This window comes from Jaculus jaculus, chromosome 2 (assembly GCF_020740685.1).
Source record: "Jaculus jaculus isolate mJacJac1 chromosome 2, mJacJac1.mat.Y.cur, whole genome shotgun sequence".
Classification (NCBI taxonomy): domain Eukaryota; kingdom Metazoa; phylum Chordata; class Mammalia; order Rodentia; family Dipodidae; genus Jaculus; species Jaculus jaculus.
In genome coordinates, this window is record NC_059103.1 from 73,165,743 (window position 1) to 73,237,831 (window position 72,089).

Here is a 72,089-nt window from a genome sequence, read left to right on the forward strand (position 1 = left end):
TGCTCTACTGACTGGCTTTTGCTGTGCTTTCCCTGACACGATGAAGCTTTCCCTTCCAACTCCAGATTAAGCTGAAACAAACCCTCTCCTCCCCTCTGCTGTTTCTAGTCAGGTACTTTTTGTTCCAATAACAAGAAGGTAACTGCAATAGCCACTTTATTCATTCAGACAATGAATCCGAATACATTTTGGAAGAGTCCCTAATGAGTTGAACATAGCCTGAGTACAGACTCAATAGAACTCACAAAACCCACAGGACCAGCCCTAGTTGTTTCTAAGCTGGTCTCCCTCAGCCAGTCTTGCAGTAGAAAGTCTACACGATAGTCTTTATGGTTACTCCAGCCCTGCCAATGTGGCCATTTTTCTCAACACAGAGTGTCACTTTCCCCACACACTGCATTTTTGTCAGCCTTAGAGAAGTGGAATATGGAGGTCTCCAGTGGCATGGCTTCAAGGAGCCATAGAGTCCACCTTGGCTCTTTCTGCTGGGAGACAGACTGAACTGGATTCCTTAAGATGAGGGATGATAGCCTGGAGAAAGAAAGCAACCGAGCCAGTGAAAACCCTTCACAGAGACACTGGAACCATCTCCCTCCTGATGAGCCTCTTATTTGCCAGGCACTGGCAGAACTGCACAGCTGTGAAAAGTCCAGGCCAGCAACTCATACAACAGACAGTGGTTTTGAGATATGCAGTTTCAGAGTGATGCATGTTATAGGACAGGCCACTGTTAAAACTGAGCTTTAGATATGGTGGCCTCATTGTGACTCCATAAGCATGTCATGACTGGTCCTGACTCAGGTCATGGCCCCAGCACCTCTGCTCCCTGCACTTCCTTGTGCTTACATGTCTTTGGTATGGCCATGTGCTTGAAGTTTATTCTGGAAGGCTCTTTTCCAGGGAGGCCTGCCCTACCCTATCCTTACCATCTTCTGCTTTCTAACACAGTACATATACTTACTTAGATTATTCTGTGTCTATCTCACACAGCAGAGCTTCATGGGTGTGGTTTTCATTGGTTTGATGTTAGCACTCCAACTCCCACAGTATACTATATTACCATAGGAAAGCACAACTACAATAACAAAGAGACCCAGGAACAATCTAGTGATCTCCCAGAGATTGGTTTTGGATACAAAGTGCATGTTCCAGGCTGCCATGTGGCTCTGCTCACAACAATGTAGAAAACTTAACTCCATGTGAGTGCTCCACCATCCCCTTCAAGGTGGAGTCAGGAGCCAGGGAATCCCGTGGTCTTGGCTCACAGGAAGGAGAAAGAGAACTGGCTTGGACAGCTTACACAACAGACAATGGAGTGGCACATATCCTTCCTGCTCCTGTGGCCATCCACACAGACCAAGCATGTTGAGACTGGGGTCTGGCTAGGCAGTCATTCCTGGTTCCAAGCCCATGAGCATGGGGAAATCGGTATGAGGAAAATGGCATTTTGAGTGCCAGCAAGAAATTAGGCCTTGACTCCTCAAAAACATAACTTTCTCAAAAAATGTTGTATTAGAATTGGTACCTTAATAACTAGCACTGGAAATCATGATTTTAAAAAGGAGAAATAAAGGATATTCACACAGTGCTTTTACATTGGACTTCACTGAGACACACAATCTGTCTCTGATGTGATTCATGGGCAGCAACAGCAAGAAAAGCATCCAGACTCAATACTGCATGGAAAAGAACAAACACATGCAGGGCAGGACATGTCAGGGAGGCTGCAAAGCCATAGAGTTGGAGCCGCCCGCCATGGAAACACAATCCTCCGGTTCAAGTCTAGCCCTGCCACCGGCTGGCTGTTTTCTGGCCAATTAGCTCTTCTGATAATCAACTTCTTTTTGTAAAAAATCGGAAGGCAGCTTCAGGAGGCATCATTGAGAATGGAGTTAAACCATAAGTGTGAAAGCAGATGAGTTCAGAAGGCAGTTTTTGGCTCTGCTCTAAACCAGAGTGGAAAGGAATCAAGTGAACAGTTAAGGGGTTGCTCAGCCTCTAGAAAACCACACATTTCCCTCAAACAGCAATGCCTTTTTGATATAGCAAGCACACCTATAACTAAATGGGATAAGAAGAAAGCTATATGCAGGGAATTTTATGACCAGTACAGAGGCAAGACTTGTATTACCAAACCACGTATTTTCTCTTCAGTATTGCAATGGCAGTAAATGTAGTCATATTCACACTGATTAGGCATGCCTAGAGATCTCTGAGCCAGAAGAAAAGAAGCAGGGCATGCATCTAAATAAGCCTGCCCTAAAGATGAGCCAATAAATCAGAGGTGGCAGAGGAAGGAGTACTGGCATGCTGCACACAGTCTACACTAAAGAAAACCTCAAGTCCTGTTTGAAAGGGGACTGCAACAGCCACCCCCAATGAACTAGAATAATCACACCAGAACTGCCATAACTTCCCATAAAGGTTCACAGTAAGTAATAAGTGCCTAGCATCTATGAAGACAAAAGCCCCCAAAGTGCTTCAAAATGAGTGTTTTTTTTGTTTTGTTTTGTTTTTTATGAAATGTGTAGTTCTGTCCCAAGGACATACATGCAAAGGAGAAGAAGAAAGATCCCATCTATCCACAGATGAATGGATAATAAAGTTGTGGTACATCTACATGATGGAGTTCTATTTAGCAGTAGAGGAAAATGAAATTATGAAATGTGCAGGGAAATGGATGGATCTGGAAAGGATTATACTAAGTGAGGTAACTCAGGCCCAGAAAGACAAGTCTCATTTTCTCTCTTATATGTGGATCCTAGCTAAAAATGTATAGACTTGTGTGTGATCTGGAAACAATAATCAGTAGCAGAGGCCCATAAACTAGAAAAAGGCTATAATGGAGAGAAGAGAGAGATGGTCTTAAGAGAATGGTATTGTATATATGTAAGTAGAACAGATTACAGGGAGGGGAAAGGCCTAAGTGAGGTCAGGGGAAGAGATTGTACAAAAGAAAGATGGGGGGAGGGTCAATCAAAATTTAAGGTATTCTGAATAAGACATATAAAAATCTACTTGTTTAAATAATGGCACATCCAGAAGCCATAGATTGCTACTAGAAAATTTTCAGTGCCTGTGATGGGATACATCTCAGTGAGTCATTGGCCAAGGAGGTCTATGTTGCCTCCAAAACATTATAGGCTATTGCCAAGGCCCTTGGTTCCCTGTGAGAAAGAGATGGTAAGACCCTATTGCTGAAGATGTCACATACCTGAGCAGCTAAGTCACTGAGAAATCAAGGTAGTGATGAGCAGACAGCCTTTTCCCTGTGGCCCAGTAAACTGAAAGCTGGAAAAAGTTGTACTGTATGCAGTCTTATGGGAGACAGAAGTCATCAGTGGTGAAAACAGTGGACAGTGGAAACCTCAAGTTTGGCCAGACAGGCCAGGATGTCTGAACGAGTGCAATAATGGCATGTCTGCTCTGGGGGAAGCCAACTGCTCTCTAATTGGACTGAAGGCCCACTCTATGGGAAGGAATACATGCCTGGTACTGAAAACCTAATCAAAAGCCTATAACAGGAGAGGTCATGAGCCTTAAAGGTATAAAGCCTGCACTTGTCTGGATAAATCCATATATTACTCTCACCAAATTTCCCTGAAATCTCTACACTTAATGTTTATACTTATATATTAATGTTACTCTCACTTCTGATTAGAGAAGCTTCTCTTTTCAGATGGCAATGACCACTGGGATGGCTGAAAAGGCAACATAGTGCTGAGAAGAAGGGATGGAGGAGTGTCCAGAACTGAAACATCTCACACCCTCCAAGGCTCAGGGTCCATTGCACAAGAGGTGGCAGAAAGAATGTAAGAGCCAAAGGAAGGGTACCACTCCCTACATACAACTGTCAAGAGAGAATTTGCCCTCAATATCCAAGACCTCATCATGCCTAGAAATACCCACACAAGACCCTCATAAGAGGAGAAAAATATGATGACATCAAATTAAAAGAGAAACTAATAGAGAGGGGGAGGGCATATGATGAAGAGCACAGCTATGAAGGAGAAAGTAGGGAAGGGGAAGGGAAGGGAGGGAGGGAGGGAAATACCATGGTTTGTTATCTGTAAGTACAGAAGTTGTCAACAAATATATATATATATATATATATATATATATATATATGTGTGTGTGTGTGTGTGTGTGTGTGTATGTATATATGTATATGTATATGTATATGATATATATTTATGATATATATTTATGATATATATATTTATGATATATATTTATGACATATATATATATATATATTTGTAAGGTCCCTCAGGTAGCTGGTTGTAGTGCAGTCCAATCTTATAGGCATTCACCAGTGAGCTCCCAGATATTAAGTTGAACCACTTCTTTAGAATGAGGTGTGGTATTCTGTTGTAACATCCTGGGTAACTATAGTCCCATCAAAATTCCTAGAGCTAGCAGCAAGCCACACCTGTATAGACAGCTTCTCCAGTGACTTCTCACCACCTACAGAAACCAATCAGGAATGACATAGTGAGCATCAAATAGAGCTGCTTAGTCAGGGAGTAGCTCCTCTCCCCAAGTCATCCCTAACCATCTCCTTGCTCTCTGTGTTCTCTGAAATCAATGTTAGCCACACTTCATTTCATAGAACCAAGTTTCCAGACTGAATGTACTGCTACATGGGAATCCAAACAGACACTCCAGTCTGAAGCTTTACTGGTACAAAGTCCATGGGTGCACATGCCCCACATGTTTTATGCTTTGTGGGAAATAAGTAGGAAAAATTGGCCAATGTACAATGATCCCTTTGCCTTGAACAGTCATATGCATGCAATGGAATTTTTAATGAGATGCTTATGTTTGCCCAACTAAAACCTTAACTTCGATCAAACTTTCATTTCAAGAGGGATTAGTGATGAACAAAAATGTTTTTGATTCATCCTAAACTCTCTAAAATAAACCTAGGTTATTGTGTGGTCCTGTAAAACCTTAATAGTTGGGGCTGGTGAAATGGCTCAGCATTTAAAGGCACTTGCTTGCAAAGTCTGCTGGCTCAGATTTGATTCCATAGTATCCACGCAAAAGCAGAAACACAAGCACATGCATCTGAGATTTTCTGTGGCAGAAAGAGGCCCTGGTGTGCCCATCATATCTGCCTGCTTGTCTGTCTGCCACTCTCGTTCACATATAAATAAATAAAATAGATGATTGATGCTCTTTATGTTCATGATAAATTTAGTGGGAATGTAAGAAAAAGTGAATGTCCAAGTGTCTTGAAGTTAATTTGCCACTGTGAGTTAAAGAGCCAGAAAATTACAGCAAGCTATCTCCATGCTCAAGCCTAATACTGACTATCACAAAACATCACTTTAACATAAGCCCTGGATAGGATGTTTTATTGTTTGACATGATATGTTAGTACAGAGCATGGTTTTACTCTACAGAATGCAATGCTCTCAGGGTGGGTACACATTTTGTAGAAATGGCAAAAATTAAAACTGTTCTAAAGTTCTAAGGATATCATTCAAAAGTACATGTGAAAATATAAAAACTTAAAAGAGATTTTATGTAGCTTTTGAAAATATTAAAATCATTGGTTTGTCAGTGTCTTCACTTTTTTATCACTATAACAAAGACCTGAGATAATTGATTTGTGAAAAGGAAAACCTTTATTTTTGCCCACAGATCCAGTGGTGTCAGTTTGTAATTTAGGCATCTGGTGGAGGAAGCATATCATGCCAGAGTTTATGGTGTAGCAAATCTGCTCACATCATGGCAGGAATCAATGGAGAGGAAGAGAAGTGACTGACATCATCCTAATTCCTTCATGAGTATGCTCCTTGCCACAATTTGAAGAATCCACCCACTGCCAGTTGCACCAGGCTATTGACTTAGCTTTTGATACATAAGACTTTGGGAAATACTCCAGACCTGACTATGGCAGAAAGGGAAAAAACACTTCTCACAGGGCAGGAAGGAAGAGTGGGAGTGGGTATGATCCCTCAAGGAATAAAACTAAGGACTTAGGGGTGCATATAGGATTAAGTCAATTCTGTGAAGTGAGAAACAGAGTAAGAAAAATATAGCAAGAATTTACAAATTCCTAATAGGAAGACTTCTCCCTTTAGTTATTGAATAAGAATAAACTGGGGATTGTTTTTTTACTTGTCCTTAATTATAGACTGTCTTCTAAGACACAGTCAGATTATTCTTAAGTATACAAAACAGTCTTTTTTTTAAAGTTTTTATTAGCATTTTCCATGATTATTAAAAAAATCCCATGGTGATTCCCTCCCTCCCCATCCCCCACACTTTCCCCTTTGAAATTCCATTCTCCATCATATTACCTCCCCATCACAATCATTGTACTTACATATATACAATATCAACCTATTAAGTACCCTCCTCCCTTCCTTTCTCTTCCCTTTATGTCTCCTTTTTAACTAACTGGCCTCTGCTACTAAGTATTTTCATTCTCACGCAGAAGCCCAGTCATCTGTAGCTAGTATCCACATATGAGAGAGAACATGTGGTGCTTGGCTTTCTGGGCCTGGGTTACCTCACTTAGTATAATACTTTCCAGGTCCATCTATTTTTCTGCAAATTTCATAACTTCATTTTTCTTTACCGCTGAGTAGAGCTCCATTGTATAAATGTGCCACATCTTCATTATCCACTCATCAGTTGAGGGACATTTAGGCTGGTTCCATTTCCCAGCTATTATAAATTGAGCAGCAATAAACATGGTTGAGCATGTATTTCTAAGGAGATGAGATGAGTCCTTTGGATATATGCCTAGGAGTGCTATAGCTGGGTCATATGGTAGATCAATCTTTAGCTGTTTTAGGAACATCCATGATTTCCACAATGGCTGGACCAGATTGCATTCCCACCAGCAGTGTAGAAGGGTTCCTGTTTTTCCACATCCCCGCCAACATTTATGATCATTCGTATTCCTGATGGTGGCCAGTCTGACAGGAGTGAGTTGGTATCTCAATGTAGTTTTAATCTGCATTTCCCTGATGGCTAGTGACGTGGAACTTTTTTTTAGATGCTTATATGACATTCATATTTCTTCCTTTGAGAACTCTCTGTTTAGCTCCATAGCCCATTTTTTGATTGGCTTGTTTGATTCCTTATTATTTAACTTTTTGAGTTCTTTGTATATCCTAGATATTAATCCTCTATCAGATATATAGCTGGCGAAAATTTTTTCCCATTCTGTAGGTTGCCTCTTTGCTTTTTTCACTGTGTCCTTTGCAGAGCAAAATCTTTGTAATTTCATGAGGTCCCAGTGATTACTCTGTGGTTTTATTGCCTGAGCAATTGGGGTTGTATTCAGAAAGTCTTTGCCAAGACCAACATGTTGAAGGGTTTCCCCTACTTTTTCCTCTAGCAGTTTCAGAGTTTCAGGTCTGATGTTAAGGTCTTTAATCCATTTGGACTTAATTCTTGTGCATGGCGAGAGAGAAGAATCTATTTTCATCCTTCTGCAGATATATATCCAGTTTTCCCAACACCATTTGCTGAAGAGGCTGTCTTTTCTCCAATGAGTATTTTTGGCATTTTTATTGAATATCAGGTGGCTATAGCTACTTGGGCTTACATCTGGGTCCTCTATTCTGTTCCACTGATCTACATGTCTCAAAACAGTCTTTTGTGCCTTAGTTCATTTAAGTTGCTATAACAAAATTTCACAAACTGGATGGTTCAAATAATATTATCAGCTGTTCTGGAGGCTGAGAAGCCCAAGATCAAGGCCACCGCAGATTCACTATAAGGTGAGGGGTCTTCCTGTTTTATCAGGACCATTTCTTTCCTATGTCCACAAGTGAAGGGAGAAATAAAGTGGCTCTCTGAATTCACTCATAGCAGTACTACTGTAGTTACCTTCTCATTGCTGGGACGAAGCACCTCACCAAAAGCAGCTTATCAGAGGAACGTTTTTATTTCGGCTGACAGTCTCAGGGGAAACCTTCAAGATGGCAGAGGACAGCACGGCATGAGCAGGGCTGGATATCACTTCCTTGTTACTGAAGCTGGAAAACAGCAGTCAGCGAGTGAGCCAAGCTCTGGCAAAGGGGAGCTGGCTATGACATCCCAGAGCCTGGCCCCAACAACAAACCTCCTCCAGCAAGACTCCCCCTCCCAAACTGCAACCAGCATCTGATTCAAACCAGAGCCCTTGTTACCAAAGTTCCTGCTTCTTTCTAACACCTCACACTGGGTATTATGATTTCAGTATATGAAATCTGAGAAACCCAAGTGCATTGGTTTGAAGGTGAATGTATGCCTCCCATTACTTGAGGTATTTTTGATTAAGCTTGCAACTTAAGTCTCCAAAAGCCTGCTAGAGGAGGTGTCACTGGGCGTGGTTCTTTAAGTTGACTCTAGAGTGTGTAAAAAGCCAGTTTGAGCTTTGGCTGTTCATGTTTGCTGGCTGTTGGTGGTGTCTCTCTGCAATGGATCTATGGAAGTAAGCCAGCTTTTTCCCACCATGGTAATATTTACCTGGATTCCATAAGCCTGAGAAAAACCCTTTCATCCCTAATTTGCTTCTGGTCAGGTGTTTACCCCAGTGATCACAAAGTAACTGCAACATCAGGCATTAGGTTTATGCACAAAAACAAGTCTTCTGAGAGGTGCCTCCATTTATGTGTTTTCTTTCAAAATATCATAGGGGCTTAATTAAGCATGTGAGTAATCAAATGGGTTTATGAATTACCTGGTTTTCATTAACCCAAACTGACAGAAAGTACATGCAGAAACTGTGAGTGGAGAGAGCCCTCAAAGCACAAGCAGGCACAGAGAAGATGGCAGCATTGGCTCTTCACGTCAGATGAACACTAACAGTAGCATGAAGTGAGATCCCAGACACGCAGCCAGGAGGCAGGACAAAGACCACAGAAACAGATCTACAAGAAGATGTTTCTAAACTAGAGGAGGTAGCTCATATCTGTCATCCCAGAAATCTGGAGGCTGAGAAAGGAGAATTACTGTGAGTTTGAGGCCACCTAGGTTAAGTACTGAGACCCTGTCTCACATAAAAATGAGAGGGCTGGAGAGACTGCTTAGTGGTTAAAACACTTACCTACAAAGCCAAAGGACCCAGGTTTGATTTCCCAGTACTCACATAAAACCAGATGTACAAGGTGGTACATGTGTCTGGACTTCATTTGCAGTGGCTGGAGGCCCTGGTGTGCCCATTCTCTCTTTCTCTTTCTCCCTGTCTCTATCTGCCTCTTTTTCTCTCTTTTCTCTCTACCTCTCTTTCAAATAATAAATAAATAAATTTTTGAAAAGAGATGTGGTAGAAGGCGCACACATCTGGAGTTTGTTTGCAGTGGCTGGAGGCCCTGGCGCGCCCATTCTCTCCCTCCCTCCCTCTCTCTCTCTCTCTCTCTCTATCTCTCTCTCTATCTGCCTCTTTCTCTCTCTGTCTGTTGCTCTCAAATAAATAAATAAAAATAAACAAAAAAAAATTAAAAGAGATGTGGAGTGAAGGAAGAAGGAAAAAGGAAAGAAAAGAAAGGGAAAGATGGAGGGAGGAAAGGAGAAACAAAGGGAGAAATTTTGATGTGTGGGATTACAAATGAAAAGAAGATATTCACCAAGTGTGCACAGTGATTTAAAAATATGAACGAAGTATAGAATAATGAGTATGTAAAGTAAGTACTTATATTATGGAAAACAATCTGTATTATTTTTTGAAAGATATTTAATGCTATGAATACATAACACTGTTTCTTATATTTTAATTAGCTTAATGAGAAATATTTTAAGTGTTGCTTGATATTTATTGTGTATTAAAAAAGGAGGGAGGGGTAGAAGCTGTAACATGCTTGTGATCGCAGCACTGAGAAGGCAGAGACAGGAAGATCCCAGAGGCTTGCCGGCCAGCCAGTCCAGCCTTATTAGCAAATTCCAGGTCAGTGGGCAATGTTCCTGAGGAAAGACAACCAAGGATGTCCCTGGCCTCCACATTCATGGGCACATACATGAATATGTTCACACATTTTTACACATTTTACACATTTGTGTGTATGTACCACATCTCCATTATCCATTCATCAGTTGATGGACATCTGGGCTGATTCTAATTCTTAGCTATTGTGAATAGAGCAGCACAAAACACAGCTGATCAAGGGTCCTTGTAGTCTATTTAGGGTATGTACCCAGGAGGGGGATAGCTGTATCAAAGGGTAGATATATTTTCATCCTTCAGGAGTCTCCATAATGAATTTCTTAGTGGTTGTACCAGTTTGCACTCTCACTAGCAGTGGGTAAGGATTTCTTTTTCCCCAAAGCCTCACCAGCATGTGTTGTCATTTGATTTTGTTGATGAATGCTATTCTGACTGGAATAATGAAATCTCAAAGTTGTTTTGATTTGCATTTCTCTAATGTATAAAGATGTTGAATATATCTTTAAGTGTTTAATGGTCATTTGTATTTCTTCCTTTGATAAATCTCTGTTCAAGTATCTACCCCATTGTTTGGGTTGTTTAATGTTTTTATTGTTTGAATTTTTGTATTCTTTGAGGATTCTAGATATGAGACCTTTGTCAAAGGTATAGCTGCTGAAGATTTTTTTCCCCATTATGTGGTATATCTATTGATTCTCTTGATGGTTTGCTTGTCTGTAGTAGCTTTATAGTTCATAGTGCTGGAAATCCCTATGGGAGCTGCAGGAAGACAACTGTTTCCAACATCATGAATCATCAAGGTTCCCTGCAGACTAAAAATCAATCAGCTGGACAAGAAGTACACACTTGTGCAATAATGGCACACAGCCTCTGTTAGCAACCAACTGTTTGATTAGACATGAGGCTGCTCAGTGAGAGAGAACTCACATCTGGTACTGGAAACCAAACCAGCATCCCCTGCTCGGGCAACAGAGGCTTCAGCGAGAAGGCCCTGCTTTTCTCTGGAGACTAGTTGGCTTACACAAAGTGGCACATGTATCTGGAGGTTGTTTGCAGTGACAAGAGGGATTGGTGTGCCTATTCTCGCTTTATGTCTCATAAATAAATACATAAATAAATAAATTTAAAAATAAAACGTAGGGCTAGATGTGATGGCACATTCTTTTAAATTCCAGCACTCAGAAGACAGAGGTAAAAGGATTGCTGTGAATTTGAGGCCAGCCTGAGACTATGTAGTAAATTCCAAGTCAGCAAGACCCTACCTCGAAAAACAAGAATAAGAAAAATTATATAAGGGAAGAACAAATATATCAAAGAAAGCACATGCTAAAGAGAAAATGGTAAATACATGAAGCATTTCATTGAAAAACTGTGAGACCTTAACCAGAATGAAAAGTACCCAAACAAAAGCCCCAGGGTTCACCTAAAGAGAGTAAAATACTCAAGGGTCTGAAATATGGCCTGGGGCTTCTTTTGAACAAGTCCAGGAAAAAGAAGAGGTCAATTCATTTCCAAGGGAGGTAATTTTGGAGGTACTCTTGTTTGATTGTCAGATTTGAGCTATATCACCTTTGCTGTACTGCTCAAGCTCCATGTCATGAAACATCTGATTTTAATTATATGTATGTCCAATTACACATAGGCGGATGATGGTAAATGGGTTTTTCCCTAAAGGTTCACTCACAGGACAAAATTTCCCTTACTAAGCATACACTCAGAACCATAGCAGGCTAGATGGTGCCTGATGATCTAGTCCCAGATAGATCCATGAACATATTTGAATAGAAAGTGGTCATAAATAATAGTCTCTAGGGGAGGAGGAGTCAATTTGAGTTTTGAAGCAGGATGTACATGCAGCTCAGTGCAGGTCGTGGTCCCAGGTTCTCAACAGGCTGGCAGGCATATTGTTTTGAAAAGGGGACTGTTATCATCCAAGTTAAGTGGTGTCCAAAAGGCTAAACAATTCCACATGTTTGCACATGTTTGATGTTTGTGGACAATCATCCACACTCCTGTAAGTAACCCTAGTAAACTCAATGGTTCACCAAGCTGGATTTGGATAGAAGTCAGTGCCACCTCACTATCTCTTTTGAATAGTTTGCAGATGTTTCTTTATATCTCCTGAGGGAAAGTGACACTCTTGGGGACCATAAATGCTACCCTCACAAATAGGAAAGCATAGAAAAAAGTAAACTCACCAACTTCCCTACTACCATTGATATTAACACTACCTACCCAGCAGACACTGCATCCAGCTTTCTCTGTATCAGATAATGTGCTTGACGCCATGGAATCTCCATGTGGATAAGCTCCCAGCTCCCTTGCGAATTAGGTGATTCTTTGGTCACTGCCAGATGTAGAACACGAGCACTGTGTAAGTTGTTAGAATCACTTGTCTAGTGAATGGCAGAGCAGACATTCAGATGCGCCTCCCCCTCTCCTGGGTTGCAGATCTCCAAACAGTGGTTGTTGTATTTTGGTCACTATGATATTACTTAGTAAAATCTTTTTGTAGACTCTGAATACTTAGTACAATTTGGAGCTATGTATGTTTCCAATTATCTAATTAGCATCTAACTTTTCCCTGAACAGTGACACCCTATGGGAAAATCCAGCCTTCTCAATATTGTATCTCTGTGTCTCAGTTAATGCTTGGTCCATGGTTAGGACCAGCATCACTAAATGAGTGAGCAAACACAGTGAATTACATAGCCTCTCTTGTGAACTTGTAATATAGACCACTACCCTTGCATTTAAGAGGCAGTGAAGGCTAAAGATATCCATGTCCCAGGCCTGCTCCTCATAAGATTAATTGTGACAGCCTACCAATGTACCTTCTGATAGGTGCTAGAATCTGATACCTCTTTGCTGGCCTTACTGTCCCAGAAGTGCCATTTGTTGATAGTATTACATCATATCCTAGCTCACCGCCACTTCTGAATGGTTTTCTGGAAGCACTACCCAAAGACTGAATTCCTTTATGGGACTTCACCATGTGGTATGATGTTCCCAGACATGTCAATGTACCACATTGCCACATTCCAACTCAGAAGGACAGTGTCCGGCAGTCAGGGGCCAGGACAAGTTTATTGGTACCTACCTAGAATGAGTGAACAAATGAAAATTCAATAAATAAAACATGGAAACTGATCCTGGGACTTGTAATGTTTCCTGAATCAGACAGAAAACCAATCCACAAATACAAGAAAAGATGTTTCCTATAGTTCTGAAAGTGAGATAGCCTTTCTTTTTTTAATTTTTTTTATTTTATTTTTTTTTTTATTTGAGAGCGACAGACACAGAGAGAAAGACAGATAGAGGGAGAGAGAGAGAATGGGCGCGCCAGGGCTTCCAGCCTCTGCAAACGAACTCCAGACGCGTGCGCCCCCTTGTGCATCTGGCTAACGTGGGACCTGGGGAACCGAGCCTCGAACCGGGGTCCTTAGGCTTCACAGGCAAGCGCTTAACTGCTAAGCCATCTCTCCAGCCCGAGATAGCCTTTCTTGATTTAGTGCTTTTAGTACTACAAAATGTGCCCTTGAATGCCTCTGAACATGACCTCTTGTTACAGATTACATAGAACAGGATGATAGCTTTCCTTAAACACCAGTGCATTTCTCTAGGGCTAGAAAAGATGTGTTCACAGTGGCTTGGTTGGTACTAACAATTTTAATGAAATATCAAAAACTATTTTACCAACATTTCTGTGTCCATTATTTTATAGGAATGGCCACCTCTGAGGCAGTAGGAACACAGCAACTCCTGCACCAGGTATAGCATTGTATTTTTCCCAACAATACACAGCAAACATTTTTTTTTTAAACACTCCAAATTCCTCCTATAGCACACCATAATCTAGAATGGACATCACAGAAATGCAACTGAATGAAAGATAATATATACACTTGAAATTTGCCAATGAACTTTTGACTTTGTTTAGAAAACTTTTAAAAATATTTTATTTTTATTTACTTATTTGAGAGAGAAAAAGAGGCAGGTAGAAAGAGAATGGGCATTCCAGGGCCTGTAGCCACTGCAAATGAAGTCCAGACACATGCTCTACCATGTGCATCTGGCTTATGTGGGTACTGGGGAATTGAACTCAGGTTCTTAGGCTTTGCAGGCAAGTGCCTTAACTGCTGAGCCATTTCTCTAGCCCTGTTTAGATAAGTTGAAGTATTAGGCAAATACTGAAAGATGCAGCATGCGTTAGGTTGATATTAAGTCGTGTATTTTTTCAGATCATGATAGTGAACTGTGGGTATTTTCATAAGATTTACCCAAGTAAAGGGACAGGGAGAATATGAGCTTTAGTTTTGTTCTTAAAAAAATTCAACAAGCAGGAAAGACCTTTCATGAAAGGAAGTCAGTGTTTGCCTAGCATGCACAAGGCCCTAGGTTCAATCGTGTGCACTGAAAATGGAGGGGGTGGGGGAAGGAAGTTCAATTTTCTCTCATTTTAAAGCTTGTGCTTGAGGAATTCGATATAAATAAAAGTATGTGAAAAACTCCAAATGTCAGTGGCACAGCTGCTAGTTTTACATTCCTGGCAAGTGTGTACCCAGGGTGAGTGGTTCCAGGTTCCCAGTGATCTTCACGGTCTAACAAAGCTATTGGAGTTGCAGTCTTTCAATACGCAGGGACTGGTTAGAGTGGAAACTCATGAGCCTGGTAGTGGTGTGACCCTGGACCTCCATGGAAACCCTAAGACAAGTCTTAGGGGACCACTTCCCTGTCAGAAGGTTTCCAGCAGCACTGGGCTCTGCTGTCCCCGAGGTAGCTGTGTGGATAGCATAGAGGGCATGAGCCTGGCTATGAGAGCTCATGCCCCAGCACGCTATAGACTCTATAGCCCAACAAATGCTGAAGCAGGCTGGCATTATCACCGTCACAACAATTACTTATCACAGGCCACATTTAAAGTTTTTAACTTACAAATTTGAGAGGTACATGTGAGCTATAAGAATCCTGTCTTGAGAAAGCCTTTTGGCACTAGCCTTACCCACTGGTCACTTAATGGGGAGGGGGTAGTCTAACAGTGTGTTAATACCAGTGAGTACACAGCAGGTATTTTGGGAAAGGTAAATTTGAAAGAAGGCTCCTGTTCAGCTTCCCACTCCCTTATGGGGTCCACTGTGGGCACTGACCACTCCCTCCAAGCCCCCACATTGTGTCCACAGCACTGTGGGGGGGAAAGGGAGTTGTCCCTACTCATATATTTCTCCAATTAATTTCTGTTAATACAGAAGCTACAACAGGGGCTCGTTGTCAAACTTCATAGGTGAGGCATAGGCAAAGAATAGATGTATAGAAAGAGACACAATGATTATAATCAACTTAAATATTAACATAGAGTACATAAACTATGTAATGAGTAGCCCAGTAAGAGGAAGACAGTTGGAACCTTAAGTAAGAATTGTTGCACATAGAGGCAAGTGCTAGAAAGTTAATACTCTCTGGAGGAAAAATGACCAGAAAAAAATCATTTTCCACAGGAACACTGAAGGAGCTTTCTGAAGGATTGCCATTGTTGGTGGGTAGCAGTGAAAAGCATACAGAAGCTCTGAGTACGACAGCATTCCATTGACTCGAAGCCCTGAAACCAGCTTGTCACTACAGCATAACAGCAAGGGAGAAACCAGCTAAAATTAGAAGTGGAGATTCCACTGTTCAAAGAGCTGGCTGGACTTGACTCCAAATTTTATTATTATGTCTACAAAATAAAATTAGTAAAATTAAATTTAAATGATGTAGATAACAAACCTATTTTTTTTTATTAAAGCAGTTTCATAATAGATTGGTAATACACAATACACCATAGTTGGAGGTCAATTCTATGATGTCATTTCCTAAACAGTTTCCAACTGCCTTCATCTTAAAAGCTCTGTGTTAAGGGAAACATTTGCACCAAGTCAAGGCCCAAGCTATTTAGTATGGCTACCTTCCAATGAATAGCAATGCAAGGGGAAGATGGTTTTGAACATAAAATTCAAGGAAACATTATGGCAGCAATAGTCACTTTAATGTGCTTTTGTATTTAGAAAAACATCCATCTCAAGATTGTTTGAATTTTGGAAAGTTCTATGTATGATAATTTCATATCCAGAAAACTTGTGTCCAATAAAAATGAAGTACAACATGTCATTATTGCATTATTGAATGATTTGATATGAGGTAACTTAATTGTCTTACTCTGAAAAAGACCTCGGAGAAAAGGTAGTCCTGAGATGATTCACCACAACTAAAAACTACAAACAACTAAAAACTACAAACAAAAAATTGCCTAAAATGTGATTAGTTGATGCAATCAGGCCTATAAATTATTTCTGAAGTCTAAAAATTAAAACTAAATTTCACAGCAATGTAATGAACTGTTTCAAATGTACCCATATTTTGATAACACATGCCTCAAAACATATTGCTCTTTCCCTGACAAAGATTTGTAAGATTTTATGGCACTATTAGCTCTTCAGCTAACTCTCAAAAATGTGAGTTTCATATAATTCTCTCGGATTCTTTCAACCAAAATAGGTTGTAAAAAAGAGTGGAGGTTTTGGGAGGGAGAGGAGAGAAATCTTTCAAATGCTGCTCAACAGGCTAAGAAGTTCTTGCTTGCTTTAACAAGGTGGCCTATTTTAATCTCAAATAATCTCTGTGCCTAAACACATTTTCCACTTTAAGTGAATGTGGCTGGGTCCTGGTGGAGTAATAAGTGGTTGTCTTACCAGAAGTGCTTCTAGAGCTATCCAGTGTGTGTTGTCTCCCAAGAAGCCTGGGCATGCTCATCACCAGTGGAGGCCTCTTCCCAAGTCCTGTGCAGGGAATCACACACAGCAGCACACCTCTCCTATCTGTGGATTCTCTTAGCCACTCCTGATGACCACACCAACTCCTGGCTTTTAAATGAGGACTGCAACAATGTCTACAGACTATTTCGGAAAACCCCACCCTGGTTTCACAGGAAGGTGCTATTTCATCTTCCTCTGAATATGTCCTGTCCTCCTCATTTGCCTCCTACCATCTCAGAAATCTGCCAGCCAAGCAAGACCATTTAGTTAGAGTCTTGTTATAAACTCACAGTGGCTATTATGTTACTGGTTCAGCAATCTTTAGGCAATTTGCTTAGTTCTGGTTCAGACAGCATCATAATCTTTCTACAAATAAATGAAAGCAAAAGAAAACTGTCACTTCAACATTGGAACCACTTGCGTTTGAGCTGTTATCCATGGTTGGCAGGTTGTTGTTTTTTTTCTTAACCTTCAGTCTAATAAACGACAGTATGTATACTCTAAAATACTATGAATTCCCAAGACATTCCTCCTTCTAAGATAAACAGGTGGGCACTGGAGAATATTGTAGGTCTTGTACTGAGCTAGCCTCTCTCATTGCTGTCTGAGTTAAAACAGTTATCTGCTGTTAAAATCAGAAAGTCCTCTCACACTACAGATATAAGAACTGTTATTTTATTTAAGACACAGAACCTATTTTTTAAGTGTGCACAAATCAATTTCAGTGGAATATTTTCCAGAAAAGCAAGCTTGGGCTATTCCCTGCACTTAAGTGGCAACCTATTTCCATACCAGAGGGTGGGGAGAAGAAAATAAAACAACTTTGCTCTTATTCTCAGCAACACCACCCAACACTAGGGCATTTAATGACAGACTCTCTGCAGTAAGCAAAGTCTAACAACCTGAGCAAGGAGCTCCGCCCACTCCAGCTCAAAGCCAACACAGCAAGGGGTCTGGAAAGTTCTCTTGTTACTCAGAAGCACCTGGGATTTCCTCAGATCTTCCTGAAGACGGCGGGCCCCCCGAAAGCATCATTTACACAACGTGCACTCCATACGTTTTGATTTTGATTATTTGTGTTGCAGTCAAAGGATTTGTGAACCCTAAAGACCGTGACAAGTGAAAATTAAACTCCAGCTAGGCGATCAGAACACAGTCTTTCAAGTGCCTGGATAGAGCTCTCCCATCAGGGACAGCGAGCTTAGGCCCGGGTTTCGGGGTGCTGGGCGGGGGTACAGCCGCACACCCTGACCGGGAGCATTCGCCGCCCCCCACCCCGCGTTGCCCGGCGGCTCTGTGTGTACCTGTCCGCCCCACCCCGAGCCAAAGCGTGGTCAGCTGAGCCGTTGCCATGGCCACGCTGTCTGTTAGGGCTGCTCTGTTACCAGGCAGCTGCAGCACCAGCAGGCTGCCCCATCCTGGGGCTCACGAGCGACCTGGCACAGCGCTCCCGGAGGAGGCACCCAGACTCCAGGGCCAGTCCTATGACCATCCAGCATGAACCGAAAGAGGCTGCAGAAGTTGACGGACACCTTAGCTAAAAACTGCAAGCATTGTAAGTAAACCGGAGATATATGGGGCAGGCCACTTTCCCATGTCCTGAGAGTGCCTGCCTCCAGTACAGGTGGGACCTGCATCTATCCACCCTTTCCCCAAACGAGAAGTCTTGTAGAAAATCCCGTCCGATCCGCCCTATCCAGGGATGCCAGCTCCTAGGGAGGCATTCCAAGCATCTACAAACACATCCTCGCATCTAGCGTTGCCTCCATTCCCTGCGCACAAAGCATGCGCTCCCTTGAGTCTTAGACACTTTTACATATTGAAGTGAGAGTTGCGGGCCTGGGATATTTATGGCTTTAGCTTCAGACAGGTTGAAAAGAAATGATTAAAAACCAGGTTCAAGAATGTCACAGAACCATGGTCTGGGGAGATGACCCAAAGTTAAAAGCACTTGCTTGCAAAGCCTATCTGCCTGAACAATTTCCAAGCCATCCACATAAACCAAGCGCACACACACACACACACACACACACACACACACACAGAAACACCCTGAAAAAGTGATTCAAGCAAATGGTGTTCTTTTGCAGCTGCAGGAGTTCCTTGTAGGCATACATGCAAATACATAAAATTTAAAATTAAGAATGTCCCAGAACCAATGTGCACCATGCACCTTATGCTGAAGTCCTAGTTCTGGAAACTTACCAAGAGAAAACTCCTGGTTATGTTTAGAAAAGTTGAAGTGGTAGAGAAACGTGGGTTTCAGAACAGAGATATTTGTTTGGAAGCCAAATTGCTCAGCAAATCCAAACACATGGTTAAGGAACCTTTATCCAACTTTAGCCATCCATTTTTCAGATGCTGGCTAGGTTGAAAGGTAAAGGTGATTGTGAGGTAACACAGGAGTGGTTATTAAAAAGACCCACTCTAGAGCTGGAGAGATGGCTTAGAGGTTAAGGCATTTGCCTGCAAAAGCCAAAGGACCCAGGTTTGATTCCCCAAGACCCATGTAACACAGATGTACAAGGTGGCACATGTGTCTGAAGTTTGCAGAGGCTGAACCCCCTACTGTGCCCATTCTCTCTCTCTCTCTCTCTTTCTCTTTCTCTCTCTCAAATAAATAAATAAAAATAAATTTAAAAAAATACCCACTCTAGGCTGGGTGTGGTGGCGCACACCTTTAATCCCTGCACTCGGGAGGCAGAGGTAGGAGGATCGCTGCGAATTCGAGACCAGCCTGAGACTACTTAGTGAATTAATTCCAGGTCAGCCTGGGCTAGAGTGAGACCCTACCTCGAAAAGCCAATAAATAAATAAATACTAAATTTAAAATAACAATAAATAAATAAAATAAAATAACGACCCTGGCTGGGTGTGGTGGTACATTCCTTTAATCCCAGCACTTGGGAGTCAGAGGTAAGAGGATCACTGTGAGATCAAGTCCAGCCTGAGACTACATAGTGAATTTCCAGGTCAGCCTGGGCTAGAGTGAGACCCTACCTTGAAAAACTAAAAACTATTTTAAAAAAAGTCCACTCTGGGGCTGGAGAGATGGCTTAGCGGTTAAGCGCTTGCCTGTGAAGCCTAAGGACCCCGGTTCGAGGCTCGGTTCCCCAGGTCCCACGTTAGCCAGATGCACAAGGGGGCCCACGTGTCTGGAGTTCGTTTGCAGAGGCTGGAAGCCCTGGCGCGCCCATTCTCTCTCTCTCCCTCTATCTGTCTTTCTCTCTGTGTCTGTCGCTCTCAAATAAATAAATAAATAAATAAAAATTATTAAAAAAAAAGTCCACTCTGGGTCTAGAGACATAGTTTAGCAGTTAAGGTACTTGCCTGCAAAGCCTAAGGACCCAGGTCCAATTCCTCAGGACTCATGTAAGCCAGATGCACAAGGTGGCTCATATGTGTGGAGTTCCTTTGCAGTGACTGGATGCCCTGTTGTGCCCACTCATTCTCATTTTCTATCTCTCTCTCCCTCTTTCTCTCTCAAATAAATAAAAATTTCAAAAATACCCACTCTGAAAAGACAGTTGCCCACCTCCACAGGTCACCTTTAGGACTGAAGAGCAAAACTGTCCTCCAGCTAGGAAGTAATGGATATGGTTCTTATGAGGAAGATATTATCCAGTGTGCATATTTAAAAGTTGTGTGGTGAATCAAAAGCTTCTGATCACTTGAGGAGACATCCTCAAACCATCTCCACTGTACCAGGGAGAAGGAGGACTCAAGCTTGAATGTAGGCCAAGTGCCTCCCCATCACCATGAGTATCTGAGGTAATGAGTAAAGTGAGGCTGTGCTAGAAATAGATAAACCTCTTAAAATTCTAAAAAAGGGTATTTTGTAATTTAAGGTGTCATGATGTCTATTATAATTTGATGGAGATTTTATTCATTTGTTTTTCTTAAAACATTTTAATTTCTAGGAAAAATCAGTTATTCCTAAAATATCTATAAGCATTTTGGCAAATATTTAAATAATGCAGTAACTGGTATATACAATACTGGTTTTGATTTAGTCTGTTCAGTAAGTTTGCAATGCATAGCAAACAAATATCTGGTGAACAATTGAAAGATAAGTGTTTTTTGGCGGGGAAGGGTCTTGTTTGTTTGCTTTTGGACCTGCAGAGGAAACTCAGGACCTTGTGAATGTTAGGCAAGCACTATATCACTGATGTACATCCCAGGCCTGACAAGTGTATATTTCAAATAAGTGAAAGATGTCTGGAAAAATATCAACTCTTTTAATTTTCATTCTTACACAAAAACTTTTAATGTGAATCCTAAAATATTTGACAATTACTAGTGAAAAGCAAATGGTACTACATTCCAAAGAAATAATTGTATGAACATTATGATAATTTTAAGTTTCCTTAAGCAAAGGACTTTGCCTAAAATCACTTCATTGCTAGACTATAATACAATGGATACATTTTGGCCAACCACAGAAGAAAGGTGTTAAGTGAGCACCTTGTTAATCCACCATCTACAGACATGACCTGAGGAAACATGTAGAGCATTCTATAAAGATGAAACACCATTCTTGGATTTCCCATGATTTCATGTAATATTGATCTCTCAACATTGAATATTTCAGGAAGAAAGGTTTAGCATAGATAACGTGTGATCTCTTGGGTCAAGAAGTAACCTTCTGTTTGATTTCTATTCCAGTTGAAATAGGAAATAGTTTATCAACATCCTTCAGCCACCATTTCATATTCATGAACAGTGTGTTCTTTTACATGTAGGTCCTTCATCCCCAACCACTAACAGTATCTTGTCTTTATATGTGTGTGTTATATGTATTATTAAATTTAACACTCTAACTGTTTTAAATGTATAATTCCATGGCATTAAACACAGAAATCATCACTCATCTGCAAGGAATCATTTCAAGACCTCCATCAGATGCCTGCCATTATAGATAGTACTGAGTCCTGTATATTCCTTGTTTTTTTCCTGTACAGATATACTTACCAGAAAGCTTAATTTATATGTTAGACAAAGTGAAAGATTAGAAGCAATGACAAACAGCATAACTATAACAATATGCTACCATAAAAGTTACATTAAACTTATGAATTGTGTTCTGGAATTTTGAATCCTTGGCAAGTAAAATTTCAGATGGGAGGGGACTCTATATTTACACTGTTGTGCAGCCATTACCATCTTCCATTTCCAGAATGGTTTCATCTTTCCCAAGCAAAACCCCATACCAGTTAAACATGAGTTTCCCTTTCTCCTTCCTGCATTCAATGGCAACCAGCATTTTTTTCCTGTCACTGTGAATTTAAGCAGAGTATACCATGTAAGAGGAATTATGTATTTGTCTTTTTGTTAACAGCCACTTAGGGCCTTAAACTTGCTGCTTCAATTTCCCTGTATATCAAAAGAAATTAGCAAGTAGAACTTGGTAAGTGAACTGGGAAGATTGCTCAGTGGTTATAGGTGTTTATTTGAAATTGGTAAGTGAAAAGGGATTTATTTACACTTTGGTCAAATAGTGGGGGGAGTGCAATTTCTCTTCTACCATGCCTGAATATCTTATGCTTTATACAAAGCTCTGAGACAAAGACTATAGCATTTGTATGTTTAGTTGTGAGACAGAGAAGAAGGGGCCCTAGGTTGCCTCCATTGTCTCTGTTCTCAGAGAGAGATTTTTATTCAATTCCAGGAGAGAGAAATATGGTGTCTTTTAAGAGCACCCACTTTTTTTTTTGTTTTTTCGAGGTAGGGTCTCACTCTGGTCCAGGCTGACCTGGAATTAACTCTGTAGTCTCAGGGTGGCCTTGAACTCTCGGCGATCCTCCTACCTCTGCCTCCCAAGTGCTGGGATTTTCAGCAAGAGCACCCTCTTTTGAAAGAGAAAAGAGTCTCAGGTTTTATAGGGTGCTGGATATCAGATTCCTGCCCATGCCAGGCCTGACAGTGTTTTTCCTCCCTGGGCCCAGTCCTTTGACAGTTGTACAGTGGGAGCCTGTTATATCTTTTCTTTGGAAAACAACTTTAAGCTCTGATTCCTAAAAAACCCATCAAAACCATGATTTTGCAGGTGAATGAAAGGTCTGATAGTGGAAGGGAAGGGGCTAGTGTCTCGCTTTAGCATGATGTGGTCACACTTTTCTTTCTAGATTTTTCAGGTACTTTTATGTCCACAAATGTTCAGGTGTCTTTTAGCAGTCTTTTCAAGGCTGATTACAATCATATTGTATCACATTTTGTTTGGCCAATTTGTCAACCACTGAACGCTTAGGTTGCCCCTACCTTTTAGCTCTTGTGAATAATGCCTCTATGAATATTGGCACACAATTATCTGACTGAGCTCTTGCCTTCGGTTCTCATGGGTATATTCAGAAGTAGAATTCCTAAATCACATGTTCTGTGTTTAATATGTTGAGCAAATGTTATATTATTTTCACAATAATTAACAGCTTATTTTAAAAACCTTAACTGTCGTGTTCTTTTCTCCTATTTATTTACTAAACTTTTATTTTTCTAAGATTTTTTAATGTTTTGTTTACAAAGTGGTTCTACAACCATAAATCACACCTGTCCTGACCTGTAGGTATGTCTTCTCACACATACACACACACACACACACACACACACACACACACACACACAAACATATGTCTTTTCATACACGTACATAGGATTTGCCCTGATTTTTTTTAAGTATTCAACTATAATTCTGTCTGGTTCTAAAATGTACCCATCTTCTACTCATATTTCACACCTAGATTCACTTGTGTTCTTAATGCCAGACAATAATAACCCTTCTACCTACATAACTCAAATGGCAGTTGTAACATAGATAATTAACTCAGGAGTTATAAACACCACCATTATGCAATTATGAATACTGGCAGATACATATATATACATACATTCATATATGTATATATGTTTTACATAAAAATTTCCTTCCTCCAACATATTACTGAATGGTTGCTTGTTAATTTACACATGTTTTAAGAGGACCTATGTTTAGTGCTAGAATACACTTAAAGCTTCTTTATTAGAAAAATGAGTGATTTTGATTTCAAAAACTGACTTATGAATTCACTAAGGCTAAATGAAATGGAAATTATTACATAGATTTTAGGAACCTGGTATCTATTTCCATGGAAGAATTGATTTTTAAATTTTATGAACACCTATAATCCAAATGTATATAGGAAATGTATATATAAAATGTAATATATAGGAAACATTGCTAGTATTAAACATTGCCATTCTCATTTTGCATCAACTCTCTGGCAGCCTTGTAAAGTTTAGAATCTGACACCACAGTCATCATTCAGGTCACCTCGCTAATCTCTTCTTCCTAAGTATGTTTGAGCTTACATCTATTTGACTGCAGGTTAGGAACAATGTACCTTTGTATAATCAGGTAAGGTAGCACTGGCACCATCTTCCATTAATTCAAGGGCTGTGAATCAAAATAGCAGAAAGTTGGAGGGACTATGTATATGATGTCCTTGATGTTGTATATGTAAACTCATTAATGCAAAATTTAAGTTAGAAAACTGAATGTCAGTTTTGTTCTTTTACAGTTAATAAGTTTGAAGTGAACTGTCTTATAAAGCTTTTCTATACCTTGGTGGGTAAGTCAGCAGAGCGTCCAGGGTCAGTCACTGGACTAGATCGTAATGCATTTCGGAACATCCTGCACATGACATTTGGGATGACAGATGACATGATTATGGACAGAGGTAAGAGATATACATGATTCAAACTGGCATAATCAAGACATAGTTGGAAAAAAACACTTTGGAATTTGGTCATACCCTTAGGAGAGAACATATTCTATACTCACAATTTTGCTTCAATGTAAAATTTAAATCTCCCAAAGATATTTTGTGCATCTAGAAAGGGAACAAAGTCACATTGAATAGCTAGGTTTCCCTTTATATGAAAAGCCCAATTATATCTATTTCTACTTAGAAAACATGATAAATAGAATAGTATTTAAAAGACATTTAGAGGCTGGGGAGATTGCTTAGTGATTAAGGCACTTGCTTATAAAGCTAAAGGACCCACATAAGCCAGATGCACAAGGTGGCACATGAGTCTGGAGTTTGTTAGCAGCAGCTGGAGGCCCTAGTGAGCCCATTCTCTGTCTCTCTCTCTCTTTCTCTCTCAAATAAATAAATAAAAATAAAAATACTTAAAGGACATTTAAATTTCCTACATCCTAGAAAATAGACTAATAAAAATTGAGGTGTATTTACCACATGAAACAATATTACTTGTCTTGAGTAGCAAAATATAAAAATAATTGGGGAAATGATCAAGAGTGCTGCTTTCTTGATGAACCTGGTACCAGCACAAGGGTGAAGGAGATAGATACAGAGAACACTCAACTCCTACCAAACCAAGACCTTATCACTGAAGTAGATCTAAAATGAACCCAACATGGCTCTGGGGAGTTCACAGAAGAGGTGGGTGGAAAGATTGTTTGAGCCACATGTTGGGACATTATGCACAGAGACATTGCCTCCTCCCCATGGCTAGCCACAGAATTCATGACCCACATTCCCCAATTAGGAGAGTCTCTTTGGAGAGGGGAGACCAAGGAAAAGGAGGGAGGAGGCTAACAATGGTACCATTATGGCTGTATACACACTATGTACACAACTAATAAACTATAACATAATAACATAACTAATAAAATTATATATATGTATTTATATTAATATGTTTAACATATTTAATATGATTAGGATATTTAACATAGCAATATCTTATTAATCCATTCATTTTGATACTCAGAATATTCTTTTTTCTCACAAAATAAATAGAAAATTGAGTATGTCACTTAAAAAGTTTACTTATATTATCATGCCTCAGTTTCCTTTCTTGCCTAATGAGGATGTGGGCCATGAGACCTTGAAATTTTCTCTGAATTTTCTTTTTTCTTTCTTTCTTTCTTTTTTTTTTTTTTTTTTGAGGTAGGATCTCACTCTACCCCAGGCTGACTTGGAATTCAGTATGTAGTCTCAGGGTGATCTTGAACTCTCAGTGATCCTCTTACCTCTGCCTCCCAAGTGCTGGGATTAAAGGCATACACTACCATGCCCTGCTTAATTTTTAAAGGGAGCTGTATCAAGCTCAAAGCATTGTGAGGGTTAAAATGCTGCACAAATATTACATTATATTTCTTTTTAGTATTCAGAGGTTTTGATAAAGACAATGATGGCTGTGTGAATGTGTCAGAGTGGATTCATGGACTATCACTGTTTCTTCGTGGATCTTTAGAAGAAAAAATGAAATGTAAGTGTGCAGGTTATCCTATTGCCTTGTACATTATGATTTCTATAGCTGAGCATTTAAATTACTGTCCTCCAACCAGCCAACAGTGAATCCTGGTCATTTTCCATTAATTGGTCTTATTCCCCATTAAAAGCTGGCTTGAATCTTCATTGGCCTTTTTTATAGAACGAATTTAAGTCAATAAGGGATGAAAGAAAATTAATGAAAAGGAAAATTAAGCAATCCTAAGGAATGAATCATGCCAAGGAAGACAGCAGGAATTATTGCACATTCTAATTAGGCCCAATACATTGATGTAGTAGGTATTTTATGTAGACTGAATTGCAACCATTAAGCCAACAAACAGTGATTCAGATGTTCTGATTCTTAAGTAATTAACTAGTTTGAATGAACTCTATTTAAGTGCCATGTTTCAGTTTTTCATGTTTCAAGACAAAAATGTCCCAGTGAGTTTACTTTTCTGTAGCTGGGTAAAGAAACATGTCGGGATGGTTGGATCCATCCCCATCCTCTACACGGACATTTTCATGCACGTCAGCTTGCACCAAGACTCACAGCACTGATAAAGCATCGCAAGGTGAACCTTTGCCCTGAAAACTCATTCGGGGAAAATGTTACCTTAGTGATAGTATCAAATCCATAATTTGTTGTTTTCAAAGATTGCTTTGAAGTGTTTGATTTGAATGGTGATGGCTTCATTTCGAAGGAGGAAATGTTCCATATGTTGAAGAACAGCCTTCTCAAACAGCCCTCTGAGGAAGACCCTGATGAAGGAATTAAAGACTTGGTTGAAATAACACTTAAGAAAATGGTAATAAATATGAATTCAAGTTGTGATATTTTTCAACTTCCTGTTTAGCTAAGACAACAATTTATTCTCATTATGATAATGTAAAAGCTATTTGGGGCTATGGGTGTAGCTCGGTGGATGAGTGTGTGGCTAGTATGTATAAAGCCCTGGGTTCCATATCCACCACCCATACACACACAGAAAATATTTTTTTTAATTCCCAACAAAGTCTCTCAATTTTTCTTTTCTTATATTAATACCTTACTATGAAAAGAGTATACTTGAAGCCAGTGTGTTAGATGTTAACTAATACACAATCATCCACAGGACCAAGACCATGATGGGAAGCTGTCTTTTACAGACTACGAGAAGGCTGTGAGAGAAGAGACCCTGCTTCTGGAGGCCTTTGGGCCATGTTTACCTGATCCAAAGGTAAAAATATTAATTTTGCCTAACTATTTCCAAAATATAACCCAATTCAGACCTTCCCGAGTCAGTGCATAGTGGGCTGGAGGAATCACATTCACTGAGCAGCTTCTAAACATAGAAAATCCTCTGAAGAAGAACCATCAATCTGCCTTATGGCAATAAGCACTATATTTTCCATTCATAAATTCACTCATTCATATGAGAAACAATTAATGCACTTTAATGTGCACCTAGTAGCACAGATGAAAGGCTCAGTGGCTTCACTCAAGGGCAAAAGCCAACATGAAAATCATTGCACAACAGTGTGATAAGTAGTAGTATAATATTTAATGAGTTGCCTCATGTGTGCCAGGCAATGTCATAAGCATGATATCCATATCACCAAGGTCATAGACTAGAAAATGGGCTCATAGGATTTAGACAGTTTTGTCATAGTTCATTCACTAATTTGTGGAATGCCCGGGTACTCAGGCCAACATCCACAAAGACAAGAGTAGTGTATGATGATAGGTGGAAGGGGCATCCACATAGTATGTGTGGAACTATTGGGGAATAGTAGAGGAGACAAAGAAGGCTTATTTAAAAAAAACAAAACACTTGGGTTTCAAAACACCAAGTAGACACATAAAAATGGGGGAGAATAATCTTAGCCAATGGAATGTCATATGTGCCAAGAAGGGAGAAGGGAGAGAAGAATAGGGAAGAGAAATACAAACAAGTGTGTCTTAGAAGAGAAGCAGGTTTGTACTTGGCTGGAGAGGAGGAGCTGGTCAGAATGACCATGTAGTGTATATCTTGGGTCTGTCTTGAAGGTAAGAAGACATTGGAGATTTTATGGAAGATAATATGAGAGTTGCTGACAGCCCACCCCTCATGTTGTGTTTTGTATCTCTAGCTGCTTATTCTAGTGTCCACTTAAATGTCCTCAGCAAATTCCTGGTTTCATTCAAAACCTACCCTTCTCCTAACTTCCCTGCATCATTGAGCAGTGTCCAGTTTCCACAGCTGTTCAGAAACCTGGGAGCCATCTTTGACACCTCCGGGAATACAGTTGGAATATAGCTCTTCTATCACAACTGTTTGTACCATTATCTAACCCCAGCTTGAATTCTCAGATTTCTTACTCCCACCACTGGCTCCCCTGCTGCCTTTTCCCTACCACATTCACTGATTTGAAAATAAAAACGCCTCCGTGCCCCACCTTTGCTCACATCCAGCAATATGCAACCTGGTTAGCAAAACTTTCCTGTTTGCATGTTAAAGGATTTAAACTTTCAATTTTAAACACAAAATGAAGGAAAGGAACTTTAGGTTCCACAGCCATAAGACCAAGTGTCTTGAGAGAATGATCCAGAGATCAGCAAGATGGTCAGTAGTTGCTAAGGTCACCCTACTTCCTTGTCAACAAATGCTATGGATATTCATGGGTCCTTGTCTTGCTAATCCCTACCCTTCTCTCACCCATGGCTCTCAGCCAGCATTCTGCTCTCTAGGAAGACACTGCTTGAACCCCACGGTCTGGCTGCTCCTGATTCCTTCTGGTTGCACAGACTCCACAAGTGTTGACCCACTGTAGACCTCACACCCTGGCTTATACTCCTATTTCTGCTCTTTACTACGTTTGAGCTGGCCACAGAGTCCTATTTGTCTTTGTGGTCCCAGGACTGAGTATTATACTTGAGATATCATGAGGACTTAGTCGACCTATGAGGCAAATCCACACAGAGACTAAAGGTTCTTGGTACTCACTTCTGTGGCCCTATCTTCCCAGACATTAGAGATCTGGAGTGTTTTGCTTTGTTCTCTTACTTTTGGAAGTCTGTACTGAATGGAACACTTTTATTTTACAGAGCCAGATGGAATTTGAAGCCCAAGTATTCAAAGAGCCACATGATCTCAATGATATGTGAATTCCTAAATGTGTATTGTTTCCAGTGAGTACAAAAGGAGATATACATAGTTTATTTCTTCTATTTAGCTCAGAAAGACAATGTCAAATTGTGTGACTTGGGGTTAGAGTTCACTTACACACGTTACTGGGCAGAGTACAAGTAAAACTTGTGGGGAAGAACACAGTTCCTCACATATGATAGTTTGGCAAAAGGCTTTCACATTGCTAGAGGGGTTTCATCTCACGGACTAGGCGTTTAAGCACCCACCTGTCCCAGAACCTCCAGCTTAATCAAATGACAAACTGCATAGTCAATTATGAATACAAGTAGCTTTTACGTGAGAAATAGTTTGGGTATACATTGAAAAAAAATAATTGAAATTGCTGAGTTCCCTTTGTAGTGAAAAAATAATGAAAATGACACCAAAAGAATAGTAACCCTGGGAAAAAGCATTGCAATAGCAGGGAGGTATGGAAAGATGAAATCAACATGAAGTTGATTTTAATATGCTTTCTTCTGTTATGTGAGACTTTTCCTTACCAACCATACCTGCTTGCAAAAACTCTTATTCCTGCCATAGCATCCTCTGCATACTGTGGGCCCTTAAGGAATACTGTGGAGTGGATTGAACCCTGAAAATACCACAGCATGCATCAGCCCTCTCAGTGAGCAGAGGTCCTGTTCTGTGTCTTGTGCTTAATGGGCACAGAAGCCCAGCTATCAGCTGATCTCAAGAAGTTGGCTTCTGCACAGCAGTCAGATATCAAGCCTCTTCAGCTTTGGCACCCAGTGTCACTCCCCTCTTACCTTGCTCCAGACCTCCTTGCCTCCACTGGATGCACTACAGTATCATTGACTCAACATGTACTCCTTATTAAGAATCATATCATATGGTATCCTAACTGTGCCCACCAGCTGGGACTTCCAGAGCCTAACATGTGCTTATAGATACATGGTGGAGTATGAGAAAGACAGGTCTGCAGTCTGTGAGCCACCTTCTGCCCCTTAGTAACACATCGTCAGCAGAGAGAGTTCTGACACAAAGCTTCTTCCTTATGTATACATGCTCGGAGACCACTTGGGAGACTATATCTTTTTTCTTTATATGCATTATTTAGTGCAAGCAATGATTATATTATATAAAAAAATCAACTATGACTAATAAATGGTACAGCAATTCTGTGAAATAAACTTTTCTGAAATAGATAGGCTCTGACACAATTATTCTGTCTGTAACAGTATAAATAATGGAACATGCAATGTTTTTATATTTTCATCTTTACTGGAAGATAACTGACTAAAATTATATATTTAAAGTGTACAATTTCACATATATGGAAATAATTGTCACTATTAGGCTAACATATTCATCATCACATATCATCTCTCTGAATGTAGTCTGCCACTCATAGCCAGTGTCAAGACCCTAAGAACTGTGGCTTCATTGACATTCTTAGGGCTTACTCATGTTGAACAGTTAGAACTTTGAATGGCTCAACTAATATCTCCCAGCCCTCTCCTCAGACACTGATGCCCATCATGCAACAATGCTTTAGAGAAATGAGATTCTGCAGAATTTGTTTGATTCCATGTAAGGCACATCTCACTGCTATGTTATATGGTAGGTTCTGTTTTCAGTTTGTTCCATTCTTTTACACATTGGCTATATTAACTTGCTTTCCCACCAATGATGTTTATGGATTCTTTATACTTAGCTTTGCCAGCATGTAGTAATATTTTTATAATAGCTATCCTAATTGGAGTGAGATGATATCTATTTGTGCCTTGGTTAGTGGCATTGAAAACTTGTTATATACCTGTTGGGCATTTATTTAAAAGTTACGTGGTCAGGTCCTTTGCTCAGTTTTTGATGGCATCCTTGGAGTGGGTCTGGGCCCACATACAGCTGTAGCTGTACCATCTTCAGGTTTGCACAATAACTTGTGCAACCCATCAGCTGAGGTCACTGTTGGTGGGGACTGTGGAGTCCAAAGTCCACAGTCACCAAAAGCACAAGGGCTATGAGGTCCTTTTCTTCCACAAGGAGGGGATGGCAAAGGGATCCCATCACCGGGCTGTGTATCTAGCTGGGAGATGGAGGAATGCACTTGGGATGCAGCCACCACTGTGCAGCCACTGTTAGCTTTTGTGTCTGAATAGGTGGCTGCAGCTTCTTCGGTTTCCTGTGAGCTCTCCCAGAGCCACTTTTGTTGATGAGTCATTGCTGAATTGGTGCTTGATCATCAGCTTGCTGATTCTACTTCCTCACCTTAATTTTAATGATTTTTATTGCAAAGTAATTGAGGTTCACCGAAAAAATGCCAGAAGCTTCATAAACTAAAAAAGTAAAATAATGGTTAATATTCTGGTGGATCCTTTCCAACATTCAAAGGAATTTCTAAGCAACCCCATCTGTAATTTGCAGAATGTATTACCTATCTGTAGAATTGCAGATGAGCACATTAAAATACATCTGCGCATGTAGTTGCTGTTTGCAACAATCAGGATACTGGGTTTGCAGCCCGCCTTGCCAAGGCTGTCTAATAATCCAGTGCCAAAGGCTATGTTAGACCATTGCCTTATGTGAACACATCAGTCATTCCAATGTTTCTTTAGTTTAATGAATTCTGAAGCAAACATCCCTATAAGCTCATCTTGGCACTTACATCACCAGCAGCTTTCTTAGGGTAAATTTGGAGCATGGAATTGTTGGGTTGAGGCCTTACACGATTCTGTGATTCCAGCACTGCTACATATCACCTCCAAGTCAAGCCACACACCATGAGACCACCAGTGCCTTCACGTGCAGGGAGTAGCCCTCCACCTCCTCACCAATGCCATGCACTCTCACAGATGTGACTGTTTTCTCATAGAGACAGACATTTGCACATAAACTTTATTAAAGACCAATTGCACATTAAATTCCATGTATTTCCCTTCATTATTTAATATTATTTCAATTTTTAAAAGGTTAACAATAATACCCCCCCAAAAGTCCCTAAATTATCTCACCATACATTTATATGACACTGGCCTGTGACTTTGGGGGAAACATAGCTTTGCCCTAGAGCTTTTCAATGTATGTAAAATATACCCCCCCTGCTCCATGTGCTCAAAGCATGACATCTCTTATCATAGCTAGGTTGTTAGATTCTCTTAAGTTCACTCTTGTGGCAACTCATAAATGATTTTAACACATACACACAAAAAAATCATTCTCACTTTGTATCAGACCTATCCAAGCACATAGAATGTACTGGAAGACCAGCTCTCTCCCATCTGGCTCAGTCTTCTATTCACCATGGCCTGACTTATACCAAAGTTCATCCAACCTAGAGCCCAAACCTGCCCGCCCTGCGGGGTCTGAGTTGGGCCTATGGATGAACAATTACAAATGGACAGGTTGGGCAAACATTCCTCCCACAGGCTCCTCGGAGCCTTGGCTTCCTCTCCTCCTCTCTGCTATCTAGGACCAGAAAAAGCCACCCTGGGCCCCTCTAGGGAGGCACACATCATCCTGCAACAGAGAGATTCTGTTTGGGAAACAATCAAGTACTTTTTTTGTTACCTACAGGATTTGAAAACCATCACCGAAAACTGGTAGTCCTGCATTCTTAACCCACATGTGTCTCTGTGTACAAGACTACACTTGCAAGAAAGCAGGTCTGCAATTGCTCACACCATAAAATCATCTAAAACATGCACTAAGCTCCCACTCTGGGCAATACCATGAAGGTTACTGAGGGTTAGTGTGGTCTAAATCAGTTGCCTTGGGCCTCTCCTCCTCTCTTGTGTAATGACAATTTCAAACCACTCACTGGCCATGTCATCACCTGTCACTGGTTCATGATAACAGCTCCTCTTCTCCCAACACACAGGTGTATAAGTTTAAACTAAAGATATTTAATATGAAGAATTAAGATTAAACACCAAAACATGCTTCTAGACAAAGTTCTTCTGAACTGCTCTTAGGTTCCTCCATATTTCCAGATCCTGCACCTAGTCTAAGTGGGGTCCTGTTTCCTCATAAATCAAGCCCCAGTTCTTGCCAGAGCTAATGGTAACTTCCCACCAAGTGTGGTCAGTAGAGGGTTTGAAATCACATTACAAACAGAGAGAGACTATAAAAGATAGAGAGGTTTGATTAACAGTTTATTTAGAAAACGGTGAGGTGGGCTGGCAGTGACTTCTGGTGACATGTTGCCCTCCTTGTTAGAATGAAGTAGGTGGTCAAGGGAAGTATTTCCCAGTCTACATTATCATTCATTTACCAACCCAAATGTATATCAAACCAAAGCACCATTTGCATAAGATCTGCCTCAGCGAAACTTACTTGGATCCACAGGAGAGTAGAAAAGGAAAGGATTCTAACTGTGAGGAATCCTCTACATTTGAAATATCTTCATCAGTGTGACATTACCCTTGGGCAGCAGTTAACTTCTTGCAGCTCTGTCCTTGGTAATTTGTGGCTTTCTGTGTACCTCTTGCCTCCCACCTCGTGTGTCAAAGAAAATATTTCTACCCCTAAGACACACATCCTCTTGTTTATTTTTGCTTCCCTCCTGCCTACTCAGCTCCACACTGCCCCTATTATGTGACCTTAGGTAGGTTCACAGAAAGCTCCCTGGGGTGAGGCCTAGTCAGCTTACAGAGCATTTGAGTAAACTGGGTGAAATACAGGCTGTTTTTCCCTTCAGCTGAGAGCTTTCCATCCTTGGCCCACATCTCCCAGGCTTGGGACAAAGTTGTGGCCTGAGCAAGGACACTGCAACCCATGACCATACCACACTGAGGCTGAAAAAAAAAAAAAAGCCCTTAAGAATACAGTACTCCTACGACAGTAATATTTGTAGAATGAGTCAGGACCTTCTAGGAGGAGCCATTATATTAAAAGCACAGAGCAACCTAGAATACTAAAGCCATTTAGGCTAGTTTCCCTTAGTGAATACCTTGGAAGAAATATGCCTGAGTTAGAAGATGGGACAGAACCATCAACAATTCATTATATAAAGTAAATTAATCCAGCCAAGACTTCTGTGCTAACTACTTCACATTCACTATGTCATTAATTCCTCACAAGTAGCAGGTTAAACATTGACAATATTTAGTATTTTCATTCTAGATTTAAGAAAGTAGGCTTAAGATAACCAAGAAATTTGCTATGTGTTCCAAACTGGCACAGAGCAAAGGCAAGGCTGAGACCTTATCTGATGGTAACAGTGAAGTTTTGTCTACAGCAACAATTGTTCCTCTAGCATCATGTACCTGAACCATGGGGAAGTATATATGCCAGCTTCCTGAAGAGTCTTCAGATGGGCTTGAAGGATGGTGATTGCTGTAAAATGTATATGTAGTATGATGCCCCCACCACTTCTCCCCATCCACTTTTCTTATCTCAGTATACCATGGGATTTCCTCTCAGGAACCTACATGCTATACCAGGTCCATGCTTTAGAAAACTTCCAGATGTTATGAATCCCATTCAGTGGTAGACAGGCCTCAGCAGCTCCAAGGTCAGTCAACACACCACAGAGAAGAAAGAGAGGCTGAGACCACTGCTGGCCTGTGACAAGAGTAACAAACTGAACTTCTTAATTGGAGCACAGGAATGTGGCTTTGGGGCCAATCTCAGATAGTGGCAGAAGGTATTCTCTCTGAAGAAGATGCCAATCCCAAGAGGTCACGAGGATAACTGGGAAACAAGGAATTATGGCATGGTATTTTCTAGATGCCAGTGTGATGCTCAGGATGTGTATGTGGCACTTAGTATAGCTTGCATTTGCCAGATTCTTACCTGTAGGCCATTAACCATCTAGTCAAGACTCCCTATTGTCATAAAGGCCATATGGTGTTGCATAGACCACATGCATTGATAAGTGAAAAACAATTTATAGATTGGTGGGTATCATAGTTTTTATCATTCAAATTGGGATGATGACGTTGAGTGTGAGAAGACAGTATCATTGGTGTTTGTCCCAAGCAAAGCAGGCTACAGGATCATCTACTTGTAGGTTGTTAATTTGCCCACAAATTATCTTTCTGTAAATGAGGCTAATATCTACTCTTTCTTCCTTGAACTCTCAGGGTTCCTGTAAGAAAATTACAGCAGTTTGTAAACCATGAAGTCTGATAAAAAGCAAGGATCATTATAGATGAGTCCTGAGTAACCAAATTGAGAGTATACCTGTGTCTCCAAGGTGCTCATAGGTAATGCTGAGACATGGAAACCTGCAACATGAACAAGAAACCCTGGCTTCTGGGCACTGTCTGTGCTAGCTATGTGACATTGCCCTCTCTTAGCTGGCATAAGGAAGTTGAAAGGCATTTCTAAGATACTTAATAATTCAATTCATTTAAAGAAATGAATCTCAGGAAACAAGAATAATACTCCAATATAATTCTCAGCAGAATTTTCATGAATCTTACCTTCTTGGACTCACTTACTAAAATTATCGCCTCTCCTGGCACAAGTCTTTCTTATTGCAAATTCATTATAGGCACATGTGCTAATTTATTTCATTTAACAAATTCATGATTTTCTTTGAATTTCTTGCTCATCATCAAAATACCATTAATTCAGAGACAATTGTTAGCATACTACTAAATAAAATGGTTTAGAATATTCAGGGGGGTTGTAGCTCAACATTAAAGTACATCTCTAGAATGTGGGAGGTTTTGGATTCAAACCCTACCACCACACTAAATAAATAAGTAAATGAATGAGTAGAGACTGAATGTGTTTGCTACTTTGGCCCTAAAGTGTTAAAACAGCTCAGAGACGTCAATAGAATATATGATATGTGTGAAATAAAAATCTAAAATTCCATTGAGTAAACATGAACTTGCATCCAAATTATGTGAATAACAATGAAACAAGTTTGTACTGTGGTATTCATGATGTAGTTTTAACTTGGATAGTTTAAGATTGACTGCTTGAAAATCAGGCAGCTTTAGTTTTCGCATTTCTAATTACTTGGTGCTAGATTTTAATTATGCAAATGCAGAAGAGAAGAAGGAAGCCAGGGAAACCCTGGGATCACACACCTGGAAGTGGTGGGCTCTATGCTGAAGTCCACATTCCTGGAATCATCATGTCTGGATTTCTGCATGATGCACGGTACTCCTGCCCCTGGAAATTGGAGACAGTGTTACCAAGGAAGTGCAAAAAGAATCCTTACCCATGCCTTCTAAAGCTGAGTTCAGTGAATCAGCATGGCCATTACATTGAAAACTGAGGAAAAGGAGGGAGAGAGGAAAAGGTGGAAAAAGAAAATCATTAGCTGAGTGGAGGAAATAGTTTTAATGCATGAATTTTCTTTTATAGCACTCTGAGAGTAGTGAGCAGGAGAGGTAAGGAAGGTACTACTTGTCTGTTCTTTGCTTAGCCACACAATCACAGAGCATCAGGTGTCTGACTTGAGAGTGGCAGGCTGGCCTCACAAGGCTGTGGAGGAGGGCACAGCAGGAGAGAGAATCAGAATCACAGGCAGCAGGATGTGGAGCAGGCTGGGGCCTGCAGCAGGCCCAGGTATGTGCTGAGAGGCAGGCTCTGGCCCGCGGCAGGTGCAGCACAGCCAGTGCCCAGCGGCCTCAGGAAGGAAAACCTGCAGGTGCGGTCGGGACATGCCCTGAGCCTCCCCAGCCACGCTTTCCTCTGAATAGCTGTCCTGTCCTCATTGTCTGCCTGAGAGATTATGGTCTGCAGTGGGAGGAGGCACAAGGAGGGAGTTGTTTGGTGGAGTTTCCAATTCTAGGAGCTTTGATGACAACTTGGTTTGCTGCAGAAGTGAGGGGATGCCTGGTGGAGGGCGGTAGAGCAGGCCTGGGGTCTGAGGATGAATGTCTCTTAGTTAAGAACTTAGCAGTGGAGCTGTTCCCTGCACACCCTTCTTGTCTACCCTGCATCTTCCCTATCCCTTCCCGGCAACCTCAGTTCACCCATGGAACCACAGGGCTGCAAGGATGCAGCTACAGACCCTGCCCAGCCCCACTGCTTTTGCTTCCAGGGGGTAATGCCTGAGCATCAGATGCCTTCTCACTCTGCACAGGCCAAACAAGCCCTAAGCAACCCTATTTCCCTCTCCCTCCCCCCCCCCTCGTTGGAAATAGTTAACAACACACAAAAAGAACATGAGATCTAATTCAGGACAGAAAGCCAGAGAGCCCTTCTATTAAGAGATGACAGGAAACCAAAGATGGCAGAAATGTCAGCATTTGCAGGTGGACTAGGTCCAATAAGCCTTCCTCCCTTATTCTCTTCCTTGCCCTTGGCAAGGCTAGAATGGTCTCCTGAGCTGGGGACTCTGAAACTTGCAATATGCTTTGAACCAGCCTCATGACTAGACCTGAGAAGGTCTTGTTGGCACCATAGCAAGGACTGGGTCTCCTCTACCCATAGCCCACTACCCGCCGCCCCTCCACCTGTGGCACTGGTGGTGAGATTTGCAGCTGGCTAAGACAGCAACTCTACCTCAGGCTAAACAAGTGTCACAAACACTCACTGTCAGTCTTGCTTTAGACAAGTGCATTGTGTGTGGTAGGTGGAGAGGTGTCATCGAAATGCTTACCATTAGGTCGAGGACGTTTTACATGAATTGATTAAAAACAATTCAGAGAGATTTTTCAGATGCACACAAAATTCTATGAATTCTAGCTCACATAATTTTCATATATAAATGGTACACAAAAATCAACACGCTTGGGGCTGGAAAGATGGCTTAGCGGTTAAGCGCTTGCCTGTGAAGCCTAAGGACCCCGGTTCGAGGCTCGGTTCCCCAGGTCCTACGTTAGCCAGATGCACAAGGGGGCGCACGCATCTGGAGTTCGTTTGCAGAGGCTGGAAGCCCTGGCGCGCCCATTCTCTCTCTCTCCTCTATCTGTCTTTCTCTCTGTGTCTGTCACTCTCAAATAAATAAATAAAAATTAAAAAAAAATCAACATGCTTGGCCACATGTCAGGGTGTTGACCTGTGTTCCTATTCAGTGTCACATTCCCAGGAGTAACTATGATTTCAGTCACTGCTTTGGTTACCCCTTAAGCAGCATTCAGTGGGTTCCATAAGCTGTGGGCCTTTGTGCTGCAGCTCCTGAGCAGAACTGTAATTCCTCCAGTGATCAGCACCCTCAGTAGGCATGCCTGGTAGGAGCCAAGGCAGAAACAGTTCAGCTGAGCAGAGGAGGTGACTAAGAGATTCCTCATTAAATGATGCCCAAGTGCCTTTGCTGCAAAAATTCTCAGCTAAAAACATAATGGTCTAATTTCACAAAATGCTGACTCCAGGTCAAATCAATATGCCTCTTAGTTGAGCAAAGAGGTGCCATCCTTATGAAAATAATACCCCAGGGATATATTGTTAACTGGAGAGAAATTCTTTTCCTACATCTTAGGACCACCAAGCTACCCATTGGTATGTGAGTTTTTGAAGATTTCATCTTTAAGCTATGGCTACTCTCTCACATGCACACACATGCACAGATACACACATGCTCATGCTTACACCAATGGGACCTTCTCTCTTAATCTTTCATGCTCTCAGCTCCACCTGTTGCTTCAACTTCTTTCATGTCTTATAGATGAAGACTTCGTTTATGCACATGGTCTTCCAATCACTTGCCTCTCTGGACACTTCATAGAAGAGAAAGGGGAAGTTGGCCCCATGTGAGCTGGACAAAGTCTGGGGATCAAGGTCAGCAGATAGGCTTCCAGGCTTCTGACTGCTGCCTTCCTTCCTGCACTAGACTACCCTTAAACATGGTCACCTACACAAGCAGCCTTACTCCCATGTATGAGGGCAGGAGGGGGAAAACTGGCTGGTGAGCACTGACAACTGGGGCTCAGGAAGGAAAAGTGGAACCTGATCATAGCTTCCTAAAGTAAGGGTCACAACTCCTATGGAATTATATAACTAAACATGGGGGTCACAGAAAATGTGGCAACAGTCAAAATTTATTAATTAATTCAAAATCAAGCAAGTGAATCCTATGTTTCTGGTAGCTCTTTCCAGTGTTTTATCCCACAATCATTGCAGCCTTGGCTTTGAACATATAACAAGATCACTTTGCACTGCACATGCCTCCCAGCATACAGTCCCATAATCACTACCCGAAACCTTTCATCTCAGATTGCATTCCAGTCAATGTTATGAATTGCAGTGATTTTGCTATGCAGGAAAAGTATTCTGCTCTTACGGAAACAGTGGCTTAGTTATAAAAACACTTTTACTGTTTTTCTACTGTCATAGTATAGTGTGTTGGTATCAAATTAGTATATTTTGGGGGCATATTGTGTTAGAATTTTTGATATGAAAAGTTGCCATTTATGTGCTGATTCGAGTCTCATTTAAAAAAAAACTTTCAGACTGGAGAGATGGCTCGATGGTTAAGACAATAGCCTGCATAGCCTAAGGATCCTGGTTTGATTCCCTAGTACCTAAATAAAGCCAGACAAGGTGGCATGTATCTAGACTTTGTTCACTGCAGAGGCTAGAGGCCCTGGTGTCCCCTTTCTCTATTTACCCCCTCTCTATAATAAATAATAAATAAAAATAGTTTTTAATGTTAAGTGAATTTTGACTTCAGATTAAGCAGAATTTCCAGTAATTTCTTAAATAGTCCCAAACATACTTTCTACCATCTTATATTATATATTTATGCAAAAAAAAAATCATTATTACCATTGACTATTATTACAAAACCAAAGTATCAACTCTGAAAAATGTTAGAGATGTTCTAGGTCCTACAGTTTTAAATATTCAGCCATAGTTGAATTCTTTATGTCAGATGAATCAAGCATATCCATTTTAGTATGTCAGAGTTGCTTTCCTTTTTTATGGTTTGTATGCCAAATTAAATGCATACCAAATGATTGTCTTTTAAATAAATTTATTAGCAATTTGTTATCAGTAAATATTTGGTTTTTACATTTATTTTAAATATCTACATTCCTGGGGTCACATAAAAAAAATTGGGGATGAGAAAGGGTTATGAGTGGGAAAGTTGAAAAAGTCCTGCCCTAGGCCACATAGAATCTCCACATATTAAAACTGGTACAGAAAGAGCTGATATGGGACCATGGTACTCATCACTATGTGGGGCTGATGGACACCATCAAGCTAGATGAATGTAAGCAGAGACAGAGTAGGCAAAGAAAAGAAAGATCACTCAACTGGATAAAATAAAACAGTGAGAAAAGAAAAAAGACAGAAGAAATCTACCCTTATCTAGGAATCGCTGGGTGTGTGGTAAAGCAAAACAGGTGATGAGCTCTCCCTTCCCTTAAGGAAAACACACTTCTGATGGGCAAGCAGGCAAAAAGCTACGCACAGGCTCTAGGAATAATAAACAAGCCAGACTGTAAACTCTGCAGGAGGCAGGAAGGGGTTCCTAGATCACAGCAGTGTCCTGGGGCATCTTATCCACTAGGCAACATGGCCAAGCTCCTACACCTGAGGCACAGCAAATGGAACAGATGTTTCTGGACTTCCCTTTTCCTTGGCTTGCCCCATGAGTAACAAGTGGCTGGCAGAGGTGAGTGAGGGACAGCAAAGCACAGGGAAGGCACTGGAAGCTCTGGGTGTGTGGTAGGGAGGGTGCAGGTCAGTAGGAACCATGAGGGCAAGCATGCACTGATCTGGGGAATCACCTTCTCTAAAGGTAAATCTGGGAGTACCCATGTACCTTTAGTACTCACAACCATGGACTCAGAGAAATTCACTGCTGTTAGGAACTTCTTGGAAAGCAGAGTCACAGGACCCCAACTCTGTAGCTGGCATAATTGAGCCATAACAAGGAAGAACATATTGGTTGCATTGTTTTCTTCAATAGGATATTCCAGATAGCCAGCAAATCTGAGATCCCCAACTTGTAGACTAGAAGGGAAGGAATACTCTTCAGGCCCACCATAAAAATCTACTTTTAGAAAGAGGTTTTAGGACTGGAGAGATAGCTTAGCAGTTAAGGCACTTGCCTGCAAAGCCAAAGGACCCAGGTTCGATTCCCCAGGACCCACGTAAGCCAGATGCACAAGGTGGCATATTCCATTCATCTAGAGTTTGTTTGCAGTGACTAGAGGCCCTGACATACCCATTTTCTCTCTCTCCTACTTTCTCTCAAATAAATTTTAAATTTTTTTTAAAAAGAAAGAGATTTTACCCCTATATGTCCATCAAGTGGACAGAGGCCTTGCCTTGCATCTTATATTTCTTTTTCCAGAGGGCTGCAAGGAAGTCTCTGGAGCAGCACCAGGGAGCGCCTGGGACATGCACTGATCCCCTCAGTGTGTCATCACATCCGCAGGCGTCTGCCCACAGCCCGTCAGCACAGAACACAGTGGCCTTCTCGGCCTCGGTAATTTGTGGCTAGTTGTGTACCTCAGGCTGCCATTTAGTGCATCAGGAAAATATTCTTCCTAAGTGTTGTATGGCAGATTTCCTCCACATTGAAAAGCGTAAACAACTATTGCCAGCTTTATCAAAAGCAGCTGTGTGAACTCACAAGAGCGTGTGGGGAGGGTCATTAGGTCCCCATCTAAGGTGTAGGTGCCCCCTGAGCCAACTGTATACAATAATGCATGAGGTCTTATGACCTGGAGCGGGGAGAGATAGAGCACGTAGAGAGTGAAAGACCTAGGAACAGTGAGTTCCACCGAGGTGATGTCTCTGGAGTCTCCATGCTCAATAAGTAAGCCCCCAGCCTGAGACTGAGGGAGGAGTGTCCGCTGGGGTGATCCTGGTATAGTGAGTCCCACTACATGTTGCTTTGGGTTACATAGTCTGTAAGCAAGCCCCCACAAGAGGCTGAGGGAGGAGCACCACTGGGGATAATCCCAATATAGTAAGCCTCACTGAATTGCTGCTCTAGGGCCTCGTGCTCTGTAAGTAAGCCCTCAACCCCAGGCTGAGGGAGGAGCATCCTCAGGGAAAGCCCCAACACAATCAGTCCCACTGAAGTACTGCTCTGGGACCTCATACTCCTGGACAAGGGGCTTCCAGAAACGGCCATGGGGAAGTCCTCATTCACTGTGGAATGAAACTGCTGCATTGTGCAGCTGCTCTCAGGTCCCAATGCCCTATAGGTAAGCCCTCATCCTGAGGCTCAGGGAGGAGAGGAGCATCTAAGGAGTAATGTTGACACAGGAATGTCCATCAAAGTGGGAGCCCCACATTCCTATAAGTAGCCTGTCTTTGTGCTCTCTAAGTGACCCCCTCCAATAAACTCATTGGTTCACCAAACTGGTATTCCTGTCACTGTACTTTGGTCTGCCATATGAGCCCTATTTGGGGTAAAGATGTGTGTCTATTACTCCCCAGGGGAAGTTCCCCCACAACAATAAGCCATACTGTCTTTTGTTTTTTATCCCCTCTTGCCCATCTTGTCTATATTGCAATAGTTATGTGGCCCCAGACACTTTGCACAGAGTAAGAGGATTCTTGGTGAAAGGACATGTGGCTGCCGGTAGGATACAGCTCTGCCTCCTCCCCTGTCCTGAGAAATGCTCACACCACCACCCTATGCCACCAAAGTTCACAGGCATAATTCCACTGTCCAGTTACCCACTGCAGATGCAGAAGACTTTTAGGGAAATCCACATATAAAGGTTCAGGAAATTGGGATGGTTCTAAACTCCTGTCACTGAAAATACTCTGAATATGTCCATCACTGTTTCAGTCAGTAGTCTGTAGTGCCTGCATAGTTATTCATAACAAATCCTTCCATTGCTGAACACTGACTGACAAATTGCTGGGGAAAAATTACTGCAAATCATTAACAGCGAGCCCCAGTGGTGACTGAAACAGAGCAGTGGGGAGCTCTGAGGAGCGGGTCCACCATCCGTGAGAAGACAGATCACTGTTCTCTTCTGTCACTCAGCACATGGCTTGTGAGTTGTTTGTAGCTACTTTCTCATTATTTTTCCAGTCTTTAATAAACTCATCTGTAGAAACCAATTAGAGCTTTTAAAAATTATTTAAAATATCAGGGCTAGGGAGATGCCTCAGTGGGTAGAGTGCTTGCTCTACAAGTGTGATGACCTGAGTTTGGATCCCCAGAAACCAAGTAAAGCCAGAAGCAATTGTGATGTCTGTAATGCCAGCCTTTCTATGGTGAGATGGGAGTTAGAGATAGGAGAAGCCCAGAAGCTCACAGCCCAGCTAGCCCTAGCAAATGCAATGAGACAGTGAACAAAGAGACACCCTACCTCAAGGTGTAAGGTGACCGTCCTCTGATCTCCATATTTGAATAGTGCCACATGCACATTTGCACTCACACATATAAATACACACATATCAGAGAGAGAGAGAGATTTTTTAAATCTCAACCTCCAGTCACAAATAGCTTTTGCTTTTATATAAAATGTGCATGCTGGCTCTGACAGGGAAAGCTTGATTTCTTCAATCCGCACATTGCTATTCTGCAGGAGGACTGGCCTCATCACTATTTCCAGATCACCCCCTCTCCTCTTACAAGCACAGCATAGACCCATGATCATGAGACCAGTTTGCTCCATGAAACATCATAATCAGGGAAGGAACTAGCAAACCACTTGAGCCATAGCAAACAAGGGCTATCATGGCTGGTGCCAGGGAGAGAGAGGCAAATCATGGCCACACAATCACAGAGCATCAGGTGTCTGCCTTGAGAGTGGCAGGCTGGCCTCACAAGGCTGTGGAGGAGGGCACAGCAGGAGAGAGAATCAGAATCACAGGCAGCAGGATGTGGAGCAGGCTGGGGCCTGCAGCAGGCCCAGGTATGTGCTGAGAGGCAGGCTCTGGCCCGCGGCAGGTGCAGCACAGCCAGTGCCCAGCGGCCTCAGGAAGGAAAACCTGCAGGTGCGGTCGGGACATGCCCTGAGCCTCCCCAGCCACGCTTTCCTCTGAATAGCTGTCCTGTCCTCATTGTCTGCCTGAGAGATTATGGTCTGCAGTGGGAGGAGGCACAAGGAGGGAGTTTGGTGGAGTCTCCAATTCTAGGAGCTTTGATGACACTTGGTTTGCTGCAGAAGTGAGGGGATGCCTGGGGGAGGGGGAGGGGGAGCAGGCCTTGAGGGCCGAGACTGTGCTAGAGCAAGGGTGACAGTTGGTGCCGGGCAAGCGCCAGAGCAGCCCCTTGTGCTAAGGGGGGCCTACTCCCTCTTAACATCTTGAGAAGTTGGATAGAGACTCTGCTCCTATATACATTCAAGCCCAGTCCTTTGCTTTCTGCAGAGAGCATTGATACTTGGCCAATGTTTAACATTTCTCTCAGTTGCTTTGTGAGAAAATGGAAGAAAGCACTCAATTAAATTGAAAAACTTTCAAAAATAAGTGAACATCATCATTGTGGCATCCTGTATCAGAGGGCCTTGGTTGCCATGCCTCTCAGGTCACCCTGTGGTCACTGTAGGATTTTTTGTTTTCTGGTTGTTGCTTTTTCCCCTTCTTCCAGAATGTAATTCATGAAGGCACAGATATAGCCAACCCTATCTGCTGCTATCATCCCTGGCCTGATACACAGTCTACATTTGAAGGAGCAGTACAGGCTTTTATCCCAAGGCATGGCATAATGGGAAAGTGGTTCTGTATCAGATCTCAACAAAATCTTGGAGCTTACAGTACTTTTTTTTTTTCAAGAAAGGTGGGGAAGCTTTTGCATACAGCCATATAAATTAGGAACATGGATTAACTCCTCAATGTCCAACACATTCCTAAAGGCCTAAGATTTGTTGCATGAGACCAAGAACAGGAATCAATACTTTTTCTACCTTTCAATATAGTCTTGTTCACTTTGATCTTCAAAGAAAATTTAACTTGCTCCTGAGAAAATAGAGTGGGTTAATCATAGACACTCACAGACGTCAAAAGCATCTCAAAACTTGGCACTGCTTAAGGGTATGGATATCACTGAGGCTCTGGACATAGTCACAATGGCATCTTTGGCCTACAAACATCACAATTAAAGAGATGGATCGATGAGAAATGTTGTCAAATGAAACGCTGAAATGTCTCCAAGCACTCCTCGCTTTGTGAGTGACAAACATCCACATCCATTGCATTAGCCTCACAGTGCACAGCACTCAGCCAGCAGCCACAATCACGGAGCTGGCCTCTGCTGGACCACTGCTCTGGGTCTTTATGATAGTTTTGAAAAGTTGATGTTGATCTGAATTTCTGTGTCTCAAGCTCTAGTCTCACTTCATATTTCTTTCATGTCATAAACACCTTCACATCCATCACCATACATTTCTTCTTTCTGACTTCTTGGCATTCCCTGTCCTTGTGTTCCTCTGAGCCATTTCTTCATGTGTGGACTGGACCAGCCTGTTCTCAGAAATTTCTTTGGTGGTCAGGACAAGCTGAGTGGCAGCACATTCCTGTCACCCCATGTTTCTCTTAACCCTATAGTGCAATTCTTGTTAATATGCCTTGGTTCTCTACAAAATACAAGCTTTTCAAGGCACTGACGACATATATTTTAACTGCTCTCCCCTTGTCAATAAGTACCTGCTAATCTATCACCATGCAAGAAGGTTCTATATTCTGAGGGCATGGCAAAGAATACAAAGTTGTCTGCATCCTTGGGAAATTAGACCATTCTGGGAGTGTTTGTAAGATCTGAAAAATAAAAATAAATCAGACCCATCTGTGTACTTCTACAAGGCTTAAAACAATTATAAATAAGAATGCAGAATGCCTCTCCATTCTGGTGCTGACCTATGCCACTGACAGCTAAGGCTCACCATAGATTGCAATAGACAGAACCTACACCAAGGTTCCCCATAGATTGCCTAAACCAAGTCTTACCCATACCCCTGCCTTGCAGACTACAACAGACTCAACCTATACCAATGTCCCTGCATAGACTACAGCAGGCTCAGCCTATACCAAGATTCACCATGTCTGTAATGAGCTAAGGCTGCACCAAGGAAACTCAGCCTATATCAAGGCCCCCAGTAAAATGCAGGGGGCTCAGACTTTGCTCAATAAACTGGCTCCCTAGTGTCACCTGTGGGTCAGTCAGGGGCTGGAGGTCTCAGGAAACATTCCAAAGTAGGGTTCACATTAGTACCCCCAGTGAGTCTTTTTCACTCCATCCTTCTTTATTCTAAAGACTGAATTCATTCATCCTGGAAAGTATGCGTTGGACTTCATTTCTTCCATGATTCATTAATAAAAATTAAATTTCAGAATGAGAGATTCAGGAGCTCTTTCCTTCTTTATTGGATCCTGGTGCCATCTTTAGCTTTACCATTTACCCTACAGTTTTCTCAAATTGTAGGGAATTGGGAGGATTGTATGACTTTATGTACTGATGTCACCATGCATATTCTTATTTTGGCATTGGCTACCACAGTATTGTGCTTAGTATAAGTGTTCAGGGAATATTGCTTGATTAGTGAAAAGCATGTAATGGTCACTATTATCATTCTGAAGACACAAGTTTTTTAAGTAGAAGAGTCATTCTGTAGGGTTATCATGGCCACCATGAAACCTAAAGATAATTGTTGCAGGCCTTCATTGTGGGCAAAAGCTGACAGAATTGATTAAATAAATAATATCCATGCCTTACCCTGAGTAACTGTAGAATTTTTTATTATTTTTGAGGCATTTTTATACTTTGCAGATCTCTTTTATACTCATGATTTCATTTGATCTTTACAACCAGCCTAGAAGTAGATGGAGCAGATGTGGTGACTAAGAGGAGAATATGTGTAGACTCAGAGAGGTCAGAAGATTTCAGCTCCACAGGCTTCACAAAATAAACAAATGTGAGCAACATGCACTGTCCACAGCTTCATAGGAGGAGCAAGATTCCCTTGTGACCAAATACAAGAGCACATGAGATGAGTGCGACTTACAGGTAGATCTGTGTTCAGATGTTTGGAATTCCAGAAGATAAAAGATGGGTGCCCTTGGTCTGGACTCTGCAGCCTTAGAGAAGGCGCTGGCTCCAAGCAGCCTGGGCCAGAGACACTGTGCAAAGACCTTCCCAAATGCTGTGGGTCCTGGAGGGATGAAAGGGGCTTTGCTTTGAGTATGTGAGCTACAGTAATTATATGGGCTTTAATGTAGCAGTGCCTGCTTTTGTTGTGCTATGGTGCAAAGACCTAATTATTCAAACACAGCCATTAGTTCCCACACAGCAAAGATGACGGCAGATGCTATAAAGATACCATCTCTTGGCCACTTGCCCACCAGGCCAGCCTCAAGGACACTTCAAACACATAGGCAATGCCTGCCAGGAGCATCTACCACATGTCCTGGGACATCAGAGCCCAGAGATGATATGCAACATCTGGAAGAAAAAGAGGCCAATGTGGAGGTGAGATGTCCTTCCACATCTCCCAGGGTAACAAGGGGATACCGGTCTTAGTTAAAATAGAGTGACCTTGACTGCCCAGGGCCTTCTGTGTCCTCCTGACTGCTTTCACAGACAAACAGCTCCCACCAGGGCACACTGTGTCAGAACCCATTCCACATATATAAGGCTGAAAGAAATCATTCATTTCACCAGAGGACAAGATGTACCCAGAAACCTGTCCAACGTCTTGCTGCCACCACCAGGAAAAGGGGGGTGAGTCTCTGAATTTGTAGGTATACTATTGCTCAAACTGAACACTCAGAAGCAGGTACCAGCCTGCCTGCATTTTTCCTATCCCAGCCCTTCTATGAGTAACTGTTAGAAAAACACAAAGGGCTTTTAAAAGTTCAAAGAACTTTTTAAAAAGTGGCTGCATCATTATCACCATCAAACTGCTCAATACTTCCATAAATGAAAATAAATAAATGGAAAGTTTAAATTGAGAGGAACCACACATTATTTTTTTTCTGTGCACCAACCATAACAACAAAATTTCCTGAAAGTGGGGTCCCTCAAGACAGTCATATTTTTCCCTATGTGAGCACACATACAGGTCACACACGTGTGTGCAAACATGCACCTGTCTGCCCAACCTGCCCAGAATCTGGACACCTGAACATGGGAAAGGGAGCTATCTGGAAATTCTTTTCTTGACAAAGAATTTTAGTCTGGAATTATATTTCCATCTGGCTGTTTGTTTTATATCCACAAATGATAGAAGAAATACCTCTTACAAAAATTGTAGTGTGTAGAGTTCTCTGTTTACACAAAGGAAAACATGGAAGGGCTGAAAAGGATACTGAGTACTAGAGTGCTTGCCTAAAATGCTGGGTTTGATAAATTGCACAAAAGGAGAAAAAAAGGAAGAAGAAAGCAAAGAAGGGAGCAAAATAGGGAGGAACAGAAGGGAAGAAAGATCAGCCATAATCATATAGGAAGCTATATCCCTGCCGTGGCAGCAGAAACTTGGTATGACCAGCACCATGCTTGGCCATGTATGGAAACTTACATATGACAAGTGAAAGGAAGGGGACAGGGCACACCCCCTCCATGTAGCACCAACAAATCCTGTTGAGTGAGGATTGTCTGGATGGATGTGCTGAGCTTTTGTGTGTGGAAATATGAAAGCAGACCTAGAAAGGATGAAGGCTGGGTGATAACTTCTTCTTAGTAAGGAGCTTATAAATGTCATGAAAACCTATAGAAGCGAGCTTTAAAAGAATGTCAACTTAAGGGGCTGAGGAGATGGCTTAGTAGTTAAGATATTTGACTGTGAAACCTAAGGACCCAAGTCCTATTCCCCAGGACCCTCGTAAGCCAGATGCACATTGGGACGCATGCGTATGAAGTGTGTGTGCAGAGGCTAGAGGACCTGGCGTACTCATTCTCTCTGCCTCTTTCTCAAATTTAAAAAGAAATGTCAACCTGAGAAAAGCACACATAAAATACATATACAAAAAAATTTTAAATATTCAAAATAGTAGCAATGAGCAGTAGTAGTGAGCCTGCTGCATGGTTTGCTTTCAACCATGTAAATCTAACTTACAATGCCAAACACAAGAAATCATCAAATACCATCCTTAGGGGTCAGATGAAGTAGAGAGAGCAGTGCCCTCAAAAATTAAAGACCCATCCTGTGGACACAGGGCAGGGTGCTCTGCACTCCTGTTCTTGAAGTTAGCTGCGGGGTACAGGACTGAGAATTAGGCGAGCCTCAGTCTACTCCTCCCTGTTTTCCATTGTCAGAACAGTGAGGCTGAGGAAGGGATATAAAGTCAACTAGCTATAAACCACCAGAGGTCTACTCAAGCTTGCCACCTACAGAACTAGCATGGCCAATTGCTACCCGAAACTGTGCAAGCAATGATAGAGGCTGAAAGCATGAGTCTTGGGCTGGCATTTGTAAAGTTCTCCAAACAAAGCCACCTCTCTCTTTCACAATGTTCAGGGCTGGTCCTTTAGTCCAAATCTCTGATGCCTCCCAGAAGCCCAACAAACTTGGTTTTCCTGAGGAATTTTTTAAAACTTTTTTTTTTTTAATTTATTTGCAAGGTGACAGACAGACAAGTAAAGAATGGGCACGCCAGGGCCTCAAGGTGCTGTAAATGATCTCCACACATATGTGCTATTTTGTGCATCCGGCTTTATATTAGTGCTGGGGAATTGAACCCAGATCATTAGGCTTTGCTAGCAAGTTCCTTAATTTTCGAGTCATCTCTCCAGCCCTCCTGAGGAACGTTTGCCTCAGAATGAATTTGTCTCTTTTATTTCCCCATAGAAGCAAACAGTGGCAGCTTTGGTATCTGTAGGCAACAGTACAACTCTGGTACTACACTTGGGGCTATAGTTTCTCATGACCTCAGAGAATAGAGAATGAAATGGGTATGTCACTTGGCAAAGTACCCCCAACCCCAGCCTGGGGTATAGGCCCCATCCTTACTCTACCTGAAGCTGTGTTTATCCTGAGAAGTATGCCCCTAAGGTAGCTACCTAAGTGCTTGTTAGAACCAAGGACCACACCCACACACCTGTAGGAAAGAGGCTGTCAGTGTTCCTGCAGGGTGGCCAACCTCAGGCCCAGCTGAAACAGTGGAATATGCCTTCTACTGAGTGTCTCAGGCCAGGGTGAGGTGGCATTTTGGGGTCCTGGGGAGTGATCAAGACCTGTGATCGGGCTGGAGAGATGGCTTAGCAGTTAAGCGCTTGCCTGTGAAGCCTAAGGACCCCGGTTCGAGGCACGGTTCCCCAGGTCCCACGTTAGCCAGATGCACAAGGGGGCGCACGCGTCTGGAGTTCGTTTGCAGAGGCTGGAAGCCCTGGCGCGCCCATTCTCTCTCTACCTGTCTTTCTCTCTGTGTCTGTCGCTCTCAAATAAATAAATTAATTAATAAAAAAAAAAGACCTGTGGTCAATTCTGGAAAGCCGTTACAGCTCTTCCAAGTGAGTAGGGATGTCTGAGAGCATGTCTGCCTATCTTTGTGTGGACTGCTTGAGTGTATGTGGAGCCTATAAATTCTTTCCAAAAACATGTGATAAGGATGTGACATCAAATGATTAAGAGAAACAGTTCTACTAAAACAATTGTAGCCATGTACTTTGTGGTTAAGAACTCCTTAAGAAGGTCAGTTACCCACATTTTGGCACAAAAATGAAACCTGAATTCACAAAGGCATTGTGAGATCCAGCTTTGTAGTCTCAAACTATCATGGGCCATTTGACAACCCCTTGTGATAAAAGATAGCTGGTTTTACAGAACATCCTCTTCAATGATCCAAAGTCTCTGAATGATGACGAACATCTTAGCTTTTATATCAATTGCAAAGCCAAAGGGTAGGCTCAGACTGGGGAAATGGCTCCACAGGTAAGAGTGCTTTCTTTACAGGCATAAGGTCCTGAGGGGGCTCGAGATTGCATGAGTTCAATTCCTTAGCACCCTTATAAAAAAGCTGGGCATGGTGACGCATGCCTGAAACACCAGTCCTGTGGGGAGCAGAGACAGAATTGCTAGGGTGCACTGGCCAGCCAGTCTGAAAACCCAGCCAGCTCTGGGCTCATTATGAGACTGTTTCTCAAGGAGACAGGCACAGGAGCAATAGGGGCGGACACCCGAAGGCCTCTGGGCTCCACATGTGCACAGAGGGGATACACATCTGCACATACACATACAATGTGTGCATACACCACACACTTATCACTGCACAGACCACACACCACACCATACATATTACCCATGCACACATTTTTTTAAATAAGTGAAGGCTCAAAATGTAGTTTCCACATCCAGCATATTTATAAAATGTATTGACTAGATTTGTTAATAAAGGATACCAATGCATTATTTTGCATTTTCATGTGACGTGTTCAAACCACACCAAAAACAATCCCATTATTCCATTAGAGACAGAGAAGTATACTGAAGACTCAGGTGGGTTTTATTGGTACTAGCTTTGGTTTCTTTGTTGATAGTTCTATTTTGTTTTTTTCTTGAGACAAAGTATCACTATGTAGGCCAAGATGACCTTGAACTCATGTTTCTGCCCCCTGTACCTTCTGAGTGAAAGACTGGGCTACGATGGTTTTATATCATCATAGAGGTTTTCTAGTGGCCAATGTTCATGACGTTCGCGTAGGACATTTGGAACACAGGCTGTGCTCAGGAGGAATTACACTCACCTGCTCCTAAGGGCTCTACACACCCAGCAAGCACCTGCACAGCGGGGTGTTGTCATTATGTACACAAGCGAGTCCTGGCCTGCTGGAAGTTGCCTCTGGTAATCACAGACCCAGACACATGGCGCTATGGAGGAGCCAAGGAGACAAACAGCACCCCAATGCAGTCCAGTGCCAGCATCAGGGCCCTGAAACCGCAGCAGGGGCCTGAGTCAAGCTCGAGGGCGCAGCCCCAGAACCCTGACCCAGACCCACCCAGCACTCCTCACCCTGGATCACAGGCCTCAGGCCAACACCCCAGATATATCTACATCACAGAGGGGCTGTGGCCTAGCAAAAGATCCCTGAGGGCTTTCATTCAGAAAACATTTCTGCAGGGCAGCTTCTTCCTCAGTTTAAGGAAATGCCTTTGTCTGCTGTGCCCACTCGGCTTACGAGCAGTGCCTACAGCATGAAAGACCTCACTCTGTGTGAGCTGAGCGGCCTTCCAAGTCGTGCACATAGTCCTGACTCCTGTCCTTCCCAGCAGCCAGCATGCCCACCTGAGCCAGGTCCCGGCCAGCGCGGGAGCCCAGGGCCTCCCAGCAGCGTCTCATTTTCATAGCACTCACAAGCCCAACGGATCGCTCAGAGATGAAAGCGTCTGCTGTCTAGGGCTGAAGCCTGAGGAATTCTGCTCCTCCCTATGTTCCAAAGACTTCCACACCCAAGTAAGCCCTATGTGAAGCCTATTTCAGGTCCTGGTCAAAGTAAGAGAGTTAGAATTACTCAAGTATTTACAAGTGCTATAAGAGACCATTCTGAAGATTACAAAGTCTAAGCAATGTTTAAATAGGACACATGCCACTTATTTTCTCAAGATTTTTCAAAAATAGACATAATGTTCTATTCGACAGATGCAAAAACAAGAAAGTACATTTCCCATCTCTATGAAAATCAGCTTTCCCAGGAAAAGAATAATGAATGAAGGGGATCTAGGGGAGATATTATGCTTCATGTGCTTTTCTTCTGCAAAAAAAAAAATAAAAATAAAAATAAAAATAAAATGCAATCATGCTCTTTACTCTTCAGAGGAAGACACGTTTTTTGGAGAATTTTGAGGTGTCACTGTCTTGTAACTGCTTTTTAAAATTTAGAAATATTTCATCAAAAGCAGTCCTAGCCAGCACAGGTCCCTAGAGAGCTGCACCACATGCTCACCCCTGCAACTAGACCAGACACACCTGCAGACCTCCCACCCCTGCGTGCCTTGAGGAGAGAGGACTAGACCACCCTGCACTGGTCTCTCTTTCCCATGAATCCCACCCAGATGCATGTAGATTGATTTCCCACACCCACTTAGAACAAGGCAGACCAGTTGACTCAACATAGGTCTCTGTGGCAGTGCTGTTGCTGCATTATTGGCAAGACAAAGTGATTGTCTCCAGATAGGGAAATCCCAATGTGAAACAAATAACACAAGAAACAGAGGCAAGGAATCACCATCAAGAATGGCTAGTCCTGTAGTAAAAGCCTGAAATGAGAACCACTTAGAAGAAACCCCAGACAAAATAATTCCAAAATGTAATTATGATAAGCATATTCAACAGACTTAAAGAGGACATGACCAAACAGTTTAATGAAATGAAAGAAAATAAAGAAAACCTCAGTGGGTACTTGAATAAAGTTCAAAAGAACATGGATAAACACCTGAATAAATTCCAAAACTTAACCCACTAAATGCAATGAGAAAGTCAAACCAAGAAAGGAAAAAATAGAACACAATAAAATGCTGGAGAAAAATCTAATGGAAATAAAAAATGCAATTACTCAAATGACTCTCAGGAAACCATACCAAAAGCATAGGTCAAAAAGAGGACAAAATATCACAAGTTGAGAACAAGGCAAAGTCAATGACAAGTTCAAAAAAATACACAAGCAGAACATGAGAGAAAAAGACCCTTAAAAGACCAAACATCAGAAAGATGGGCATATAAGAACTATAGGTCAAGGGCATAGAAAGTATCATATAAAATTATATAAGAAAAAATTCCAAACCCTACACAATAGAGGCCCATCAAGGTAAAAGAGACATAGAGAATGTCAAATAAAGAGGACCAGAACAGATATTCCCCATGTCACCAAAGCAGAAAAGATGTACTAAAATCTACAAGAAACAGGTCATCACTTACAAAAGTAAGCCAATCAGAATAATATCTGATTGTTAATAGAAAATCTAAAAGCCATAAGGGGTTAGAATAGGGTACTTCAAATTTTGAAAGACCACAGCTGTCAACCCGAACTACTATATCCAAAAAAGCTATCCCTTATAATAGAAAATGAAAGAAAACTTTTCACAATATAAAATGTATGAGCACCAAGATAGCCCTAGAGAGAATACTGGATGGAATATATAACCCTGATGAGAAGCTTAAACATACCAAAGACAATACTGGAGGTGAAACAAAATCAAAACTAGAACAGTTTACAAAGCAAATAAAGATAAATAACACATCAAATCCCACAAAATCATTGTCAATTCATACCTTTCAATTATAACTATGAATATGAATAAACTCAATTCTCTAATCAAAAGACACAGGTTAACAGGCTGGATAAGAAAACAGGTTCCATTCATTGGCTGTCTTCAAGAAACCCACCTTACATCAAAGACAGACACTACCTCAGGGTTAAAGGATGGAGAAAGGTATCCCAAGTAAATGGAAATAGAAAACAGACAAGTGTGCTTAGTCTAATATCTGATGAAATACTTTAAACCAAATGCAATCAAAAGAGATTTTTTAAAGGCCACTTTATATTCACCAAGGGAACAATTCAACAAGAGGATATGGCAACCAAAAACATGGGCTGAGGAAATGACTTAGCACTTAAGACACTTGCCTATGAAGCCTAAGGACCCAGGTTCTATCCTCCATTCCCATGTAAGCCAGATGCACAAGGTGGCTCATGCATCTGCAGTTCATTTGCAGTGGCTGGAGGCCCTGGCACATTCATTTTCTTGCTATGTCTATTTGCCTTTCTCTCTGTCTCGCTCTCTCTATCTACAATAAATAAATAAATAAAATATTTTTTAAAACATATGCACCAAACAGTTGCACAGAATTTTATAAAGTAAAATCTACTAGACATTAAGTCAAACATGAATCCCAACACAATAGAAGTGGGTGACTTTAATACTACATTACTGTAAATAGAAAGATCACCTTAACAGAAAATAGAGAAACAACGGAGCTAAATGAAACCATAGATTCAAAATCGACTTATTAAATATCTATAGCATATTTCATCCAAAATCTATACAATACACACTATTCTCAGCAGTTCTTGGAACCTTCTCTAAAATAGATTACGTATTAGAACATAAATCAAGTAAACACAAACTTAGGAAAATTGATATAATTCCTTGTATTCTAATCAACCACAATTCAATAAAGCTAGAACCAACAACAAGGAAAAACATAACAAAATCTTTGACGTTGAACAATATATTATTGAACAATGAACAGGTCACTGAATAAATCAAGAAAGAAAACCAACAGTTTCTAGAACTGAATGAAAATGAAAACACAACCCATCGATACTTATGAGACAAAATGAAGGCAGTACTAAGAGGAATGCTTATAACTTCAAATGCCTGCTAAAAAATACAGACTTCTCAGATAAATAACTATTCATCTAAAGGCTTTAGAAAAAAACAACAATCAAAATCCAGAATAGCAGACAGAAAGAAATAATCAAGCTCAGATAAGAAAACAATAAATTAGAAATGTAGAAAACAATTTTCAAAATTGATAAAACAAAGAGCTCATTCTTAAAAAATTTAAAGTTCCTAGCCCAAACATCTGAAATAAAAAGAGACACAACTCTAATGAACAAGATTAGAGACAAAAACAGAAATTATTCCAATGAAATATAATCATAAAGACATATTTCAAAAAATAGTATTTCAGCAAATTGGAAAATTTGGAAAAATGGATGAATTTTTTGAAACATATGATGTACTAAAGTTGAACTCAGAAAAGATAGACAATCTAATGAAGCTATAACGTCTAAAAAAGTTTAAGCAATAATTCCCAACTGAAAAAGTTCAGGCACAGATGGATTTATTGCTGAATTCTACCAATTGTTTATAGAAGAACTAAAACCGCTGCTGTCACAGTTTGATCCTCATCACTGGGACAAATGTCCAACTAGTTTATGGGAGGAAGAAATTTATTTCAGATTTACAAGATCCAGGGGCAACACCATCAGCGGCAGAAGAAGCTGCTCACTTCCACACATCCAAGCACAGAGCAACAACTTCAGCAAGCAAACACACCAGCAAGCACCAACCATCAGAGCTCCAGTTCTCCACACCCCAGGGCTAGACTCCAGATCTATCCCAAACACTCCCGAGGGCTGAACCTCAAGATCCACCTCTAGTGACATTTCTTCTTTGGAGACCCAAGTTACAAACTCAATTCTTAATCAAAAACACCTGAGTCTATGGGGCTATACCATTCATACTACCACAACTGCTTCTGAAGTTATTTCATGAAACTGAAAAAGAAGGAATGCTCCCTAACTTCTATGAAGTCAGAAAAAGAAAGAGGAAGAAAGAAAGAGTATGGGCATATCAGGGACTCCTGCCACTGCAAACGAACTCCAGACACAAATGCCACAATATGCTTTTAATGGGTACTGGAGAATCTAGGCCAGGCAATCAAACTTGGAAGTAAGTGCTTTTAACCACTGAGCTGCCTCCCCAGCCCAGGACTCTTCTCTTTACTATAGAAATACTTGCTCAACCATGTTTATTTCTGTTCATTCACAGTAGCTAGGAATAGCTGAAAGGCTCATCAACTGATAAATTGATAATAAAAATGTGGTACATATACATAATTTTATTCTATTCAGTAGTAAGAACAATAAAATTAAGAAATTCACAGGAAAATCGATGGACCTGGAAAAAATTATACTAAATGAGGTAACCCAGGCTCAGACAGACAAATGTCACATGTTCTTTCATATGCAGGTCCTAACTTGGAATAGTTTAGTTTCTAGTAAGCATCTGGACTGCAGTTCGGGAAGCTATAATGAAGCTTAGACTGAGGAAAAGCAGGGCAGAATTAAAAGAAGGTTACTTGACAGCAAATGAAGGGACAGTTACAGGGAGTATAAATGTCTAAGAGGGGACAGATGAATGGTATACACAAACCTATAGACAGTATGAATAAGTACTATAGGAAACCTACTTCTTTTTCTATTTTTTTCTATTTTTTCTATTTTTTTCTCTTTTTTCTATTTTTTTCTATTTCTTTGAAAGAAGTAACTCTCTTAAAAAAGAGAAAAAAAGACAGAGAGGGAGAGATAGGGATACTTTGGGTGGAAGTATCCTGCTGGTTTGGAGAAAGGTTTACCCATTGGTAAATCCCAATGCCAGTATTGGGTCACCCCTTCACCCAGTGAGCTGTTGGTCAGAAAGTCCCATGAGGCCCCCAAAACAATGTAGTCCTTTGCCAGAGCATTTGGTTACCCATTAAACCTAAATGGCAAAAGCCTATTGCTAAAGACACTACAAGCTGTTGTGCCAGAACTTTGAAATATCAAGCTGGAACTGAAATAAAAGCCATTTCCCTGCTGGCTAGCTGTCATAGTGGTAGAAAATGCTATAAAGGATGCTTTCAGATAAAATTCATCAATAGTGTAAACAGTCTACGAGCTACAAAATCAACAAGCCAGGCAAGACATGCCCACTGGTGCAATAGGGGCACACAATTTATAGGGGTAATCAACTGCTCTATGGTTGCATGTGGGATCACTCTGAGTGTGGGAATTTATGGCTGCACTGAAAACTAACTCAAAGCACTATGGTTTGGAAGCCCACGGGAAGTTCCTACTGTTCTTTGGCTAAATGGAGAGGTTATGTTCATCAAAAGCCTTCTAAATGTATGTTTATCCCCTTTGATCAATGCTGCTCTCACTCCTGGTTAAAGAATCTGTATTTTATAAATGGCAGTGACTACAGGGTGAACCATGAGTCATCAAAATGACAAGAAGAGAAAGCCCAGTACCTAACACTGGATGAGTCATCTCACACCTGTTGTGTTCACCCTGAAGGAATGAGTGTGATGATAAACAGCTGGTTTCTCCAACAGTCACTAGTATTAGACTTAGGACCTGTTCCAACAAAAGGGTCCAAGTTATACCTCCTATAACAACTGAAGTGTACATTCTTTCTATATATAGACTAACTGAAGTAAAACTCAGGACTTTCCAGGGTAGACAGGACACGGGAACCCGCAAGGCACTTGAGTGATCAGGAGGCACAGTGATTGAGAATGCAGGTGTACTAATACAAGGAGGGCCAGCCAGTCTCCCAGTGAATTCATTAACTGTGTTCTATGCGACCTATGTCCTTGAGGCCTGGGTTAATTAAACAGGAATGATAATGCCTCCCTGCCGAGCCATTGCTCCTGCCATTCAGGACTAAGGGGATTCTGTCCATGGCACCACACAGAATCCCAGCCCTTCCTAACAGGCTGCCTGGTGGAGGAAGGCTACCCTCTACACTCACGTTGGCCAAGCTGACACACATAGGACCGTGCTCCACTAGAGCATAGGAATTACACTATGATAAATGTTTTAAGCGAAGGCAAAATTATCTTTCTTTTTATGGAGTGCACATGTTCCTTATCTATAGCATCCAGGGACACCTGCACAAGCTTGCACAACCCTGTGGCAGAGCAGCAAACTGTACCCAACACCAACTTCAGGTGATACGGCTGCACAGCCTGGCCCCAGACGTATGTTTAAGAGGAATGACCAGATCTGGAAGTCTCTGAACCTGCTTCCTTTCCTCCAATAGCAGACTATTATGGAAGCTCATTCTACATGCTTTCATTTATTTGCTCTTCACCTCCTGTCTTCTGGAAAAACATAGGCATGCAAACCCATAGTTCCTGGCATTCACAGGATGCATACTATTCTAATTTATAAGTAAGTGTCAAATGTTTTATGAGAGCAGAATGGGAAGATTTGGAAACCAAAAGAAGTATCTTGGGTTATTTTCACTAGTACAGAAAAATTCCCTTAAGAACTCAAGTAGCATAGAGACTCAAAGATTTGCAATTACATACAATTGTTTTGTAGTGTCTTTATTATCTATAATTATCCATTGATTAAAAATTAGTTAGGATGGGCTGGAGAGATGGCTTAGTGGTTAAGCACTTGCGTATGAAGCCTAAGGACCCAGGTTTGAGGCTCAATTCCCAAGGACCCACATTAGCCAGATGCACAAGGGGGCACATGTGTCTGGAGTTCATTTGCAGTGGCTGGAAGCCCTGGCGCACCCATTCTCTCTCTCTCTCTCTCTCTCTCTCTCTCTCTCTCTCTCTCTCTCTCTCTCTCTTTCTCTCTCTGCCTCTTTCTCTCTCTCTCTCTGTCTGTTGCTGTCAAATAAGTAAATAAACAAAAACAAATTAAAAACTTAGTTAGCAATCACTAAATGCCAAACATTTGGTCCAAAGGTTTTAGTTTTATTTTTTATAAAAAAATATTTTATTTATTAATCTGCAAGGAAGAGAGAGACAGAGAAAATTAGAATGGGTGTGTCAGGATCCTTAATCCTTCAAATGGACTGCAGATGCATACAGCACTTTGTGCATCTGCCTTTATGTGGACACTATAATAGAACCCAGGCCATTAGGCTTTCAGGCAAGTACATTTACCAGTTGAACCATCTCTCCAGTCCAGGTCTCCAGTTTTTTACTTACCGTATGATTGCTCTTACCTGGGTTAAATGGTTTAAATATGGTTTACACATTATTCTAAAGAGTATAATAATGTTAGATATAAACTACCAACGCATTATATGAATATAACATGAACATACACACAAACACACACATATATATAAAACCTTATAATATGAGAGCTCATTCACATAGTTGAGGGACAGATGCAAGTCCCAACATGCATTCCTTACTGCTTCATTTTCATCTCACTTTTTGGCATAGCACTGACAATATCAACCTTTATTCACATCAGAATCACATTTGCACATCAGTTACAATGCTAGATTGGCTATGACAATCTCATCAAAAATCAAGAAAAGTAGAAATAAAATGGAATTTTTTGTTTGTTTTTTAAAATATTTTTTCTTTTTATTTTATTTATTTATTGTTATTAATGACTTCAGTGACTGCAAACAATATCACATGGTAATGCCTTCTCTCCCCCACTTTACCCTTTATACTCCATTCTCCATCATATCCCCTCCCCATCTCAATCAGTCCCTCTTTTATTTTGATGTCATGGTCTTTTCTTCCTATTATGATGGTCTTGTGTACATAGTGTCAGGGACTGTGAGGTCATGGATCTCCAGGCCATTTTGTGTCTGGAGGAGCATGTTGTAAGGAGTCCTACCCTTCCTTTGGCTCTTACATTTTTTCCACCACCTCTTTCACAATAGACCCTGAGCCTTGGAAGGTATGAGAGATATTGCAGTGCTGGGCACTCCTCTGTCACTTCTTCCCAGCACCATGATAACTTCTGAGTCACCCCAGAGGTCACTGCCATCTGAAAAGAGAAGGTTCTCTACCAAAAGTGAGAGTAGCATTAATATATGGGTATGAACATTAAGAGAAGTACTTACTGGGAAGTTTGATGAGCATAGTACATGTATTTAGCCAGACAGCAGCAAACGTTACACCTCTAGGGCTCATGACCACCCCTGTTGTAGGTTTTCAGTATCAGGGTTGTGGTGGTTTGATTCAGGTGTCCCCCATAAACTTAGCTGTTCTGAATCCTTGGCTCCCCGCTGTTGGATATTTGGGAATTAATGCATCCTGGAGGGAGTGTATTGTTGGGGACAGGGATGTGGGTGTTATAACCAGTTTCCCCATGCCAGTGTTTGACACACTCTCCTGTTGCTATTGTCCACCTTATGTTGGCCAGGGGTGATGTCCCCCCTCTGCTCATGCCATCATTTTCCCCTGCCATCCTGGAGCTTCCCCTCTAGCCTGTAAGCCAAAATAAATCTCTTTTCCCCAGAAGCTGCTCTTGGTTGGGTGATTTCTACCAGCAATGTGAACCTGACTGCAACAAGGGTGTATTCCCTCCCATGGAGAAGGCCTCCAGTCCAATTAGAGGGCAGTTGGTTTCCACCATGATTGATGTGCCACTATTGCACCCATTGGCTCATTTGGCCTGGATGGCAAAATATAAGGCTTGCAGTGTCTACTGTGGAGTATCTTCATTGGTAATTTCTCTCTGTCCCATTTAACTGCATACAGGATGGCTTCTTCCAGATTTCTGTCAGCTGGCCTATATGGAGGAGGATTTAAGCTCAGTTCCAGCAGTATATCTCAGTGGCCTTTCAGCCCAAGTAATGTTTGGGGGGCATCAGTGTCCTCCCTGGCCAACAACTCACTGGAAGGTATCCCATCCCTGGCACTGAAAATTTTCTAGTAACAAATCTCTGGCTCCTGAGTGTTACATTGTCCAAAAAAGTAGGTTTCCATATGATTTATTTACTTAGATTTTGATTAGCCCTCCCTCCCACCTTTCCTGTACTCAATCTCTTCCCTTGATCTCACTTGGTCCTTTCACCCCTATTAATCTATTCTTCTACTTCCATATATACAATACCATCCTATTAAGTCCCCTCCCTGCTTCCTTTCTATTCCCTTTATGTCTCCTTTCTAGCTTACTGGCCTTTGCTACTGAGTTTTCTTCCAACTCACACAGAAGTCCAATCATCTATAGCTAGAATCCACATAAAAGAGACAACACGCAACGTTTGGCTTTCTGGGCCTGGGTTACCTCACTGAATATAATCCTTGGGGCTGGAGAGATGGCTTAGTGGTTAAGTTGCTCACCTTTTGGTTTTGTTTTGTTTTGTTTTTGTTTTTCAAGGTAGGGTCTCACTCTGGTCCAAGCTGACCTGTAATTAACAACATAGTCTCAGGGTGGCCTCAATTCATGGTGATCCACCTACCTCTTCCTCCTGAGTGCTGGGATTAAAGGTGTGCACCACCACACCTGGCTAAAATGGAATTTTTTAAAAGGGTAATGTTGAGTTGAGAGAAGTGGTACATGCCTATAATCCCAGCACTTGTGAGACTGAAATAGGAAGATCTTTGAATTCAATATCTGCCAGGGATGCATAGTTAGTTCCAATGAGGTTTGAGCTAGATTTAATTAAGACACTGCCTCAGAACAAAAGAAAAGAAAAGCTATGTTTTTTAAAATTATTTGCAAATGATTTCCAACATATCTTCACACAAGAATTACTGACAATAAATAAAAAAGCAGAGCTGGAGAAATGACTTAGCAGTTAAGGTGCTTGCCTACAAATCCAAAGGACCCAAGTTCAATTCCCCAGGACCCACATAAGCAAGATGCACAAGGGTGAGCATGCATCTGGAGTTCATTTGCAACAGCTGGAGGCCCTGGCACACCCATTTTTTTCTGTCTCTCTCTCTCTCTCTCTCACCCGGCCTATTTCTCTCTCTGAAATAAATAAAGAAACATTTAAAAAGCTTCAAAATTCTTGGTGACATTTACCAAAAGATGCTTCACTAAAATACTAGAATCCAAAAATGCTTTAGCTACCCCTGTTCTAGTATTAATAATCAGAAACATGGTTGATGTCTGGAGAGATAGTTTAGCAGTTAAGACACTTGCTTGCAAAGCCAAAGGACCCAGGTTCAATTCCCCAGAACCCACATAAGCCAAATGCACAAGGTGGGACATACATCTGGTGTTCGTTTATAGTGACTAGAGGCCCTGGCATGCCCATTCTTTCTACCTGCTGCTCTCTACCTCTCTATCTCTCAAACAAATAAATAAAAATATATATTTTAAATGTTGTTGATATACATCACTTACATTACAGTACCCTCCTATCCACAGTTTTGCTTTCAATTGTTACTATTACTCAAGTTCAACCTTAGACTAAAAGTATGAAATGAAAGCTTCTAGAAATAACTTTTAAGTTTTGCATTGCATTACCTTGTGAGTAGTGTGATAAAATTTGCATTACTCTACTGCACACAACTGAAGGAGTGATCACTACTTGTCCAGTGTGTCCACATGTTATATGCTGCTGTATTCTGCTAGTAACTTAGTAGCTGTCTACAATTTCAGATCAACTGTTACTGCACTGCAGTGCATGTGCTCATAGCCCTCATTTTATATAATAATGGCTCTGAATCTTCAAGGGTATTGATGCTGGAAATTCTCACATGCCAATGAGGAGCCATAAAATTCTTCTGATAACATAAAAGGTGAAAATACATTGCAGGAGGAGAAAAAAATGGGTAGATAAGAAAGGAGGGAAGGAGAAAGAAATTTCCATAACTTTAGTACGCTATATTATGAACAATTGGGTTGGTGATGTGTATAGCAGTAGAGTGCTTGCCTAGTATGCATGAAGTCCCAGGTCTAACACCCAGCACTGAGAAGAGTTATTCTATTTTATTGTTATTGCAGTTGTTGTTAATCTTTGGTAGCATCTAATATAGAAACTAAAGTGTATCATGTAATATGTGTGTATAGAGAAATACTTTGTGTTTCAGACATCTCTTAGGGGTCTTAGAATGCATTCCCTTGAATAAGGGAGAACTACTACATATTCTTATGAAAAATTTTAATAAAGTTATGTGCTTCATTTGTTTTTTTTTATTTAAGTAACAATTCTTCACCTGGAGTCTTACTTATACTTAAGTATCATAGATCCATCTGTACAAACTGTACCTATCCAGAAGGCAGAGAGAAGAGACACTCTGCCATATTTGGTGTCCAGCTTCTTCTCAGTATCTCAGACTATAGCATCACCTTATGGGGCTCTAGGGAGTACACTATCCCAGTTCTGGGTGTAGCACCAACTCTAGAATGGCATGCCCAAGAAAATCCAAAAGCATACTGTAAACACAAGGACTCCATGCAAGGGGAATCATGGAGCCAGAAATGCCAACATGAGATGAGCCGACTATGATGCCAAGAGAGTACAGTGCATCTGAAAAACTCTTCTAGGAATATATAAAGCCAGAGAGACAACCAAAGTGTAATGATGAGCAAAGCACTCATAGGGAGGAAGTATTTCAAACCTGATCAATTTATGAGAATATACTTCCTTTTCTAGGTTGTTTTTCCTTACACTGCACTTCAAAAAAGGCTCAGCCTTAAGAAGGCCCAAAATCATTCTGTGAATAAATGAATGAGTGAATGAATGATGTGCTGGGCCTCCTCCTTGGGAAGCATAAAAGCTTGAAGATTGTGTGTCTGGAGAGCATGTAGAAGAAAAATTGGTGTTGAATTTGAACCACCAAGGTCGAATCAATGCCAACCTTCCAGGGTAAAAGTGAGTAAACCCAGCCTATATTCCCAGCCCAGCCCTTACTGTTTCTTCAAATGAGGTTTTTCTGGAACACAGACATGCATGGACACATGTGTGTATGCATGGCTGCTTTTGAGCTGTCACCACAATTTAGAGTAGCAGTGATGGAGACAGTATGGTCTGCAAAGCCCAAATATTGACTCTGGCCCCTTGGAGGAAAATCTTGCAAATCCCTGCCTGAGAGGAATTAAGGCAATAGGCAAAATTATTTTGATATTTCTCTCCCTATAAGGCTGCAAGGGAAGGAAAAGGTCACTGAATGACTGACTTACCCAATTAACATCTGCCAGATGCCTTTTCACTGGTATTAAAGAGAAGTAGATGTCTATACTCAGGGACAGTCCATGTCTGGTTTATGGTACAGTCATGAGCTGGAAGAAAGTACCCACTCTCAGCACTTGACAATGGACAGTAGGAGTCACCTGAAGAAGAAGGTCTGTGGGCTTCAGATGGCACACTGTTTCACTTATTAGCCAACTCCATTGTTTCAACTAGGGCCCTTCTGTCACAGGAGTGAAGGATTATTAAGGATGATCCAGTGAGCCTCTAGGGGGCTGGTAGGGGGATAGGGCAAGCCACCAGCTCAGGATCAGGACCAAGGGACTGCATGTCTTATTTCCCATTCTAACCTACGGTCCCTGTCCACACACTTCCTGGGACAAGAAAGAAAGCAGTTGGGTGTGCTCAGCTACTCCCTTCAGGTGCATGGTCCCTGCAACCCACAAGTCATCTGTGAGAAAGTCCTGTAATATTCACAGTGGGACAGGAAAATCGAGGCATCTGTTGAGGTACCCAGAACCTCTGGGGAACAGGTGGTAGAGCTAGGATTGAGAGGAGGGGGTGTCCAGAAATGGGAGTGCAAGTGCTAAGTATACTCAGACAGAGCCAAGACAAGGAGGCACCAACAAATGTGCTTGTGATCACCCAGCCCTGCAGTTGGCCTCAGTGTGGGGAGAGTCATTCACCCTCTATGTGTCTCTATGTGTCCCCAATGCTGCCTCCAACCCAGTGTTTGGACAACAGGACTCCTGGGTCCTATTTGTCTTCTTCTGGTCAAGGACAACCTTTACAGGATAATGAGTCATAAATGAACAGTCTGCACAAATAAGGTCTATACAATCTGGTAAACTAAGAAAGATGTTCCTCTAGGTAAAGTTCATATTTACAAGGCTGGAGAGATGGCTTAGCAGTTAAGCCCCTTGCCTGCGAAGCCTAAGGACCTAGGTTCAATTCCCCAGTACCAACATAAGCCAGATGCACAAGGTAGTGCATACATCTGGAGTTCATTTGCAATGGCCAGAGGCCCCGGCATTTCAATTCTCTCTATCTGCTCCTCTCTCTGTCTCTGCCTCTCTCTCAAATAAATAAGTAAAATATTTTTTAAAACAGATGTTGCACATTTGTTTGAAGCTCTCTTAATTAGGAAATCAATGCAAACACACTTCTAGACTTGCCTCCATCACTTGTAATTGCTTAACCATGAACAAGTGTGGAGTCATTTTAAAACCTCTGCATCTTAGGTAGAAATAAGGCCTAATTCCCAGGATGGTGGGGATAATATATGAGGTGATGCTTTTGAGGAAAATGAGTTTTATGCTTGGCATCTAACAGGCTATCAGCAATGTTGGGCTCCTGTTAAGATTATTAGGAGCAATGGTTTTGGTAACATTGAAATTGCTAGAGGCTAGGTACTATGCTAAGAAATTGGAGCAAAGGGTGAGTGTGGACCAGCCTCTGCACATGGAGAACATGCCAGTAGGCATAGACGCAGGCAGCAGGGGGGAGATTCCAGCTGTAGTGTCTTGCTTATTTGATTTTGCTTGCTTTATGCTCCCAGTCACTTCTCTTCCTGCCTGGCTGAAGACCTGGCCTACTATGCCAAAACCAGAGGTCCCCAGTTAAGCCACAGCCACACATAAAACCATATCTCCCTAGCATTTGTACAGATAGGTTGCACTGACTGAGCATGTTGCTCCCTCCTAAGTATGTGTTTGCAAAAGCTATTGATGCCTTAGCCATGAACTGACAGATGTGCAGATTTTCAATAAGATGTTTAGCTCATGGGGACGCAGGGGGAGGTTTGCTATTTCTCTCCTTTATGCAGCTATCTCAAATAGGCAAACAAAACCTTAGTTTGAACAGAAAGACTCCCACAGTAGATCCAGATGTCTCATTTCTTCAGTTCAGCCAGCACCTGGCTCTGTGAACACCATCATATTACTTCCCTTTTCCCTGTCAGGCAAGAAATGTTCACTTTTAACAATCTCAAAGCATGTATCTTCTTTTGTTTATTGTGTATAAACAGGGAAGGGCAAAATGCTTATCACAAGAAATTCATAAAAGTAAATTCTAAGGATAGTTTTATGCTTCTCACAGGAAAGATGGCATTTAAATAAAGCCTGATTGCACCACTAATGAAAATGAATGCTTGATGCACATCTTATGTGCCCATTTTGTGACTAGTGCAAACCCAACCTCCAAGAGAGTCAAATGAGAAGCAATAAATTCTTATTTTCTATGCACACACAGCTTACCTTGCCAAAGGAAAAAAAATGGATGATTACATCCAAGCTACCTATAACCAGTAGCATATACAAACAATACTTGAACCTGTGATGTGTTAGCAGATGGATAACAGTTTAAAGGGTGTTCCACCAGCCAGTGAGCCTGAGTTCTACCTGCTTCAAGAGCAGCCATATGGCAGAATAGGTCCAGTTCGCTCTAGACCCATTTGGGCCACTGATTTTGGTAACTTAAGCATCCTACAACCCCTGTGAGTTTGTCATGAACATATAGGTAGTCTACTAAGATAAAATTTAAAATCTAAATTTCTATACTTTTACAAGTTTTTACTATCATTAGAATAGTGCACTTTCTAACACCATAATGAAATACCAGATATAATTAATCTATGAAGATAAAAGATTTATTTTGGCTCATATTTTTAGACATCCACGTTCAGATACTGCTTACCTCATGGCCAGGAACAACACAAAAGATGAGAACGGGGCCAGAGTCTCACTTTCCACTTCAAGAACGTATCTCCAATGCTGGGTATGGCAACTCATGCCTTTAATCCCAGCACTTGGGAGGCAGTGGTAGTTCAAGGCCACCCTGAAACTACCTACTGAATTCCAGATCAGACTATGCTAGAACAAGACCCTACCCCAAAAACAAAAAGAAAGAAAGAAAACAAAAGAAGATATTTCCAGTGACTCAAAGAGCTTTCACACTCGGTTCCATATTCTAGATGTCCCACCACTTCTCACCCTGAGAAGAAAACCTTTAACACAAGAACTTTGGACAGATTTTAAGAACAAAGCTAGAGCACACTTCCCAGAATTCAGCATAGTAAAGTAATCTCTGTAGATAACATAATTAGGGTGCTAAAACATCTGTAACTTCCATTTGATACCTACAAGGTGTTCACTGAGTGTCCAAAGCAGTGACTGAGCCTATTTTATAGTATTATTTTGTTCACTAGTAAAATTTGACATAACTCATTAATGTACTTAACTTACTTAATGCAACACTTCAGTCAATGATTGATTCCATATATGACAATGATCCTATGAGATTATAATTGGGCTAAAAAATTCCTACAGCCTTAGTGTGTTTACAGTACCTATCCTTTGTTTTAGGCATATTTATATACGCAAACACAATTGTTAATAATTCCCTCTAATATGGTAACAAGCTGTGTTGGTAACCTAGGAGCAAAAGAAGCAAAAACCTGTGAATTTAGGTGAAGCACGTTGAGGACTATATCAACTAGGTTTGTATAAGAACACCCCTAAGATACTCACACAATGACAAAATCACCCACAAAACATTTCTCTGAATATGTGTGACAATTTTTAGGAGACATATGACTGTTATTATAGACAATTCTCCATTGATCTAGAGTTACCCTAAGAACCCCACAATAATTTGAAAGGATAGCATCACACTGCCATATAGAGAAGTATTGATGCCTAATTCAGAAAGGTATCCTGTTCTATAAGAAGATTGAGCTAGAGCAATTTCCAAAACTTAACTAATCTACAACACTCAGCAACAAGATATTTCTCTTGAAATTGTTGTTTTTGTGTTTTTGTTTGTTTTCCAGTGCAAGAGATTGAACCAAGGCCTTCTTAGACAATAGGCAAGTATTCTATTACCATCTATTACATCCTCAGGCCCCTGGAATTTAATTTGAGAATAGAGCATTATATGAAAAACATGAATCTCAAGTTGCATTAACTCAGTTCAATTAGTACCTTCAAACTATCTAGAGATTGAATCTATATTTCTGGTTGTGAAATTTTGTCTATCTTCTCTAAGATATTTTGTGAGAGGCAAATCTGGTTTTGTAAATGTGAGACATTTAGCTACTTTTCTACTCAAAGATAATTCACTAGTGACATTTATTTTCTTATGGTCATATTACTTGAAAATACTGAAATCTCAACAGGTGCCTCATGACATGCAATCATAATAAAAATCAGACATCAATAAGTAAAAGCATGATGGGTGGGTTGGGTGTTTTGCAAGTGTATGTATGTGATGTGTTGTGTGTGCACATATATGCATGTTCACAGGTATGTAGGTGCACGTGTGGCAGACAATGGGTGGATGTGGGTGTACTTGCACAAATGGAAGCCAGAGTTGACTTCAGGTATTGCCCTCAATCGCTCTCCACCTTATTGTTGGGGGCAGAGTTTCTCAATGAACCGGGAGCATATCAATTCAGCTAGACTAGCAAACCGATGAGCCTCAGGGATCTTCTGTTCCACCGCCTCCCATGCTGGAATGAGAGATGAAATAAACCCCACCCAGCTTTCTTTTCACCTTAGGGCTAGGGGTCCAAAATCAAATCCTTATGCTTGCACAACCAGCACGTCACCTACTGAGCCCTTTATTTCCTTAGGTCCACATCCTAGGCTTTTATATTTTTACTTTGTGGTTCTAGAGATTGAACCCAGACATTCACACATGCTAATCACACTCTTTGCCACTTATTTATACTCCTAACCCTAGATTTTATTTTATTTTTAAATTCCTCCTGAGATTTGAATTTGGGGATTAAGAGAAAATTTTAATTATCTTGAAAATATTCCTTAAAAATTATTTTGCATGTAGCAATTGTGTTATTTTCCATTTATTCTCAGAAGGCAAAATACATGTTTAATTGACTTATCAATTGCTATGATAATAGATCATTAGACCCTTTCCTTGGACTTAGATATAAGTGATTGGTCTCAGCCAATGACAGTGGTAATATTTACCTTGCTAGGAGTTTTTCTATGGAAGTGATGCATTTCTGTCTAATAGAAAAAGAGACCTTTGGGTTTATAGAAAGGGGCAGGGACACTAAGGAAAGTTTTCATGCCCCAAGCAAGGAGACTGCCAAACCTATGATCTGTTCTTGCCTGCAGACGTCCTTGCACCAGATGTGGTACCTGGAAGAGCTGCACCATCGTGTCCTCAGAGTTGAGCCCAGGGCCAACTCAGAAGTCAGAAAGTGTAGAAATGAAATCATGAGCTGTTGAATCACCTGGCCTGACACCTGGATCATTTTTGGGCTTCTTTTTCTGAGAGACTTTCCTCTTACTTTCAGCTTGATGAATCTCTACTGAGGTGAATGTACTTTGAACAAGTGTATATGAAACAAAGTATCACATGCAGCATGAGGGAAAAGTAATGAGATATCTCCCGCCCCAGGGCTAAGTGTCAGGACAGCTGATGGCAGGCACACCCAAGACCTACGCACTCACGTGAACGGTTCCCATCTCCTTGCTCTATCTGAAACATCATGTCCATGTATTTCTCTGCCTTATAAGGAATAGGAAGATGAGGTTAGGGATATGATATCACTTAAAATGCTTTCCAGGTACAAAGAGCTAACTTCACCAGGATGACCTCCCCAAATAAAAACTCATGAATAGAATGACTTGGAGGGTGGAGCACCATGTTTAATGATGACTTTTCATGAAGATGACTTCATGTGACCTGTAAACTTAATTAATTGTATTATTTTACATCAGAAGTATAGTGGAGTTGAAGAATGTGTCAGAAAAGTTCTAGTACCATACCAGCCAAAAAAGGTAAAAAGCCAAACAAAAACAAAATATACTGCTCATTAATGGTGAAAAAATATGTCAAGATTAATTTGAATTAACACCCATTTATTAATTCTAAAAACTTTGAGGCATATAAAGAATGTAGTGGTAGAGAATAAAAGAAAACATTTTCATGCCTCAGAGATGCAAGCAAAAATTGAAGACAGTTCATCCACATAAAATATGACCTTCTAAGTATTGCCAAGGTCAGTGAGACCCAGAGCAATGAACTTGATCTAAAATCCGTTTGTTCATTTTTTAATTGTCCTAGTTCTTCCCCTTCTTGTATATTTGCCACTTTTTAAAATTCACTCAACAGTACTCCAGCTTTACCTTCTTAGCACATATTTTACAATTTTCCCAGAAGATAAATTCCATGTGTCATGAAAAGCTAGGAGAACAAAGAGTGGCCTCAATAATGCCCTGTTTTCTGGAATAGTATGTTTTCTGTATTCCCAATCCCAATTAAGCTCTGTTACCTTTGTCTCTCTTGGTCTTGTTTCCAGTGGTCATGAGTTGGAACAGATGCATGCTAGCTCAAAACATCTGAGTAATTTGTCACAAGTGAACCAAACATTCCCTGACCACCCCTTGCTTTCCAGAATTTCTCTTTCTTTGGGAATCTTTTATGAACTATCTTCTTTCCACAGGTGATGTATTAACAACAAAGAATATTCAGTGGGGGCTTGAAGAGTATATAGGTTTGACTAATGTTTAAAGTTATATATTCAAGCCTAAGAAAATAAAATCTCAGGCTTAAAAGAGTTACACTTAACATATGCTGGCAAATATTACGGTAGCATATTTAAGTTCTAAATTTTTTGAAATATATTATTATCATTCCCTGAGTACACCACTGACAATATCATACAACTTGCAGAAATAATGATGCCTTTAACCAAAATCTTATATTATCAGGAATAGAGTAATAAGATACTTTGTCAATCATTTCACACAAAATAGACCTGAGTTTCAAGTCTATACACTTTAATGACCAAAATTACAAAAGAACAACTCATGAAAAATAAAGCATCATTATTTCAATACTAACAAGAAGAGAATGTTACAGTACAAGTTGCATACATATTTTGTTTAACTACCATTAATCTCATTTATAACTTTGTTTGTATTTTTCTGAAAAGCAAGTTTTGTTTTGTTTTTTTCCTGAAAACTTCCCATGCTATTTCTCTTTCTCTAGGAATCACCTATTTATCTTTTGAAAAAAAAGAAAATCTTGGTAACATATGTTGGAAGTCTTTGGCTTTAGGGAAGCATGAGGTGAAGGGGAACTAAATAGTACCCCTGACCCAAGTCTCCCCATCCAGTTTTACTTCAGAGCTGTGGTTGTATTCATGTGTGGAGCTCAACAATGAAGATAACTCATTGAAATAATTAAATAGTGTTAATAGAAACATATTGGCACGTAATAGTGAGCTATTTTCCAAACACATCATGATCCTTGCTTATCACTCCCTAGAAGGATGAACTGGCTGTTTTTTTGTTTTGTTTTGTTTTTTGTTTTTCTTCCTCACTTCCTTAGTTTAAGATAGAGGATCAATCCCCTGAGAATAAATGCTGAGGCAGCTCTACAGACCCATTTAACATAATATGTGCTTATGGTAGTATCTTAAATTTCTATACCTTTTAGTGCTCCACAGACTTAAAGTTCATTCATCTATAAGACTATCTTAATGTGCCTATCTTATATTTGTGTTCCGAACATAACCTGGTAGAGCTGGAGAAGTGTTTTCATCCCACGTTTAAGAAACATGTTTACACTCAGTGATGAAACCCTATCTCTAGCAGCAATGGGTTCCACTTAACTTATACTTCCTTCTAAAACCTTCTGAAATCAGGAAATTGGGCATGGCTAGTGTTCATGAACAACTGACCACCCATAAAGGTCATCTGGATTGCTTTAGTCTTATACTTAGCTGAAGTTGTTCGCTCAGCACTGTAAGTTGCCAGACCTACTAAAAGAATTGGGTTCTGTGAGATTCCAGCGCAGCTTAGTGATAGAGCACTTGTTCCACGTGCGCCAGACCC

General features: G+C 41.1%; 1 protein-coding gene across 3 annotated transcripts; it reads left to right on the top strand.

Annotated features, from left to right (window-relative positions):
* The first annotated feature begins 18,079 nt into the window (after positions 1-18,079).
* On the top strand, positions 18,080-35,241 carry Efcab1 (EF-hand calcium binding domain 1). Of its 3 annotated transcripts, none has more exons than XM_045144258.1 (7): positions 18,080-18,232; positions 24,228-24,386; positions 25,843-25,947; positions 26,607-26,758; positions 27,065-27,169; positions 29,017-29,100; positions 35,143-35,241. In XM_045144258.1, the coding sequence occupies exons 1-6, from the start codon at positions 18,175-18,177 to the stop codon at positions 29,074-29,076; spliced, it is 639 nt and encodes a 212-aa protein (XP_045000193.1). In that variant the 5' UTR covers positions 18,080-18,174; the 3' UTR covers positions 29,077-29,100; positions 35,143-35,241. The 3 variants fall into 3 exon arrangements, with proteins under 3 accessions (XP_045000193.1, XP_045000192.1, XP_004665482.1); XM_045144257.1 differs by lacking the exon at positions 35,143-35,241 and adding an exon at positions 29,639-29,657; XM_004665425.2 differs by lacking the exon at positions 35,143-35,241 and having other exon boundaries at positions 29,017-30,139.
* Positions 35,242-72,089: the final 36,848 nt, after the last annotated feature.

What these genes read in the sequence shown, in the direction of transcription:
- Efcab1 (XM_045144258.1), top strand. Translation starts at nt 18,175, where the DNA reads ATGAACCGAAAGAGGCTGCAGAAGTTGACGGACACCTTAGCTAAAAAC. An exon ending in TTTAGAAGAAAAAATGAAAT is followed by an intron (nt 25,948 to 26,606) that starts GTAAGTGTGCAG and finishes TTGTTTTCAAAG; the next exon opens with ATTGCTTTGAAGTGTTTGAT. An exon ending in AAATAACACTTAAGAAAATG is followed by an intron (nt 26,759 to 27,064) that starts GTAATAAATATG and finishes AATCATCCACAG; the next exon opens with GACCAAGACCATGATGGGAA.